Source organism: Salmo trutta, chromosome 10, assembly GCF_901001165.1.
Source record: "Salmo trutta chromosome 10, fSalTru1.1, whole genome shotgun sequence".
In the NCBI taxonomy this organism is placed as follows: domain Eukaryota; kingdom Metazoa; phylum Chordata; class Actinopteri; order Salmoniformes; family Salmonidae; genus Salmo; species Salmo trutta.
In genome coordinates, this window is record NC_042966.1 from 39,468,891 (window position 1) to 39,540,623 (window position 71,733).

Below are 71,733 nucleotides of genomic sequence, written 5' to 3' on the forward strand. Positions count from 1 at the left end.
TACTAAGTATCTTCTTTATCTATAAGTACATATCCTCCTCTTCTCAAGTCAGGGGCAAAAAGCTGATTTCCATGGTGTTCATGTTAAGCTGCAGCTCTGCTCTATACTGAACAAAAATATAAACGCAACATGTAAAGTGTTGGTCCCATGTTTCATGAGCTGAAAAGAAAAGATCCCTGAAATTTTCTATACGCACAAATAGCTTATTTCTCTCCAATTTTGTGAACACATTTGTTTACATCCCTTCTTTAGATTATCTTGGCAATCTACCTGACAGGTGTGGCATATCAAGAAGCTGTTTAAATAGCATGATCATTACACAGGTGTACCTTGTGCTGAGGACAATCTCTTTGTGAGACGCGATGTGGGTGAACGGATGATCTCCGCATGTGTATTTCCCACCGTAAAGCATGGAGGAGTTGTGACACTGTGATTTATGTAGAATTCAAGACACACTTAACCAGCATGGCTACCACAGCATTCTGCAGCGATACGCCATCCCATCTGGTTTGGGCTTAGTGGGACTGTCATTTGTTTTTCAACAGGACAATGACCCAACACACCTCCAGGTTGTGTAAGGGCTATTTTACCAAGAAGGAGAGTGATGGTACTGCCTCAGATGACCTGTCTTCCACAAATACCTGACCTCAACCAAATTGAGATGGTTTGGGATGAGTCGGACCGCAGGAAAAGCAGCCAACAAGTGCTCAGCATATGTGTGAACTCCTTGAAGACTGTTGGAAAAGCATTCAAGGTGAAGCTGGTTGAGAGAATGCCAAGAGTGTGCAAAGCTGTCAAGGCAAAGGGTAGCTAATTTAAGAATCTCAAATACCAAATATATTTTGATTTGTTTAACACTTTTTTGGTTACTACATGATTCCATGTGTGTTATTTCATAGTTTTGATGTCTTCACTATTATCCTACAATGTAGAAAATAGTCTAAATAAAGAAAAACCCTTGAATGAGTAGGTGTTCTAAAACTTTGACTGGTAGTGTAAATACTGTATTCGATTCTACTGTATTTTAGTCAATGCCACTCCAACATTGCTCAATCTAATATTTATAAATTCCATTATTTTACTTTTAGATGTGTATTGTTAGATACTAATGCACTGTTTGAGCTAGGAACACAAGCATTTCGCTACACCCACACTAAAATCTGCATGTGACCAATAAAATGTGATTTGATTTTATTTGGTAGTAAGTGCCAGGTGCACTGGTGTGATTGTGTCAAGAACTGCAACGCTGCTGTTTTTTTCACGCTCAGCAGTTTCCTGTGTGTATATCAATAAAGGTCCACCACCCAAAGAACTTCCAGCCAACATGACACAACTGTGGGAAGCATTGGAGTCAACATGGGCCAGCATCCCTGTGGAACACTTGACATTTTCTAGAGTCCATGCCCCAACGAACTGAGGCTGTTCTGAGGGCAAAATGAGGTGCAACTCAATATTAGGAAGGTATTTCTAATGTTTCGTACACTCAGTGTATATCCAAATTGATATTGTGCAGAGATGATTCTTCCAACAGACTACTTACTCATAAAACATATTAGAATCTGATTAAACCGGATCTCTTGTACATGTATTCTAGCAGGACAACTGGCTGTAGGTAGTAGACATCTGCCTTAACTCTTCCTTTCTATTTAAACACCTGAATGACCTCAGCTCAAAATTATTCTGGCATCTCTTCTGCATACCACCAGTAGGTATGGAGAGTAGGAGTGGACACCATTTGGTTTTGTCGGCAGCGACAAAATAGCTTTAGAGATACTGCTCGTGCCTTCTGTGTTGATATTTAATTAAAAGGATGTTCCTTCACTGTGTGGACACAGCCATTGTCTGAGCTCTGTTTACCAATGATGTCATTTGATGGCACTGCTGAAAATAGAAGTCTGTTTTTTTAAAACATCCATAATGCCAATAACAGTCTGCTCTTTCAAATAAATTTTAGATCCCCAAAAATGTTGCAACATATTTTATTCAACATACCGTATGTAGGTGTAACGTCCGTCGTTGAAGGTAGACCAAGGCACAGCGTGGGTTCATCATATTTTATTTAACGGTGAACCAGCCAAAACAATGCACAACGAACAAAAAGTTTTGCAGGCTACTAACAGCAATACAAAAACAAGATCCCACAAACACAGGTGGGAAAAAAGGCTGCCTAAGTATGGTTCCTAATCAGAGACAACGATAGACAGCTGCCTCTGGTTAGGAACCATACACGGCCCAATACAAAGAAATACAAAACATAGAATGCCCACCCTGACCTAACCACATAGAGAAACAAACCCTCTCCCTCAGGTCAGGGTGTGACAGTAGGTGAGGTATACTTGTTTGTTTTAGGTAGTTTGTGCACTAGAAAGGGATTTGACATAGATTCATTCCCACTTGATTTGAAAATCAACTTCCCTCTTTTTAAGCTTCTTCATTGTGCACTGATACAAATATTAACTTGTGGCATTTGGTCTGTTTTGCTGTGTTCTGATCTCTACAGAATCAGACAGGTTTTCCATGTTTTCTGTTTTCTCTTCAGCTGAAGATCTAGGTCCAGCAGCAGAGCCAGGAAGTTCCTGTTAGGGTAAATGGCTCTTTTCTGGATTACTTTCTGAAGAGCACGATGGAGGGGGATGTGACAATACAACATGAGGTATGCCAACACCAAGGTAGACGATCTGCTCATACCCATAATGCAATGGACGAGAATCTTCCCTGGAGAGGAGAGAAGAGAGGAGAATTGTTTGTTTATTTATTTAACTTTAATTTATCCAGGCGAGTCAATTAAGAACTAATTGTTATTTAGAATGACGGCCTGAGAAGTGGTGAGAGAAGATGAAAGGAGAGAAGAAAGTGATGGAGAGGGATTAGTGAGAGGCCACCATGTTATTAATATCATACATGACCGCCCGCCTCAAACTGTGGCCTTTCTGTTCCCCTCAGAGATCTAAAAATAGTTTCCATAATTCATTGCCTTTGATCATTTAAGTTGCCTTTCCAGAGAGAGAGGCCTAGGCTGTCCTCTGGTGGTGAGGCTCTCTGAGAGGATCCATGGTTAGACTTTATAAAGTAATGCAAGTTAAGATTTATTTTTCTTGTTTGTGTGGATTGGAAGTAGTTACTGTATAACTAACTATTCAATGTGCGTTACAGGGACAGAGTGGGGTACTGTGGGAGTGGGTTGAGGTCGGTGCTATACAGGGACAGAGTGGGGTACTGTGGGAGTGGGTTGAGCTCAGTGCGTTACAGGGACAGAGTGGGGTACTGTGGGAGTGGGTTGAGGTCGGTGCTATACAGGGACAGAGTGGGGTACTGTGGGAGTGGGTTGAGGTCGGTGCTATACAGGGACAGAGTGGGGTACTGTGGGAGTGGGTTGAGGTCTGTGCTATACAGGGACAGAGTGGGGTACTGTGGGAGTGGGTTGAGGTCGGTGCTATACAGGGACAGAGTGGGGTACTGTGGGAGTGGGTTGAGGTCGGTGCTTTTGTAAAGACCAAATGTAAGCCTAACAGATGAAATGTGTCAACTTGAAATTATCTATTTTGGTGTTCATAACTCTGCCTGTAAAGATATCCTAGGGAAAATTAAAGGGAAAATCCGCAGTTGCTACATCCATTTTTGGACTTATTCTTGAAGGATATAACTTAGAAATGCTTAGTTGAACTGTCGTAGCCCATCAGAACCCAAAATATAAGCTTGTTTTACACCAATGTTCATAAACATTGGAAATGTAAATGAACACTGTACAGCCTCAAAACATGGTTCAAACTATAATGTAGATATCATGGATGGTCAGTTTTTGCATCCATAGCTGGGGTGGCAGGTAGCCTAGTGGTTAGAGCATTGGACTAGTAACCGGAAGGTTGCAAGATCGAATCCCTGAGCTGACGAGGTAAAAATCTGTCGTTCTGCCCCTGAACAAGGCAGTTAACCCACTGTTCCTAGGCTGTCATTGAAAATAAGAATTTGTTCTTAACTGACTTGTCTAGTTAAATAAATAGCTCTGTCTATGAATTTGAGAGTGATTCCATTTTTTTCAGCTTTTTACCGATACAGAGCCAGGCAAAAAAACACTTTGTTATAGTTTCAACTGCTGATTGGCCCTACTTGACTTAGAATAGGAGTCTTACCATCTGGTTGTTTCAATGCTTTGTGAATGAAATCAGCTGCGGGCTTGAAGTAAACATCCAGATCAAAGTGAGTCGAGTCCTCTGCTGGAATACCATAATAAACAAAGCTGTTGCCATAAAATCTGTGGTCCCCTATGCTGCCTCGCTTGGAATGAGCAGCGTTTAACACATGAGTGACGCCTAACTTCTGCAAGGTACTCCTGTTTTGGGCTATTGCCCTGGTAAGACAAAGAGAGAGAAGGTGGTGAGACTGAACTATTGTGAATGTACTAGCTACATTAGTTTGTCAAATAGTTTTCAACTTGTCAGAAACTGTACAAACCATAAAATAATAATTCTGTTTAATTACATTAGATGTTTGCAGTAGCCTATGATATGACCTTGGGTTATAGTTGATCTGTTTACTGTGACTTCGACATAGAATTTATCATAACTGCTTGAGTATTTTTTTATTTACAAATGCTTGAACTATAAACTAAGTGTAATGCAGTTAAGATTAATAATTATTCAAATGAATACTTACACATTTCCTATGAATATGTTCGGCCAAACCTCATTTATCTGGGTCAACCGCAGCGTGCAAGAATCCAAAATCTTTTCCAAGTCCTTCACAGATAGGTACTCTTTCCTGGGTTCTTTTTTCGTCTTCAGGGCTGCCATTATTCCAATTCCAAATCCCCCTCAAATTACAAATCAATGACTAGGCTACTACTCAATGTTTTCAATGTGTTAAAGCAGCAGTACACTCCTACTTCAGCTGATATGTGTGAGCTGGTGTTTGTTTACCCTCACTGGGACAGTTACCCAATGTAGCGCTCAGGCTAGCGTGTAAGTCAGGCAGAGGGCAGGATCACAAACAGGCGGCTGTGACTGTGTCCTTTCACACCACCCGGGGCGTGTGTCCCGAATGGCACCCTATTGCTTATGACTACTTTTGATCAGAACCCTATGGGCCCTTGGTCAGAAGTAAAGCAGTATACAGGGAATAGGGTTCCGTTTGGGGACGCAAACAAAGACCCTTAATTCAATAAACCACAAACAGAGAGGAAGCATCTGATGAGCACGGATGATTTTACATCATGGACATGTTAAAGATGTGTTTCTACAGTATACTGTAGAGTAGATTAAAATCATTTTTATTCGTCCACTTTTCATGTCCAACCGAAATTTGACTTCCACTTTAATCCCAACCTCCGAAAGACACACATATTAGAGAGGTTGGAGAGCCACACTGGGTGCCCATGGAGCAGTTGTTGTGGGGGCTTACCACCCACCCTCCGGTTGCAGCTTGCTTCCAACCACATTTTTCCCGTAAGATCCAGGAATCGAAATGACAACTCTCCGTTTGCTGGCTCACCTCCTTATCCACTACACTACCTGCTGTCATTGTACTGAGTTGGTAGCGTATTTCAGGAACAGAAAGACAAAGCTGTAAAACAGTGCTGCCTATTTATTGTAAATGGGTCAAATATAATACAGAAAGAAGCAAAAAAATATATATTTCCAGTGAAAAGTGCATCATACGGAAGAGCATTAGGGCCAAATAAAGAGATAAAAATGTTTATTTGATGGGGATAGTTCTTCAAAAACTCTTAATACTTTGACAATAAAGTCAAAATTGAACTTTGTGAATAAATTTGCAATATTCTGAGAATATTCAACTTCAAGAATATAGTCAAAATATTTTGAGAATCAACTCAACAAAAAAATTGGGAGAATAAAGTCAAAATGTTGAGAATAAAATAGACATCTTGAGAATAAAGTTGCAGTTATATTTAAAGATTAAAGTAGGAGATATGGTTATTAATTACATGCCTTCCTGGCTCCCTGTTGTTGGGCGTGCAACCTTTGAAATGCCTGGGTTAGATGACCTGGTGACACTATACTTTAGAATTGGCTTTAGTAGCAAAGAAATTCATGCTTTTTTAGCATATAATAACCATATTACTATAGTGCTAAGTAATCCCTGTCATGGTGCACTTCTAATTCGCTACAATGTTATCCTCAATCCCCAGAGTATGCCAACACCTTAGACAGTATCTTAGACAGTAACAGCAGCCTATTATGTCGAAACAAAAGGGTTATTTTCAAAGCTGTAATGGCATGGTGTTTTATGTACACTTCCAATGAAGTACACACTAAAAACAAAAGGTTCTGTACAGTGCCTTCAGAAAGTATTCACTTGTTCCACATTTTGTTGTAATACAGCCTGAACAAAGAATTGATTAAATGTACATTTTTTGTCACTGGCCTATACACAATACCCCGTAATGTCAAAGTGGAATTGTGTTTTTAGACATTTTTACCAATTCATTAAAAATTGAAAGCTGAAATATAATGAGTCAATAATTACTCAGCCCCTTTGTTACGGCAAGCCTAAATAAGTTCAGGAGTAAAAAATTTCACTTAACAAGTCACATAATAAGTTGCATGGCTCACTCTGTGTGCAATAATTGTCTTTAACATGATTTTTAAATGACTACCTCATCTCTGTACCCCATACACACACACACACAATTATCTGTAAGGTCCCTCAGCCGAGCAGTGAATTTCAAACACAGATTCAACCAGAAAGACCAGGGAGGATTTCCAATCCTCAAAAAGAAAGGCACCTATTGGTAGATGGGTAAAATAAATATATATATCTGCCATTGAATATCCCTTTGAGCAGGGTGAAGTTATTACTTACACTTTGGATGGTGTATCAATACACCCAGTCACTAGAAAGATACAGGTGTCCTTCCTCACTAACTTGCCGGAGAGGAAGGAAACCACTCAGGGATTTCACCATGAGGCCAAGGATGACTTTAAAACAGTTACAGAGTTTAATGGCTGTGATAGGAGAAAACTGAGGATGGATCAACAACATTGTAGTTACTCTACAATACTAACCTAATTGACAGAGTGAAATGAGGAAGCCTGTACTGAATAAAAAAATATTCCAAAACATGCATCCTGTTTGCAACAAGGCAATAAAGTAATACTGAAAAGAATGTGGCTAAACAATTAACTTTTTGTCTCAAATACAAAGTGTTATGTTTACAACACATTACAGAGTACCATGTTTTCAAGCATAGTGGTGGCTGCAAAACCTGGTTCAGTCTGCATTCCACCAGACACTGGGAGATGAATTCACCTTTCAGCAGGACAATAACCTAAAACACAAGGCCAACTCTACACTGGAGTTGTTTACCAAGAAGACAGTGAGTTGCCGAGTTACAGTTTTGACTTAAATCTACTTGATAATCTATGGTTGTCTAGCAGTCCACCTGAAAATGGTTGTCTAGCAATAATCAACAACCAATTTGACAGAGCTTAAAGACTTTTGAAAAGAATAATCGGCAAATGTTGCACAATCCAGGTGTGGAAGCTCTTAGAGACTTACCCAGAAAGACTCACAGCTGTAATTGCTGCCAAAGGTGTTTTTACAAAGTATTGACTCAGGGGTGTGAATACTTATGTAAATGACATATTTCTGTATTTCATTTTCAATTAATTTTCAATTAATTTTTGAAATTATTTTTGTCATTATGGGATATTGTATGTAGATGGGTGAGACAAAAAAAAAAGTCATCAATTTTGAATTTAGACTGTAACACAACAAAATGTGGAATAAATCACGGAATATGAATACCTTCTGAAGGCTTAAATTAGGGTTATTTGGCTTGTAGCCATAGCAGAACCCTTTCTGGTGCTATATGGAACCTTTTTTTGAAGATTCTATGAAGAATCATGCTCATAAGGTTTTCTAAGGTTCTATAAAGAACCATTTTAAAAAAGGTTCTATGTACTGTAGCACCAAAAAAATGGTTCCGCTATGGTTACAACCCTTTCGGGGGGCTATTTATAAAACTATTTTTATGGCTCTTTATAGAACCTATATGGAAAATGGTTCTAGAAAGATCCTTTTGAAGAACCATACAGGTTATTTTATTCTGGTTAGCCATATTATATTGTTACAATTCCTAAGGCGTTGTTTTTGTGTTAATTGAGAAGATGAATCAGGTGTGCTAGCCCTGCAATGGCTGGGGGTCCCTGAGGAGAGAATTGATAACCACTGATTTAGTCAACTGTTCTCAATTGACACAAGACCATACCTGAGCAGAGTACGAATTATACCATGACATTCAGGGGGGGTTCTCAAATTTTTCATTGGGAATTATTTTTATGAGTCTAATAGTAAAGACATGTAATTTAATGGTAAAAATGTAATTACCATTTAATGTGGCATAAACACAACCAGTCATTATGTTTTCATCTGATTGTCAAACAAATCACTTCAAAAAGTAGACTACCTGCACAAGTTTGTCCACTCCAAAGTAGTTTCAGAATCCAAATCCAAGCCATTTGATGAATGGAAAGACACATCCGTTATGAAACACAAAAAAAAGTGACATTCGGCCATTGTCATTAGGCCTACACTCTTGTTGCCCGAATTAATTGGTGCGTCTTGCTGACAAATTGACCTTTTTGTAAAAAGAAAAGTTATAACACCTGAAAAGGGGCTGAAATATGGGACCGTCCCGGGTGCAATAAGTCCAAGTAACAGATTGGAATAGTTTAGAAAATGTATGTTATTTATATTTAAGTAGCATAAGATTAATTAATCAATCAATGTACATGCAAAAACATTGATATTGAAACAAACAATTATAAAAATCAACCTGCAATAGAGTATGCTGGGAAATATGATAATAGTTAAACTCTCGTTATTAACCCAAACACTGGGGTTCTTTTACAATACTGAGTGTTAATTTAACATTTTACAGTGTTCATTTACCTATTGAATAACCACTAGAAATTTTACACTGAAAAAAAAATCAACACTAGTTAACACTGGCCAATGTGCTGTGTGCTATGAAAGGGACACATCTGCAGGCTTCCAGAACCTTTCAAGAACATTTTAGAATTCTGAAGAATTCTACAAGGAACCCCACACCTTTAACTCAAAGGTTCTTTTTCAGGCAAGAGTTCTACACGGAACCATAAGAGCTGAGGAAGAACCATTTAACAACGTTTACTTTTTAAAGTGTACTTCCAACACACAAATCAAATAAAAGTGTATTTGTCATATGCACAGGATACAGTGTAGTGTAATATATAGTACAATGAAATGCTTACTTGCAAGCTCTTCTGTCAAACAATGCAACAGCTGTACATGATATTCAATAGAATACATTTATAAAGACAAGAACACACATACAGTCTGGTATAAATGGCTCTCATGAGACATCAGCTATCTTTCCTTTTCATTTTCTGATGTTGTAGGATGGTAATTAGCCTAGTTGAGGCTTTAGGCTTATGTATAGTGACAGGAACAGGTGTTGTTCCTTCCCCTCAGTCTAAAATTAAAATGACCTGATTGATGTCTGTTTGTGTAATTGAACTTTGAACCTACGTCTTAAATCTTATTATATGTGTCTTGCAACTTTACATAGAGCTAATGTTGGCTACAGTGACTTACCTAATTGAAATCTATTCTACATTATGCAACCTGGACTCAGGGTTAGATGTAACAAAGTAAATGTAAATCCACCAAATGGTATGATATGTTACGTCTCGTATGGCATGTACTAATTTGTGGGTGTCATCAACCATTTTGTATATGTTACAAATTACAAATAGTATGATATGTTACAAATTGCAATTCGTACAATACATTATGAATTGTAATTCTTACAAATAGTTACAAAATAGCTCATTCCAATTTGTTGTGGCTAATGTTAGCTAGTTGGCTAGGTGGCTAACGTTAGCTAGGCTAGGGGTTAAGGTTAAGGTTAGGAGTAAAACAAAAAAGTAGTAAGTAGTTGCTAAAATGTTAAAGTTGTCCGTGATGAGATTCAAACACCAAACACACAACCGTTTGGGTTGCTCGATATATCTTTTTGTCTTATGTATCCATACCAAACATAACATACCCATATTAAATGAAGTGTCCTGGTTTACCCATTTACTATGTTACGTCTAGTTTCTGAGACCAGGCTGACATGACGTTAGGTTACTTTATTGGTCATCAACAATACATTGTTTCAGAGTACATACTGTGCTGCTGTCTTTGCGTACCGATACTGTCATTTCACCAGTAGAGGTCAGTGTAGTGGCTATATATTGAGCTATGAGCAATGTTCTGCTCAGTACGAGAAAACTACGTGGTGCGCGGCTCTTCCAGTGTTTACGGAGCTCCTTCAGTAATGTCAACAGCAAAGCAGATGCTAACCAGCAGCGGAACGAAATGATTTGCTTCAATCGTTTTATCACCCTAAACGTAAATATAGTTTCGTCAGACTCATGTGAGATGCCATATAGTCAATTTACTCTCCGCGGCAGCTAACTAACAGTTGTGTCTGAATTCCGGTGAGTATTTACTGCTAGATTGCTAACTAGCTAACATATCAGGCTAACGTTTGCATACCAACAAGCTGGTGACGTTATACCGGAATGTACACGTTGCTGATAGCTAATGTATTCTGAGCGTTGAAATGTGTTTTACCTAGCTAGCCTATCCACACAGCAAGCTAACTGGGCTTGGAGGTATATCAGTATATCAGTCACTCGTACACTTAGCTAGCTCTGTAGTTAAAGCTGTGTATGGCTAGCTAGCTAGCTAGCTAGCTGCTGTTAGCTAACTAACCCCTGCCTGGCCTGCTGGAGACAGTTGGCTGTTGCCAGAGTAGCGGATATACGAGAACGGAGTTCAGCGTTCCTCGGCTATTGCCAGAGATGTCACCACCCTTCTCTCTCTCTGTCTCTCTGTCTTGTTGTTTAGTATAATGAGTGACCTGTGCATATTAGCACCCCACACTAGTTCTCTGTATTGCGTTTTAATGGTTGCAAGAGGTGAGTGGGGAAATGCAATCGCATGGGGGACATGCCATGGGACAGTTTGTCTTGCCAGGGACACTGACCTCTATGTAGTCTGATTTTTTTTAACTAGGCTGTATTACACAATTACTCGGTGTATATACAGAGGTTTGTCTGACAGTGTACTGTAGGCTAGACTTAACGTTAGTCCTTTAGAAGTTTAGCTGAAAACTGCTTTTGAGTGACTACAATTTAACCAGACTGGAAGAAATGGAGAAGATTGTCTTGAAGCAGTGGAAAGTAAGTCACTCGTGTAGAAATATGTTATGCTAGACACGGAACCAGACTATTGCTGATTCAGTGAAACATGGTGACTGCCTAGTTCTCAGTGGCTTGTGTAATGGCAGTGTTTTCTCTTTAGAAATGGTACTGGCTCCTCCAGTCGATATGGGGACTTTTTGTCTATTCCATACAGTGCATATCTTTTCATGTGATATGCATGTTTCCTGTGACAATCTTAAAGAGCGACTGCCTTTTAAAAAGCTTTCCTCGTTTTGAAAATGGCTCATGTGGCATCGTTATGAGTTAGAAACATTTTATTCTAGTGTCAAAATTGACTACAACGTGTAAAGTCAGTCTCGTCCAAAACAGAGATTTACAAGGATACAGTAAGTTTTCCTTGTTTATTTCAATCCTGCTGGCAGCACCTAAGTAATCAATTCAGAGCGCAGCTGTACGCGACCCGATCATTTACATTTTAGTCATTTAGCAACTTACAGGAGCAATTAGGGTTAAGTGCCTTGCTCAAGGGCACATCGGCAGAGCTTTTTTTTCTTCTCCTCTCCACTTAGTCGATTCTATAGATGGGTTTGCTGAGAGCGTCAATGGGACAGATGTTCGTGTTGTGATTCTGGATGGCCAAATGGATAGCAACAATGACAAACTGCCATGTGGGGAATGCTAAGTGGCTGGTTTCATTACGTTTTTTTTCTTCCCCTTCTTGATTCCGTGTTTTGACTATGTTAATATGGCAACAGCAAAAAAATCGCTAACCAACAACAGTAACATTATATTTGATAGACAACAAGTGCTCATTGTGCAGCTGTATGTTGACAATGTTTATTGAATACAATGTAAACCAACCCCGTCCGTTTTGTCCCATAGTTGCTGAACAATCCAACCCGGTTTGTTAGACCATCAGTAAATTACACAATGCACATGGGACAATATTTAAAAGTTCAATAGCTCCAAATTTAATGACTTCACCTCAAACCAATTGTAAATTCATATACAACCATTGAAAGCATTTAATGAGACAACTAAAAGATGTGCGACATGAAAATAATTTTCTTGTGTAATTTGATGGTCCAGAACTATCCCCCAGAGATGAGGTAACCAACTTTGCCACGTTAAACACCAGCCTGCTGAAGCTAATTGGTGAAATAATTTGGTTAACTCTTCCCACCTGTGAGAGACCCACATCAAACCACACCCCAGACACAAAGTCATGTTTGAATTCAGTCACGGACACTAGCATTTCTTAATGAATCACATATAAAACGAGGTCAAATCAGGAATGCAGTCACCCTTTTTGAGAGCACGTGTTTGATTTGGGTTTTGGAGTCGAGATTAATATTTTGTTTTTTGTTGTCTTCTACAGTTTACAGAGTGAAGAGATGTCTAGTAGTACTCAGCTGAGCATCCGGCATTGGACCACCAAGCATGTAGCCAAGTGGCTGAAGGATGAGGGCTTCTGCCACTATGTAGACCTACTGTGCAACAAGCACCGTCTGGATGGCATGTCCTTACTCACCCTAAGTGAATATGACCTCCGCTCTCCCCCGCTGGAACTCAAGGTGCTGGGGGACATCAAGAGGCTGATGGTGTCCCTCCGCAAGCTGCAGAAACAAAACCTAGACATCCTGGAGGAGCTGGGGGTCCCGTTCGACGGACACTCGCCTCAGGGTGGGGACTGGCACTGCAACGGAGACTCCAGTAGAGAGTGCGATAACTCTAACGCAGACACAGCACCGGTTGGAGAGCAGTATCTTCAGTATAGGAATGGGAAGTACAAGCATGGAGGGAGCGGGAGGCTGGACCCTGAGTACTGGAAGACGGCGCTTAGTGCCGTCTATGTGGTGTTTGTGTTTGGATTTACCTCTTTCGTCATGGTGATCGTGCACGAGAGGGTGCCGGACATGCGCACCTACCCGCCCTTGCCAGACATTTTCTTAGACAGGTGTGTTGCTCATGTTGTTCGCCCACATCCTAAACGATGTATGTACGTTTAGACCGACTTGATCTTGTGACTTTTCAGCAAGCACCTCTTTTCCGATTATCAACATAACTGATGCTTTGGTGACGACATGGGGGAGGAACTAATCTGAATTTCATTAATTTAAACTCTTTTTCATAGCAAAAATGTTTTCCGTTTGGAGTAAATGGCTTCCGTTGCAAAATGTATTCATTAGTCGGTGTCCGACTAATGAATACAACCCTGACTAGGCTCTCAGAGCAACAGTGAAAGTTTGTCTTGATAGTGACATTATACATGATGGTGCACATGCAGCATCTTGTGATCTGTTAAAACAAGCAATCAAGCTGTTGAGGGGGGGAATCAGTCTGGATGGACATTGTGATACTTGCCCTACTTTCTGATAGCAACTGTCTATTATAAGCCTGACATGGTGTGTGTGTCCCAAATTGCTCCCATGAAGTGTACTACTACTCTATGGGCCCTGGTTGAAAGTAGTGCACTATATAGGAATGGGGTGCCATTAAGTGTTCTTGGATTGTCTAATCTTCTGTTCACAATGACTTCCATTGGGCGGCGCTTGAATTGTCCGGCTTGTTCTCACCGAGTGCTGAGTCCGACTTACTCGTGGTGTGATAATGTGGCAGATTACTGTTGGCGAAATGACTAAGCAGTAACTAGGCTGAATGTAGCTCTGTGTTTATGGTCTAGCAGGACTAGAGGTTGACGTGGAGACGCGGCATAGTGAAATAGCAAAAGGCCTTTTGTGAGAACTTTTAATGCAGGTTTGTCAGGTGTTATCCCAGTTGCGCTGGGTGACCCTTTTTGCATCCTTTAATTGGGATAGAAATCTACTAGGCTATTTAGTTTGTTCCAGTTAAGTAATGTTGAATATAGGTTAATACTTCAGGTTATTAGTGATTAGGAGTCAGTGACCCTTTTTTAATAAAGTTGTCTAAGCCTGGGAGAATAACCCACAGTGCTCCGTAGCAGACAGCTTGAAGATCAGCCTATAACCATTTTTCTTTCTTTTTAACAGTGTACCTAGAATACCATGGGCCTTTGCCATGGCAGAGGCATGTGGAGTCATCCTGTGTAATATCTGGCTGCTAGTTCTGCTGCTGCACAAGCACAGGTAGAGTACTGGCTACTGACTGGTCCATAGGAAAACATGTTCATCACACAGCCTAGACATTAATATTTTTTTTTTTAAGCTAGTGTCTAGAATGTCTCCCTGACTAGAATAGAGGAATCGTGTAGAATAGGAGTGTGTTGTCCAGGAGTTTTCAAGCTTCTCCTCCAGGGAACCTGTTTCATGTATTCAATCTATTCCAGAGCTAGCACACCTGATTCAACTAGTCAACTAAACATTAGGCTTTTGACTACATGAATCAGGTGAGCTAGTTTTAAGGCTACAACAAAATTGTGAAACTTAAGGGTCCCTGAGGAGAGGTTTGGAAACCATTGGCCTAGTTATTGAAGTTGTGGTAAGTGCTATGTTAATGTGTGTAATGTTTGCTCTGCTTAAGGTCCATTCTACTGCGGCGGCTGTGCAGCCTCATGGGAACAGTGTTCATGCTGCGTTGCATCACCATGTTTGTGACCTCCCTGTCAGTGCCAGGACAGCACCTGCAGTGCTCAGGAAAGGTACCACCGCTCCACTAACTAAATCAAAACTGTTTAGAAATGATGGACCTACATTTATAGTCTTCACTCTGTCCAGCTTGATAAAAAAAAATCCAAAAGTGATGGATATGACCATCTTTTTAGCAAATTGACGTCGAGCAAATGTAACTAATTTTAAGTTTGGCCCTCTGAAGTCGCACCGCGGGTCGCATTCGGTGAAGAAGGAATGCGACCCACGGTGGGGATTAGTTTACCCCCCTGCTGTACACAGGCTATGGGTGGCAATTTACACTTCTCACAACAGACTAGAATATCAATTGTGACTTTTTCCCTTCTCTTTCCCCTAGGTGTATGGTGATATGTGGGCCAAACTGCATCGAGCTCTGGCCATATGGAGTGGATTTGGAATGTCCCTCACAGGGGTCCATACGTGTGGGGACTACATGTTCAGCGGTCACACGGTGGTCATCACTATGCTCAACTTCTTTGTGACAGAATGTAAGTGTTCCATATCATTTATTGTTACTGTCCCCTTGGTGCAGACTATAAGATGTCATTGACTGTAGTGGGAAGAACTTCTGTACATCGTGTGTCCATCAGCTATAACTACATGAAGACCAGACCATAACTGAAACTCAAAACCATCTTAACACATTGTTCAATGTTCTGCTTGTATGTATTCACTAACAGATACCCCGCGAGGCTGGAACTTCATCCACACCTTGTCCTGGGTTCTGAACTTGTTTGGCATCTTCTTTATCCTGGCGGCCCATGAACACTATTCCATCGACGTCTTCATCGCTTTCTACATCACAACCAGGCTGTTCCTGTACTACCACACCCTGGCTAACACCAGGGCCTACCAGCAGAGTCGCAGGGCCCGCATCTGGTTCCCCATGTTCTCCTTCTTCGAATGCAACGTCAACGGCCCCGTGCCCAACGAGTACGGCTGGCCCTTCTCTAAACCCGCCATGATCAGGAGCATGATTGGGTACTAGGTGGTCTGCGACTCAGCCACGACGTTGATCTCTTCTAACACTGTTTACTCTGAGCCCCGTCGTGTCATTCTGCTGCTGCCTTCAAGGAGTTGCCAACTGTGGTTGTGTGATTATTGACTTTATATTCCAATAGCTGCAGAGACTGCAAACTGAGATGGCTTGTAGGGTCCTATTGGTGCGACAGGGTACGGGACACTTGACTACTCATATTCTGTGACTTAGTGGTTGGCGTTTGTCCCACGGCAGCCTGTTGAAAGGGATTAAACTAAGGATGTGTCCAAAATGACACCCTACTCATTTTATAGTGCACTACTTTAGACCAGAGCCCTATGGCATCTCGTCAAAATAATGCACTACATAGGGAATAAGGTGCCGTGTTGGATACATGCTAAAGACTAATCCTCCACTTCCTCTCTTCATTTGAAAAGGGATTGAGATTTTTGAAGATATTTCCCACACCTTTTGCCATGATCAATAACCAGGTTACAGATATGATGTAAGTGCTTTAGTCAACTCATCTCTTGTTATGCCTTACTGTTTATGGCATGACAGCGAACTCGACAGAGGAGTTGGCTAAAGCACAAACTGACCTGCTACTGCCAGGCTAGCATTTCCACGCTTAACAGCTCTTAACTTGCAGTCTGAGTGAACGTCGAAGGTAATGGCAAGCTAGAGGTTTTGGGGGGGGGGACATGAAAGTAGAATTCTCAGGCAGCCTATTGTAACCAAAAATGTTTATTTTTTAAGTCCAATAGAATTTGTTAATCTAAAGTTCAACAGTATTATAGTAAAACAAACTCTTGTTCATTTAGATATCCTGAGAAATTAGGGTATAATATTATTGTGGTGTTTTTATCTGGACTCTGGCTCTAATACAGGTACGGCCCACTTTTTTTTTTGTTTTTTTAAAGCAATTTTCAAAATGTCACAGATGATACTGTACCTGAATTTCTGTATAACAATATCTAAGTTCCAGATGTTGTGACCGGTCTTGTTACTTTATCTTTATTACTTTAGGTAGTGTGAAAAGCTTCTGCATTCCTTAAGACACTACTGTGGATTTTGGCTGTATTACTAGAATGTTGAATTAGTCACGTTGACATGAACTACACTACATGACCAAAAGTATGTGGATACCTGCTTGTCGAACATCTCATTCTAAAATCATGGGTGTTAATATGGAGTTGGTCCCCGCCCCTTTGCTGCTATAACAGCCTCTATTCTTCTGGGAAGGCTTTCCACTAGATGTTGGAACATTGCTGCTGGGACTTGCTTCCATTCAACCACAAGCATTAGAGGTCGGGCGTTGATGTTAAGCCGGGCTCGCCGTTGGTGTTTCAATTCATCCCAAAGATCTTCGATGGGGTTGCGGTCAGGCCTCTGTGTAGGCCAGTCAAGCTCTTCCACACCGATCTCAACAAACCATTTCTGTATGGACGTCGCTTTGTGTACGGGGGCAGTGTCATGCTGAAACAGGAAAGGGCCTTCCACAAACTGTTGCCACAAAGTTGGAAGAACAGAATTGTGTAGAATGTCATTGTATGCTGTAGCGTTAAGCTTTCCCTTCACTGGAACTAAGGGACCTAACCCGAACCATGGAAAAACAGCCCCAGACCTCAGTAGTGAGTGTTGCAACCGAGGACAGACATTTTAAAAAATGTATGCCCTTTAGCACTCGGCGGTCCCGTTCTGTGCTCTTGTGTGGCCTACCACTTTGCGGCTGAGCTGTTATTGCTCCTAGATGTTTCCACTTCATAATAACCACACTTACAGTTGACCAGGGCAGCTCTAGCAGGACAGAAATGTGACGAACTGGCTTGTTGGGAATGTGTCATCTGAGCTCATCAATAAGGCCATTCCACTGCCAATGTTTGTCTGTGAAGTTTGCGTGGCTGTGTTCGTTGATTTTATACATCTGTCAGTAATGAGTGTGGCTGAAATGGCCGACTCCACTACTTTGAAGAGGTGTCCACATACATTATACACACGCGTATGTGGTTTCCTTTATAATATTTGTATTGTTCAGGTATCCTACCTTTTCTGAACTATACCTTGCCGTAAACGGAGATCGCAAAAAGCAGCCAAAACTATGGAATGGAAAATGGTGAACAATCGTTTTTAAATATCATTCCATTTGCCAATAACTTTAGGTGTTATAGTAACATTGTCTTTTTATAAGAAATGCATATCTCAGATGTTGCGTACTCGCTTGTAATTTAGTAAATGCCCAGGCTTCGCGATAACATACAAGGATATAAATCCTTATAAAATAATAGTTTTACTACTTCCATAGATCCCTTGGACTGTCTTAATTTATTTAATTTTGTATGTCAATAGAATTGTTTTATTTTATTAAATATTTGATATACAGAAAGGATATTGCAATATACACTTGAACAGGAATATGTTTACAGTTGTGAGGAAATATATTTGTTTAAAACACAATGTGCTTTTATGTATAGGCTTGATTTTCAGAATCACCCTCTCACCCAAATCATTAAAACAAATTCCAACCAACACAAACCCCCACCCCACACAGTCCCTCTAATCAGATCTGAAATGGCCATTATTGGTTACAAACCACTTTTGTAAGACAATTAAGTATTACTTTACTGGGCAAAGATGTCAGTTCAACGTCTAGTTTTTATCCTACATTTGATTGAATTCACGCAAGTTGACAACTCAATGTAAGAAAATCTATATTTGAACCATGTCATTGGATATAAGTTAGGTGAAAAAAGGACACATTTTCCAAATTCCTTTTATGTTGATGACTTGAGAATCGGATCAGTTTTCCACCTTGATTCATCATCACATTTGTTTCTACGTCATAGATTTTTTTTATGTTGATTCTACCGGTTTGTGTCCAGTGGGTTAAGTCTCATCTCATCCCATGTTTTATTTGGAATTTCAGCTGTGGAATAGTTACTAGATCCCTTACATGCTATGAATCTTTTTATTACCCCCCCCCCAAATAAAGTAATGCATTGAACTTCTGGTTTGACTAATGCCAGCTCGTGCTAACTGCAAATCTATCATTTGCTGCTAAGATTTTTTTAATTTTTTTTTAGATATGTACAGGAGAATTATGACTTTTCTCTCATGTATTTGTTATTGTCATTTTTAACCCCCTCTAATAAATTGTTACTAATCCTTAACACTGGTGTGGTTATAATGGTGTGTTGCATACCTCCAAGATGCAGTAATTGGCTACCATTTGAAATGTAGCAATCAGACAAAGTGTGGTTGTATTGGGTTAATTAATGTCCTGCAAATGACATGTCTTTACCGTCATTAAACAGTTGACATCAATGATGTGATTCTTCAGAAGAGAAGGGTTTGTGAGTGTAGTGTGACATTGTCCCTATATGCTGACCTTGTTGCAGTTTCCCTACAAATGGTTAAAGTTAGTATTGGGGAGGGGAAGCTGATCTTAAATCTTTACCTAGTGAAAAGTCACCCTGGAGCACTGTGGGCAAGGCTGTAATTCAGTTAGCTACACGGTTAGAGGACATGGTGACACATCTGCACGGGATAGAGCCAGAGTGCAGTGGATTACAGTGGATTCTGGGAATCGGCTCAGAGCTATCCCGAGCAGTTTACATTTTTGAAATCCCGTCCAGTTGATGGCCATGGTTCCTACTGTGTCTGAGGTCCAGTGTCTAATCATGGATTTAACCTACTACTGAGTTTACATGCCAGGTCTGTCTGCAATGGAAAACCAGCATGTCTGTTCAGCCTGATCTTATTAGCTTAGTTAGTACCACTTCAGGTCAAGTCCTCTGACGGTGCTGATTCAGTGTTTACTGTTTTTAGTTAGCTAGACCACTGGTTTCTGTTTTGACCACCAAAAGCTTTCTCCAACCACACTGCAGCCCTCAGCTAGCAGCACAGTGATCAGCTCCAGCAAATGTTTATTTAATCACAGCTCAGTTCGTGTAATTCCTTACCATGCAGAATTCTTCCAGTTAAGGGTTTTTGAAGTGTTTGACAGCCCCTGTTATAGTTGCTAATCCAGCTGTCAACAAAATGCAAACCTCAAACTGTACAGAGAAAAGATGACTACTAGACATATTACCAGGATGTGTACTCTGAGCATGTGCTGACCAACTGGCAAGTGTCTTCACTGACATTTTCAACCTGTCCCTGACTGAGTCTGTAATACCAACATGTTTCAAGCAGACCACCATAGTCCCCGTGCCCAAGAACACTAAAGTAACCTGCCAAAATGACTACTGACCTATAGCACTCACGTCTGTAGCCATGAAATGCTTTGAAGGGCTGGTCATGGCTCACATCAACACCATTATCCCAGAAAACCTAGACCCACTCCAATTTGCATACCGCACCAACAGATCCACAGGTGATGCAATCTCTATTGCACTCTACACTGCCCTTTCCCACCTGGACAAAAGGAACACCTATGTGAGAATGCTATTCATTGACTACAGCTCAGCGTTCAACACCATAGTGCCCTCAAAGCTCATCACTAAGCTTAGGATCCTGGGACTAAACACCTCCCTCTGCAAATGGATCCTGGACTTCCTGACTGGCCGCCGGAGGTGTAAAGGGGAGGTAACAACACATCCGCCACGCTGATCCTCAACACGGGGGCCCCTCGGTGGTGTGTGCTCAGTCCCCTCCTGTACTCATGTTTACTCATGACAGCATGGCCAGGCACGACTCCAACACCAAGTTTTCCGATGACACAACAGTGGTAGGCCTGATCACCGACAACGATGAGAGAGCCTATAGGGAGGAGGTCGGAGACCTGGCCATGTGGTGCCAGGATGACAAGCTCTTCCTCAACGTGATCAAGATAAAGGAGATGATTGTGGACTACAGGAAAAAGAGGACTGAGCACGCCGCCATTCTCATCGATGGAGCAGGTTGAGTGCTTCAAGTTCCTTGGTGTCCACATCACCAACAAACTATCATGGTCCAAACAAACCAAGACAGTCGTGCAAAGGGCGCGACAAAGCCTATTCCCCCTCAGGAAACTGAAAAGATTTGGCGTGGGTCCTCAGATCCTCAAAAAGTTATACAGCTGCACTATCGAGAGCATCCTGACTGGTATGGAACTGCTCAGCTTCCAACCGCAAGGCACTACAGAGGGTAAGGCGTACAGCCCAGTACATCATTGGGGCCAAGCTTCCTGCCATCCAGGACCTCTATACCAGGCGGTGTCAGAGGAAGGCCCTAAAAATTGTCAAAGACTCCAGCCACCCTAGTCTTAGACTGTTCCCTCTGCTGCCGCACGGCAAGTGGTACCGGAGCGCCAAGTCTTGGTCCAAGAGGCTTCTAAACAGCTTCTACCCCCAAGACAAAAGACTCCTGAACAGCTAATCAAATTGCTACCCAGACTATTTGTATTGTCCCCCCCCCCTCCCTTTACACTGCTGCTACTGTTTATTATCTATGCATAGTCACTTTAACTCTACCTACATGTACATATTACCTCAATTATCTCGACTAACCTGTGCCCCCGAATATTGACCCCCTGTATAGCCCCTGTATATTGTTATTTTTACTGCTGCTCTTAAATTCAAATTACATTTTTTTTTACTTATTTTTTTAATTAACACTTATTTTTCTTAAAACTGCATTGTTGGTTAAGGGCTTGATAGTGAGCATTTCACTGCAAGGTCTACACCTGTTGTATGCGGCGCATGTGACAAATACAATTTGATTTGATATTATTAGCTAGCTGCTAGACCTATCGTGTTAGGTAAAGCACCGTGGTTTCTATGGTGATAAAGACATCTTCCAGCTGCCAGGTGTATTATTTGTAAAGACAATTGTATTAAGTAAATTAATACACAAATGTTAAAGTGTTTCAGTCTTGTATTAACAAAATTATTAAATATGGACATAGAAATACTCAAATAAACCCAGAACTCAGTCATCCTACTTTGATTTAGACAGGCAAAAAAACGAACACCTATATTTATAGGGTCCTGCGATCCTGGGGTCATGAGAGGTTGTTTTGCTTTCGCTGTTTCTCCTTCATCGCCCTCCAGCTGGATAGGACTGTCGCGACGCGGTGTTAGAAACTGCTTGAAAACAACGAACCAACTATCTGCACCAACGCAAAACTTCCAGTAAGTAATTGCCATAGTTCTGTTTGCTATCTAATTAGGTACCTTGCTTGCCAGCTAACTAGCTAAACGTTAGCTAGGTAGGGGATGTGGCCGGGATCCAGCGCTGAGAAATCTGTAGCCAGATAGCTAACGTTACATGGATAGCTAACTAGCTAACGTTAGTCCATTGTCAAGGGTAAATACATGTCCCGATCTTTGACATATTAACTACAGTATAACTAATTACATTTGGACTTTTATTCGAGGTCGAAATATGATGTGCCATTGCCTAGTTACCTAGCTACGTCTTATTGTCTAGTTCAAGTTGAGAGAACAGATTGCTGCTGTGAGCAAATCCCTGTCTGTGATGTAATGGCTTGTTAACTTGCTCGCCGGCTAGCTATTTTGCTAACGGCTACTAGCTAGCTAACTTGACTTTCATTGAACCAGCCGCAAGTCACATTGATATTGCATATTGTAACGATCTACTGTAGCTAGCTAGGCAAGCAAACAACTTGAGACTTGGCAGGGGCTTTTGACGTGCTAATATCGACGTCAAGATGGCTGCTTGCAGATAACCTTGTTCTTCAAAGCTTTACGTGTGTAGAGATGGTTGTGTAGCCCTGGCTATATCCCATAAAATGTGTTCACACTCCTACGAGGAGATGATCCGTACATTCCCTATTATCTGATCAGTTACTTGGTGGTGGAGTACACTGCTACTAGTTAATAAATGGCGAACAACATGCATGTTAGGACTATCCCTTTGTGGCAATACCATCTATGTCCTACATTTGCTGCAATAGGCTACATGCTGAACTCGGTCAGTAGTACTATGATAGCATAATTTGACATCTGCCATTTTCCTTCTTGTCACAGGTAGAATGGCTGTCCCTCCATCATATGGTGACCTTGGTAAATCTGCAAAGGACATCTTCAACAAAGGATATGGTAAATGTCTTTGAAACTGGTTGGTTTACCCCTGTAGGAATGATGAGCAGGACACACATTGACATTAATGTAACAGGGACCTCTTCTGACAACTTAAACGTTCACATCACTTTCGTTTGGCCTCTCTTGAGCCCGTAAGGGAATGTTTCCATCAATGCACAGAACACATTTCACACTGACATGACATTTTACAAGGAAGTTAACATTACACCCGGGCATTCAATTTGTTCAAGACATGTCACAATTGGGCCGACTGGATCAGTATTCTCCATGTAGTAGTCCATTTGGCAAGTATTTAAATGTTAAGGAGATGCTAATCAAAACAAGGTTAACGCCACTACCTTAATATGTAATGGAACATGTGGTGTTCTGAATGTTATGGTTTGTTCTTTTATTAGGTTTTGGATTGGTGAAACTTGATGTCAAGACTAAGTCTTCAAGTGGAGTGGTGAGTTTGGCTTTTCAACCCTGCCAGGGCTACTGTACATTCTGGTCCTCCATAGCAAGATATAGGCGTGCTAAGTCTGTCATTATTGTTATTTAGGAATTCAAAACCTCTGGCTCATCCAACACTGACACCAGCAAAGTCAATGGCAACCTGGAGACCAAGTACAAATGGGCTGAATACGGCCTGACGTTTACAGAGAAGTGGACCACAGACAACACTCTGGGGACTGAGATCACTGTTGAAGACCAGGTAGAGAGGAGAAACCAGTCTATACTGTAATTTGTAAGCTTTCTATTCAGTTATGCTTAGTTTTTTTTCTTCCATAGATCACCAAAGGACTGAAACTTACGTTCGACACCCAGTTCTCACCTAATTCTGGGTAAGGGTTGTGGCTTTTTTAGTTTCAAGCACAACTAAATGTTTCTCACCAGTCATTGAAACCCTGAGGTGGATAACATTTATCATGCATGTTCAGCACTGCATAGTCCACCACCAATCTTCCTTTGTTGAAAATAATCAGTGATGACTGAACTGGAACAACAGAAATATGAGACTGATGTTTATTAATCCTATTTTCCTCCTCTATTCTCCTTCTAACAGCAAGAAGAGTGGTAAGGTGAAGACTGCGTATAAGCGTGAATACGTCAACTTGGGCGTGGATGTAGACTTCGACTTTGCCGGCCCGGCCATCCATGGGGCAGCAGTGGCCGGATATGAGGGATGGCTGGCAGGCTACCAGATGACCTTCGACACGGCGAAGTCCAAAATGACCCAGAGCAACTTCGCTGTTGGCTACAAGACGGGAGATTTCCAGCTGCACACCAATGTGTAAGCTTCATATGGATTGTATTTTTGGAGGACTTGTGTCTCAGCAGTGAAGTGAAAAGTATGACTGTGTTTCTACTAGAAAGATGGTCACCTTTGTGCTTATTGGTAACTATGGTTACATCGATTTTTAATAGGTTGTATCGATTTTTAACAAGTTACATCGATTACATCGATTTTTAATAGGTTGTAGGTTGATTTGAGCATTTCAGTTCATCTTTTGTTGAGTTATTATTAAACAAAAAGGGCTTTTCATCAGACAAGGATAACACAATATGTATGTTTATGTCCTATATCCCAGTAATGATGGCACAGAGTTTGGAGGGTCCATTTACCAGAAGGTGAATGACAAGCTGGAGACTGCTGTGAACCTGGCCTGGACAGCAGGCAGCAACAGCACGCGCTTTGGCATCGCTGCCAAGTATCAGCTGGACTCCAGTGCCTCCATATCTGTGAGTGCTGCTCTTTTGGTTGTCTTGTTTATCAGCCTGACGGCTGTTTAATATTCAGACTGGTTCTGCAGGATTAGTAGTTTATTAAATGGGAATGGGTTGTGTCAAATGAGATATTTTAGGAAGTAACTGGACAATTAAGTGACGTTCTTACGCAATGCCAATAATTATCATAACCCGTTGTATTCCATTGTTAATTGTATGTCTTTGTTATATTTTCCAGGCTAAAGTTAACAATGCCAGCTTGGTGGGAGTGGGCTATACCCAGACGCTGCGACCAGGTAAGAACTGGCTCACTACTGTGCAATAGCACTGCCAGCCATCACCAAAGTGGATTATTGTAGCTAAGTTATTTATTTTTCCTGTTCTGCAGGTATGAAACTTGTCCTGTCTGCACTGGTCGATGGTAAGAGCATCAACGCCGGTGGCCACAAACTGGGACTGGGCCTGGAGCTAGAGGCATAAGTATCTAGCTATCCTTTCTAGTGAAGTCTTCATATTTGAATATTTGAGGGAATATCAGAAGAATTTGGCCTTATTTATTTCCAACCCAACAACCAGTAAGGGATGTCTCAAAGGAAAGTGATGAATCTAATCTAAAACATCCTCAACATAGCCCTCAGTTCTGTCAGTTAGATGGATCCCTGACTTATCAGCCACTGTCATTTCCTTTCAGTTGGTTTGTACTCAGTCATCCTGTGTGTCCTATGAACAGTAGCCCAGTACTACTAAGCCTGTTATGTATTGGTTTGTACTCAGTCATCCTGTGTGTCCTATGAACAGTAGCCCAGTACTACTAAGCGTGTTATGTATTCAGTCATGTATTCCTGTACTGTACCACTAGTGAAATACATCCTCCTTCTCAAAGAGCGTGTTCATTCTGCATGTTTTACGTTTGTTTTATTGGTTTGGCTCGGACAATCCGAGGAGGGTTATATTAAGATGTATACTTTGATTTAATTCTATATATAATAACAATGTTATGTTGTCATTATGTGACAATCCTGAACTGTTGTTTTGCACACTAGCAAATTATATTATATCTTAATTTATATCCTTTCTTTCCCTGTTTCATTTGCACATATAGTAGCCTTCGGTTAGCAACGCTTTGCCTGTTGTCAGGACGACTCAGAATGTTCATCACGTATTCTAGAGACCTTAAACCTCTATTCTATTGGGTGATGATCTATTTAGATCATATTCTTGAGGACATGTTAATTAATTATGCTTACTGCTTCGCCACCCATTCTGCGGTCTTTGGCAGACCCATACGATCTTGATTACCTAACCTGTTTCCTAGTTGAACACGGTAATATAACTTGCACGACATTGCCAAATGGGATTTTCTGGGTGTCATTAGAAAGGAAAAGGGGAAACTATTATAACTGAGCGAATCCTCCACCTTCCCTTAGCTGTGTATAAATGATATGACTGGGAAACCAGAAACCAAGTCCACTTGTCTATGTCTACCTTTACAATAAAGTCTTTAAACAAGTCAGTCCTTTGTTCTTGGATATGTCATGGTGCCTTCACACGGTTGGACAACATGAAACTGTACATGACAAGTCACTTGTTTTACAATTTAATGTACAGCTCAAACATAATGGACATTTAAAACAACCTTAACAGTGAAAGTATGACTCACCTGAGTACAATATGTGTAGAACTGTAAACATTACATTACTTTGGTCCTTTCTAGGGCCATCAAGTTTTATTTAATCACAGGGTTTGCTGTGAATTATCACATCTTCAGAATTTGCTCAAATGAAGGTGTGATTTAAGATTTTTCATAAAATTAAGATGTCAATATTCTTTTTTTATCTAAAGTAGCGGTTGGCAAAATGATGTAAATTGAGAAAGCAGACATTTCACTTGTTTTTAGAGGTATGTTTTTGAATGCTTTCAGACAATGATATTAAAAAATGATTTTTTTTAAAAAGTGCACTAAAATTACAAAGTTACCTGATTAACTCCGACAGTCCTAGTTCTTTCATTTAAACCTTTTCAGGTCACATATATTCAAGGGCAGCATTACACACATGAATTTAATGACATATAAACAACAATTTGAAAAGTCAGCACTTGTACCATTTGATTATCATACCGTAAAGCTACTTCTCAGTAATTGGGTACTACAGTTTACCACAGTAAAGGCCAGTGTTGGTCAATCATAACCCAAAGCCACTTGTCACTATTTCGATACTATAGTACAGACCAGTGTTGGCCAATCTCCCATTCCTACATAGTGTTAGAGTTTGAAGGCCAGTGTCACACCGTCTCCCACAGTGAGCATGCTGATGTTGATCCTGACATCCCGGTACAACTTCTTGTTCAGCTTGTCAATGGCCTGGGTGTCAATGTCATCAGCTGCAGGGTTCACCACCTTCCCACTCCACAGAACCTAAAGCACAGAGCAGCATCATCATTCTAATGTGTATATATACACACACTGCTCAAAAAAACAAAGGGAACACTTAAACAACACAATGTAACTCCAAGTCAATCACACTTCTGTGAAATCAAACTGTCCACTTAGGAAGCAACACTGATTAACAATAAATTTCACATGCTGTTGTGCAAATAGAATAGACAACAGGTGGAAATTATAGGCAATTAGCAAGACACCCCCAATAAAGGAGTGGTTCAGCAGGTGGTGACCACAGACCACTTCTCAGTTCCTATGCTTCCTGGCTGATGTTTTGGTCACTTTTGAATGCTGGCGGTGCTTTCACTCTAGTGGTAGCATGAGACGGAGTCTACAACCCACACAAGTGGCTCAGGTAGTGCAGCTCATCCAGGATGGCACATAAATGCGAGCTGTGGCAAGAAGGTTTGCTGTGTCTGTCAGCGTAGTGTCCAGAGCATGGAGGCGCTACCAGGAGACAGGCCAGTACATCAGGAGATGTGGAGGAGGCCGTAGGAGGGCAACAACCCAGCAGCAGGACCGCTACCTCCGCCTTTGTCCAAGGAGGAGCAGGAGGAGCACTGCCAGAGCCCTGCAAAATGACCTCCAGCAGGCCACAAATGTGCATATGTCTGCTCAAACGGTCAGAAACAGACTCCATGAGGGTGGTATGAGGGTCCGACGTCCACAGGTGGGGGTTGTGCTTACAGCCCAACACCGTGCAGGACGTTTGGCATTTGCCAGAGAACACCAAGATTGGCAAATTCGCCACTGGCGCCCTGTGCTCTTCACAGATGAAAGCAGGATCACACTGAGCACGTGACAGACGTGGCAGAGTCTGGAGACGCCGTGGAGAACGTTCTGCTGCCTGCAACATCCTCCAGCATGACCGGTTTGGCGGTGGGTCAGTCATGGTGTGGGGTGGCATTTCTTTGGGGGGCCGCACAGCCCTCCATGTGCTCGCCAGAGGTAGCCTGACTGCCATTAGGTACCGAGATGAGATCCTCAGACCCCTTGTGAGACCATATGCTGGTGCGGTTGGCCCTGGGTTCCTCCTAATGCAAGACAATGCTAGACCTCATATGGCTGGAGTGTGTCAGCAGTTCCTGCAAGAGGAAGGCATTGATGCTATGGACTGGCCCGCCCGTTCCCCAGACCTGAATGTCTCGCTCCATCCACCAACGCCACGTTGCACCACAGACTGTTCAGGAGTTGGCGGATGCTTTAGTCCAGGTCTGGGAGGAGATCCCTCAGGAGACCATTCGCCACCTCATCAGGAGCATGCCCAGGCGTTGTAGGGAGGTCATACAGGCACGTGGAGGCCACACACACTACTGAGCCTCATTTTGACTTGTTTTAAGGACATTACATCAAAGTTGGATCAGCCTGTAGTGTGGTTTTCCACTTTAATTTTGAGTGTGACTCCAAATCCAGACCTCCATGGGTTGATAAATTGGATTTCCATTGATTATTTTTGTGTGATTTTGTTGTCAGCACATTCAACTATGTAAAGAAAAAAGTATTTAATAAGATTATTTCTTTCATTCAGATCTAGGATGTGTTGTTTAAGTGTTCCCTTTATTTTTTTGAGCAGTATATATATATATATATATATATATATATTACCATTCAAAAGTTTGGGGTGACTTAAATGTCCTTTTTAAAAAATAAAAAAAAAAGCAGTTAAAATAACATAAAATTGATCAGAAATACAGTGTAGACATTGTTAATGTTGTAAATGACTATTGTAGCTGGAAATGGCTGATTTTGAATGGAATATCTACATAGGTGTACAGAGGCCCATTATCAGCAACCATCACTCCTGTGTTCAAATGGCACGTTGTGTTAGTTAATCCAAGTTTATCATTTTAAAAGGCTAATTGATCCTTAGAAAACCCTTTTGCAATTATGTTAGCACAGCTGAAAACTGTTGTTCTAATTAAAGAAGCAATAAAACTGGCCTTCTTTAGACTAGTTGAGTATTTGGAGCATCAACATTTGTGGGTTCGATTACAGGATCAATATGGCCAGAAACAAAGAACTTAGAAATGATCTCTAACCAGAATAAAGAGTGGGAGGCCCCGGTGCACAACTGAACAAGAGGTCAAGTACATTAGAGTGTCTAGTTTGAGAAACAGACGCCTCACAAGTCCTCAACTGGCAGCTTCATTAAATAGTACCCGCAAAACACCAGTCTCAATGTCAACAGAGAAGAGGCGACTCCGGGATGCTGGTCTTCTAGGCAGAGTTGCAAACAATAAGCCATATCTCAGACTGGCCAATAAAAAGAAAAGATTAAGATGGGCAAAAGAACACAGACACTGGACAGAGGAACTCTGCCTAGAAGGCCAGCATCCAGGAGTCGCCTCTTCACTGTTGACGTTGAGACTGGTGTTTTGCGGGTTTTGTTTCTGGCCATTTTGAGCCTGTAATCGAACCCACAAAACGCTGATGCGCCAAATACTCAACTAGTCTAAAGAAGGCCAGTTTTATTGCTTCTTTAACTCAGGACAACAATTTTCAGCTGTGCAAACATAATTGCAAAAGGCAAGTCAGTTAAGAACAAATTCTTATTTTCAATGACGGCCTAGGAACAGTGGGTTAACTGCCTTGTTCAGGGGCAGAACGACAGATTTGTACCTTGCAACCTTTCGGTTACTAGTCCAATGCTCTAACCACTAGGCTACCCTAATAATCAATTAGCCTTTTAAAATGATCAACTTGGATTAGCTAACACAACGTGCCATTGGAACACAGGAGTGATGGTTGCTGATAATGGGCCTCTGTACGCCTATGTAGATATTACATATAAAAATCAGCCGTTTCAGCTACAATAGTCATTTACAACATTAACAATGTCTACACTGTATTTCTGATCAATTTGATGTTATTTTACTGGACAAAAAAATTGGCTTTTCTTTCAAAAACAAGGACATTTCTAAGCGATATCTTTTAGTTGCTTACGGCTGTCCATGTGATTTGAGACTACAGCCCTCATATTGAAACACTCACGTTATCAATGGCAATAATGCCTCCTTTCCTCACTAGCTGGAGGGATTTTTCATAGTAGTTGTCATAGTTTGCTTTGTCTGCATCGATGAAGACGAAGTCAAATGTCTCGGCCTCGCCATTGGCCAGGAGGTCATCTGAGGAAGAGGAGTGAGTGTGAATACATTTGTTCATTGTGTTGTTTGTAATAGATCTGTTATAAACATGTTATTACTATACCTAGAGTTTTCAATGCCGGCTGGATGCGTAGATCTATTTTCTGTGCCACTCCAGCCTGCAAAGAAAGCACAGAGGTAGACCTGGTGGATGAGTTATGCATGGTTACGCATGACTTTTTCTGACACCAATTTTCTACTCTGCTTACAATGTCGACAAGAAGGGCTTTTCTTGAAGGTGGTAGGTGAGAACGTCTGTTATCAGGTGAGACCATTAGTAATGGATGCTCTGACAGACTCTATGATGGATCAGATTACTTTCACATTCCCATCAATCTAGCACACAACCAGTCTCTCAAAAACTTGAATTGATTTTGAGGAGGAACTGTGAAAAAGCATGTCTGAGTTTATATATTTTTTTGTAAAGTCCAGAATATCAGTAGTGTACATCTACAGGTTCACAGCTATGGGATTAATGATGAACTTAAAGGTATTTTTTTTCATAACAGTGTTTTGTGCTTGTTATCTTAGCTCCATAAAAAGCAACAACCATAACAAGCTGCATACCCATCAAGCTGCATACCCATCGAGCTGCACACCCATCGAGCTGCACACCCATCGAGCTGCACACCCATCGAGGTGCACACCCATCGAGGTGCACACCCATCGAGGTGCACACCCATCGAGGTGCTCACCCATCAAGCTGCACACCCAGAGGTGCTCACCCATCGAGGTGCTCACCCATCAAGCTGCTCACCCATCGAGGTGCAGCTAGTTCTTAGCCCAGTGAGACAGCTTTTCTGATGCCATGCAAATGTATTTTTTTTTATTGTTTTATTTTTAATTTCACCTTTATTTAACCAAGTAAATCAGTTGAGAACAAGTTCTTATTTACAACTGCGACCTGGCCAAGATAAAGAAAAGCAGTGCGACACAAACAACAACACAGAGTTACACATGGAATAAACAAACGTACAGTCAATAACACAATAGAACATTCTATATACAGTGTGTGCAAATGAAGTAAGATTAGGGAGGTAAGGCAATAAATAGGCCATAGTGGCGAAATAATTACAATTTAGCAATTAAACACTGTAGTGATAGATGCAGAAGATGAATGTGCAAGTAGAGATACTGGGGTGCAAAGGAGCAAAATAAATAAATAACAGTATGGGGATGAGGTAGTTGGATGGGCTATTTACAGATGGGCAATGTACAGATGGGCTATGTACAGGTGCAGTGATCTGTGAGCTGCTCTGACAGCTGGTGCTTAAAGCTAGTGAGGGAGATATGAGTCTCCAGCTTCAGTGATTTTTGCAGTTCGTTCCAGTCATTGGCAGCAGAGAACTGGAAGGAAAGACGACCAAAGGAGGAATTGGCTTTGGGGGTGACCAGTGAGATATACCTGCTGGAGCGCGTGCTACGGATGGGTGCTGCTATGGTGACCAGTAAGCTGAGATTAGGCGGGGCTTTACCTAGCAGAGACTTGTAGATAACCTGGAGCCAGTGGGTTTGGCGATGAATATGAAGTGAGGGCCAGCCAGCGAGAGCATACAGGTCGCAGTGGTGGGTAGTATATGGAGCTTTGGTGACAAAACGGATGGCACTGTGATAGACTGTGTCCAATTTGTTGAGTAGAGTGTTGGAGGCTATTTTGTAAATGACATCGCCGAAGTCAAGGATTGGTAGGATAGTCAGTTTTACGAGGGCATGTTTGGCAGCATGAGAGAAGGAGGCTTTGTTGCAAAATAGGAAGCCGATTCTAGATTTAATTTTGGATTGGAGATGCTTAATGTGAGTCTGGAAGGAGAGTTTACAGTCTAACCAGACACCTAGGTATTTGTAGTTGTCCACATATTCTAAGTCAGAACCGTCCAGAGTAGTGATGCTGGACGGGCGGGCAGGTGCGGGCAGCAATCGGTTGAAGAGCATGCATTTAGGTTTACTTGAAAATGTAGCTTGAGTGCCAGTCTGTTTCATCATGCCAACTATTTCCATCATGCCAACAATTACAGCAAAGGAGTTGGCAAGAGCACAAACAGATCTGGGACCAGGCTATAGAAGGAGACAACAGATCTGGGACGAGGCTAATGTGAATAAAATAGTTTCAGAATGTAACTTGTTACCTGGGGAGCTTGACAAGGCTAGGGGTGCTATCCCTTACAAATACACCCATATCTGGCCTGCACACGCCAGAATCACTACAATGGTGTGAGAGATGACATATAGTCAATCAAATGATTCTGCCAGCTCGCTGAAATGCCTGTCTAAAAGAGTTACGTCAACAGTAGGTCGCGTAGCACTGGTGTGTCAGAGAAAGCAAACACAAATCCACATATCACCTCTTTCCAGAAGGGTTTGCCGATGTTGGGGTATTCGTCTTTGATGTCACAGGCCACCATCTTCCCGTCGTCTGGCAGAACCAGCGCTATGCTCAGAGTGTTGTACCCTGTGTATACTCCTACAGGGAAGACAAATAAAACAAGTATTATGATACTCGTATACAGTAAATGTTTTACATAAAAACAGTATTTATTTTTGCGAGCCAATATGGACTAGAATTACACTATGTTATTGGTGGTGATAGCAACATTAAATAAAATCCTAGGCTACAGAAACTAGTGAGAAGAGATTATTACATGTGATAAAGAGTTTAATGTGAATCATGTTTACCGATTTCTATAGCTTTTTTGGCTTTGATGAGTCTTGCCAGGTTAGCCATCAGCTGAGACTGCTCAGCGGCAACCATGATGAAGTTCCAGGAATCATCCATCGTCCTCTGGAAGATAAAACAGAAGAAAGGAGATGTTCATGTTTAGTTTTTCTCCAAAAATAGAAAAGTTAACATGATAAACAGCCTGTTTACTAAGTGTACATTTATATTTACAAGTCTCAGACCCAGACACTTGTGAACAGAGAGTGTGTGCTCAGTCCCCGCCTGTACTCCCTGTTCACCTACGACTGCATGGCCAAGCACGACTCCAACACCATCATTAAGCTTGCCGATGACACAACAGTGGTAGGCCTGATCACCGACAACGATAAGATAGCCTATAGGGAGGAGATCAGAGACCTGGCAGTGTGGTGCCAAAAATTTTGAATTGGTCCTCCGATCCTCAAAAAGTTCTACAGCTGCACCATCAAGAGCATCCTGACTGGTTGCATCACTGCCTGGTATGGCAACTGCTTGGCATTCGACCGCAAGGCACTACAGAGAGTAGTGCGTACAGCCCAGTACATCACTGGGGCCAAGCTTCCTGCCATCCAGGACCTCTATACCAGGCGGTGTCAGAGGAAGGTTGTACAAATTGTCAAAGACTCCAGTCACCCACATCATAGACTGTTCTCTCTGCTACCGCGCGATACCAGAGTGCCAAGTCTAGGTCCAAAAGGCTTCTTAACAGCTTCTACCCCTAAGCCATAAGACTCATGAACAGCTAATCAAATGGCTACCCGGACTATTTGCATTGTGCAGTCGTAAAATCCATCAAGCGCTATGATGAAACTGGATTTCATGAGGACTGCCACAGGAAAGGAAGACCCAGAGTTACCTCTGCTGCAGAGGATACGTTCATTAGAGTTACCAGCCTCAGAAATTGCAGCCCTAATAAATGCTTCACAGAGTTCAAGTAACAGACACATCAACTGTTCAGAGGAGACTGCGTGAAATCAGGCCTTCATGGTCGAATTGCTGCAAAGACACCACTACTAAAGGACACCAATAATAATAAGAGACTTGAAAGGGCCAAAAAACACGAGCAATGGATATTAGACCGGTGGAAATCTGTCCTTTGGTCTGATGAGTCCAAATTGGAGATTTTTGGTTCCAACCGACGTGTCTGTGAGACGCAGAGTAGGTGAACGGATGATCTCCGCATGTGTAGTTCCCACCATGAAGCATGGAGGAGGAGGTGTGATGGTGTGGGGTGCTTTGCTGGTGACACTGTCTGTGATTTATGTAGAATTCAAGGAACACTTAACCAGCATGGCTCCCACAGCATTCTACACCGATCTGGTTTGGGCTTTTTATTTGTATTGTTTTTCAACAGGACAATGACCCAACACACCTCCAGGCTGTGTAAGGGCTATTTGACCAAGAAGGGTGGAATGCTGCATCAGATGACCTGGCCTCCACAATCACCTGACCTCAACCCAATTGAGATGGTTTGGGATGAGTTGGACCGCAGAGTGAAGGAAAAGCAGCCAACAAGTGCTCAGCATATGTGGGAACTCCTTCAAGACTGCATTCCAGGTGAAGCTGGTTTAGAGAATGCCAAGCGTGTGCAAAGCTGTCATCAAGGAAAAGGGTGGCGACTTTGAAGAATCTCAAATATAAAATATATTTTGACTTGTTTAACACTTTTTTTGTTACTACATGATTCCATGTGTTATTTCATAGTTTATGTTTTCACTATTATTCTCCAATGTAGAAAATAGTAAAAAAATAAAACGTTTGACTGGTACTGTACATATTGCATCAATTACCTCGACTGGCCTGTGCCCCCACACATTGACTCTGTACTGGTACCCCCTATATATAGCCTCACTACTGTTATTTTATTGTTACTCTTTAATTACTCGTTATTTGTCTATTTTCTTTTACATTTTTTTACTTCAGTTAATTTTTGTAAATACTTTAACACTTATTTTTCTTAAAACTGCATTGTTGGTTAAGGGCTTGATAGTGAGCATTTCACTGTAAGGTCTACACCTGTTGTATTCAGCACACGTGATAAATAAAATTAGATTTGATGTGATTTGTACAACATAATAAATGGTTCCCCCTTGTGGCAAAAGACAGACACCATGGACTTTGGACAGTTTCTACTGTTAGGCAAATATATGAACATATTAGATAATGAAGATCCGGACCTTCTTACCAGTCGGAGTTTTTTCAGGGCCGGATGCTCCCTCAATGAATGATTGAGGACATACTGCATCAAGGGGTTATCTTTTGCCCCAGAGTGACTCTTGAAGATGTCCATGGAAAATGTGGATCTTCTTTTGCCTGGAGGGAGCAATCATGTGGTTTAAGTGTTTGATAATTTCACAATAATGGGAAACAATACACGATGACTCTCTCTGTCATATTTGACTGTTCAACGTCATCTTGACATGTGATGAAATTGATAAGGCGGCACGTTGATTCTACCCCCCCTTACCAATGTAATAACCAGCCACAAAGACAACCCCAAGTGTAGCGGACCCGATCAATGCTTCTCTGGATACACTGTGAAAAGACATTGTAACAATGTATCTCCTCGCTTATTCATTGACCGTTTGACAGATCAAGGACGTCTTAACGTGTAACAACCTGTTTCCTTGTTTGCTATACGTAACCGCGGAGCTGTAATATAGTGGCGCACCCTAAATATAATGCATACACAAGAACGGACAATATATCAAATTGCGCTTATATTACAATGTGCTAGGTCAAATGAATAATTAGCGCGTGCACGTGACCGTTCATGTGCTAAAACCACCGCAACGGCAATAACGCCCATAGACACAAGTGGTCTGCAATTGAACACATTTTTTACTTTGAGCAAGATACTGTTGAATTGTTGACTTGTCATCCAACTCCATTCAGACACTGACATTTTCGTATCATTATATCTTATGGCTGCAAAATTATCAGAAAGATTTGTACAAAGTTCGTCGTCAACATGAAGAAATAAACTGATCTTCACACATGGAGCACGTTTAGCACCAAAAGTAACCTACTTACCGCGTATAAAGAGATGAAATCGACGAACTACGAATCTGCGTGGTGCCAGTTATGTGGTTCACTGTTATAAAATGGCCTCTGAGAAAAAGGGAGGGATGGAGGGAGGGTCTCTGATCCCTAATCCACGAATAATCAATTTAACACTTGCTTCACCAAATCTAGATAATGGTATTGCTTTATCATATGCTCATAACCATGGTAGTTTTACACAAAGACCTAGTAATAGTTACCAAAGTTGTGAGGCTTCTGGGGTCTCTGTAAATTGTTGTATTGTGTTACGGACAGTTCCCTCTATCCTATTCCATTTCTGGTTTGTGGAACATACATCCATGGACCCTGCTGTTACAGAAACAACAACACTTAGAGAATGTGGACACATTGGTTGTCATCACAACACAGAGGCCAACAAGGACAGTCAGTTTGAGCAGTGTGTTTATTTTGAACTCAATGTAAAACTCGTCTTGACAATAGTTCCAGTAGGAATATGTGAGGCCATGTCCAAAAAGAAGAAAAAGAAAAAACATATCATTCTAGACTACTATAATTTTGCAATGTCATTGTTGAATTGCAAAATTGTATAATCTTAATGACTACAGTCAGTGTCCCAGGTAGGGAGTTATTTACTTTTCTACCACAGCACAGTCAGAAACCATGGAAACCGTGGACTATTATTTACCTTTTGATGTCATTTCAGATACCTTACGAGGGTAACGACACTGTCACCCTGCAGTTGATTCTGTATCACAGAATATCCAGGTTAACCCTACCTACCTCAACCCCTTGTTCATCTGGCCTGTTTGTGACTGTCTGAAATACATCTTTAGAGCATCCATGACGCATGTAACGTGATCATGAGAAAATAAATAGCTGGGAGGGGGGGATGACCAACATGTGATGCATACTTTCGTACAGAGAGGGGCGCTGTTGTCATGTCAATGTTCAGTATACTGTATTGTTGGAGATGTATATCCACTGGGCCGTCGGTCCGCTACTTTCACCTAACAAAAATGTAATGTTATTGCATCGACAATATGCTCTTGCATGTCGGCTGGTTGAGTTATTTTCTATCGTATTAAAAAGCAGTAGGATTTTTCACTAGGCTACACAGTGAAGTCCATGCCAACATTGTAACATAGATGGACTCTCTGCCTCTGTGGTATTTTGACCCAGTTACATACAGTATGTGTTGTGTGTGGTGATCAGCAGGCCAGTGGGAGCTGATATCTCTGATCTGTGGCTGAAGTGAATAGCAGTCTTCTCCTCAGGACCTTTTAGTTCCACAACCATAACGTGTGATAGTGTGGTGACAGCATGCTCCCACCGAGAGACGAGGCTCTGCATGGAGAGATGGCTGGAGGACGGGGGGGGGGGGGGGCGTCATCACAGGGCCCTGTGTAGGATCCTAATAGTGCCAGACACACACCATAGCTACATCCCAAATGGCATCCTATTCCCTATTTAGTGCACCACTTTTTACCAGGGCCCATAGAGCTCGATCTGGTCAAAAATAGTGCACTATGTAGGGAATAGGGTGCTATTTGGAATGCACACATCCCATATCAGCGGTTAATCCAGTCATGAGGGGGACGACTCCCTTACATCTGCTGCTCTGAGACACATGAGCACAAGGTCAAGAGCAGCTGGCGTTATGTCAGAGACAAATGGTGTAGATAATTAACTTCAGGGGAAAGAGGGGGATGAGAGAGGAGGGGAGTGAGGAGGGGAGAGGGAATGAGAGAGGAGGAGTAGAGAGAGGGGATGAGAGATGAGGGGCGAGAGGGGGAGAGAGGGGGTGAGAGAGGGGGAGAGGGAATGAGAGAGGAGGGGCGAGAGGGAATGAGAGAAGAGGAGAGAGGGGAGGAGAGAGGAGGTGAGAGAGAGGGGGAGAGAGAGGAGGAGTAAGACATGGGATGAGAGAGGAGGGGAGAGGGGATGAGAGAGGAGGGGAGAGGGGATGAGAGAGGAGGTGAGAGAGAATGAGAGAGGAGGGGAGAGGGAATGAGAGAGGAGGAGAGAGGAGAGAGAGGAGGTGAGAGAGAATGAGAGAGGAGGGGAGAGGGAATGAGAGAGGAGGAGAGAGGACAGAGAGGAGGTGAGAGAGAATGAGAGAGGAGGGGAGAGGGAATGAGAGAGGAGGAGAGAGGGGAGGAGAGAGGAGGTGAGAGAGAATGAGAGAGGAGGGGAGAGGGAATGAGAGAGGAGGAGAGAGGGGATGAGAGAGGAGGGGAGAGGGGATGAGAGAGGAGGTGAGAGAGAATGAGAGAGGAGGGGAGAGGGAATGAGAGAGGAGGAGAGAGGAGAGAGAGGAGGTGAGAGAGAATGAGAGAGGAGGGGAGAGGGAATGAGAGAGGAGGAGAGAGGGGAGGAGAGAGGAGGTGAGAGAGAATGAGAGAGGAGGGGAGAGGGAATGAGAGAGGAGGAGAGAGGGGATGAGAGAGGAGGGGAGAGGGGATGAGAGAGGAGGTGAGAGAGAATGAGAGAGGAGGGGAGAGGGAATGAGAGAGGAGGAGAGAGGAGAGAGAGGAGGTGAGAGAGAATGAGAGGGGAGAGGGAATGAGAGAGGAGGAGAGAGGGGAGGAGAGAGGAGGTGAGAGAGAATGAGAGAGGAGGGGAGAGGGGATGAGAGAGGAGGGGAGAGGGGATGAGAGAGGAGGGGAGAGGGGATGAGAGAGGAGGGGAGAGAGGAGGGGAGAGGGAATGAGAGAGGAGGGGAGAGAGAGGGTGAGAGAGGAGGGGAGAGAGGAGGAGAGAGGAGGGGAGAGGGAATGAGAGAGGAGGAGAGAGGGGATGAGAGAGGAGGGGAGAGAGGAGGAGAGAGAGAATGAGAGAGGAGGAGAGAGAGAGTGTGAGAGAGGAGGGGAGAGAGGAGGGGAGAGAGGAGGGAAGAGAGAGGGTGAGAGAGGAGGGGAGAGAGGAGGGGAGAGAGGAGGGGAGAGAGAGGGTGAGAGAGGAGGGGAGAGAGGAGGGGAGAAGAGGGAAGAGAGAGGGTGAGAGAGGAGGGGAGAGGGGGAGAGAGGAAGAGAGAGGAGACACTGAAAATGTCAGTGCCTCCATGACTATGTCATTACATAATCTAAAATCATTATTGACTGCATTAGTTCAGGATATGCCTCAGTTTTAAGAGCTTTGGATGATGATCTGCCTCAGTTTTGACAAGCACAGGGCAGAATAAACTCAGGATTACACAGTGACTAACCAATTATATTATTATTTCTCGTACCCAGGAGAAAGGTCAGGGCAAGCAGCTGCCAGGTGTGCCACTAGAGGGGTGCAAATAGCACCAATTAATTTACTGAAAGAGAGAGAGAGAGAGAGAGAGAGAGAGAGAGAGAGAGAGAGAGAATGCCACTTTGTGACCTCATACATTGTGAATAGCAGAGTATTATCTCAGAGACCTGGTGAGTAACAAAGTTCCCAATATAAAATACAAATCACGTGAAGTGATACACAGTTCCAGAATCTGTCTGTCTGAGTGTCTACAGGTTCCATCCTGTCCAGTTGCAACCTTGAATACAGAATCTGTCTCTCTGAGAGAGTATTTCTCCATGGGGACCAAACATGGGAGCTCAAAGACAGAGCTGGCCCACTGAGGTGAGGAAACGTCTGGAGGAGTCTAACCCTAACCGTTGGCAATATCACACCATCACACAACAAATCCAGGTGGGATGCATTACTCCTCTGTATGTCTGGGAAATTGCTGTGGTGTGAAAGATATCATTACGAATGCCATTCTATTTCTCTGATCTCTACAGTCTTAGGCTACTGTGAAGGATGTCATCATGAACACCGTTCTATTTCTCTGATCTCTACAGTCTTAGGCTACTGTGAAGGATTTCATCATGAATACCGTTCTATTTCTCTGATCTCTACACTCTTAGGCTACTGTGAAGGATATCATCATGAATACCGTTCTATTTCTCTGATCTCTACAGTCTTAGGCTACTGTGAAGGATTTCATCATGAATACCGTTCTATTTCTCTGATCTCTACAGTCTTAGGCTACTGTGAAGGATATCATCATGAATACCGTTCTATTTCTCCGATCTCTACAGTCTTAGGCTACTACTTGATGTGGCTATGACTTACTGGACTTGACTCATTCCTTTCAGCTCCTAGTGGAGTGAAGGGCCTCAATGGCTGTAGGCATGGCAGGTAGCCTAGTGGTTAGAACACTGGGCCACTAACCGAAAGGTTGCTAGATCGAATCCCTGAGCTGACAAGGTAAACATTTTTCGTTCTGCCCCAGAACAAGGCAGTTAACCCACTTTTCCTAGGCCATCATTGTAAATAAGAATTTGTTTTTAAGTGACTTGCCTAGTTTTTTTTTAAAAACAGTGTATCTCCAGCTAACTGTGTTGATATTGTGGTATCCCAGGAGGTCTACCCTGGGGGGGTGGTAATAGAGGGGAGGCACGTGCTGCAACGTTGGCTCCCTCTGCTGGGAGTACATGAGCTGAGCACCCTGACAGGGATGGCTCCAAGTGGAGGTAATTAGGGGAAAGTGCCAAACAGCTGTGGAGGCCACATAAAAGGAGCACTGTGGGAGAGACCGACAGAGCCAAAGCTGCAAAAAAAGGACCGAGCCAAGCCTATGGGATTTTCTTTGTTATGTTTATTTTATGGCCTAGTAAAGTCATGTTTGCTGACTAAAACCTCCTGGTCTCTGTGTTAATCACTGCACGCTCAACCCAACACCCCACGGTTTACCGCAATATGTTATGAAAGATACAAATAAATTCAGGAAGACTATATTGACCAGTATGGTATGTAGTCTAGCTGAGTTGCTTACGGCATGCGTAAATCATAACCTACAAGTCAAGTGTGCTTTTGTTGAAATGCTATGTATCTACAGTATGTGTGTGGTGTGGTAATACTTCCTCATTCATATCAGAGAGGCTATACCCTATCATCGGCTACCCAAACGGCACCCTGTTCTCTACGTAGTGGTCCCTGGTCAAACGTAGTGCACTATGTAGGGAATAGGGTGCCATTTGAGAAACAACCCTTTTCCTGAGGACCCGTTAAGTATATACAAATACCCTTCAAATACCTCTCTATTACCCGGCTCTCACTGTGAAATGTTAGTTTGTCAGAATACCCTTCAAATACCTTTCTATCACCCAACTCTCACTGTGAAATGTTAGCTTGTCAGAATACCCTTCAAATACCTTTCTATCACCCAGCTCTCACTGTGAAATGTTAGCTTGTCAGAATACCCTTCAAATACCTCTCTATTACCCAGCTCTCACTGTGAAATGTTAGCTTGTCAGAATACCCTTCAAATACCTCTCTATTACCCAGCTCTCACTGTGAAATGTTAGCTTGTCAGACAACTCCGTTTCTCTCAACTCTTCAATTTGACTTTGGCAGGAGTCTTTCTCCATTGATTGACAGATGAGCGAGCAATAAGGCTTCATCCAAAAGTGCAGTCTTGACGGTTCGATTTGACAGCCCTCTTCAAGCTAAATATACTCATACTGCATCATCTTGACAACAGAGTGAAGTGAGAGACAAAACCTGGTGTTGAGGAGGTTGATAGTCTTATTCTGCTTCATTCTTTTTACCCAGTCAAATCCATACATATTATATTATATATTCCATAACATAATATGTAATATTACTGTTTTATTTGTATTTGTATTTATTATGGATCGGCATTAGTTCCTGTCAAGGCAGCAGCTACTCTTCCTGGGGTTTATTATGGATCCCCGTTAGTTCCTGCCAAGGCAGCAGCTACTCTTCCTGGGGGTTTATTATGGATCCCCGTTAGTTCCTGCCAAGGCAGCAGCTACTCTTCCTGGGGTTTATTATGGATCCCCATTAGTTCCTGTCAAGGCAGCAGCTACTCTTCCTGGGGTTTATTATGGATCCCCATTAGTTCCTGCCAAGGCAGCAGCTACTCTTCCTGGGGGTTTATTATGGATCCCCATTAGTTCCTGTCAAGGCAGCAGCTACTCTTCCTGGGGTTTATTATGGATCCCCATTAGTTCCTGTCAAGGCAGCAGCTACTCATTCTGAGGTTTATTATGGATCCCCATTAGTTCCTGCCAAGGCAGCAGCTACTCTTCCTGGGGTTTATTATGGATCGGCATTAGTTCCTGTCAAGGCAGCAGCTACTCTTCCTGGGGTTTATTATGGATCCCCGTTAGTTCCTGCCAAGGCAGCAGCTACTCTTTCTGGGGTTTATTATGGATCCCCATTAGTTCCTGCCAAGGCAGCAGCTACTCTTCCTGGGGTTTATTATGGATCCCCATTAGTTCCTGCCAAGGCAGCAGCTACTCTTCCTGGGGTTTATTATGGATCCCCATTAGTTCCTGCCAAGACAGCAGCTACTCTTCCTGGGGTTTATTATGGATCCCCGTTAGTTCCTGCCAAGGCAGCAGCTACTCTTCCTGGGGTTTATTATGGATCCCCGTTAGTTCCTGCCAAGGCAGCAGCTACTCTTCCTGGTGTTTATTATGGATCCCCGTTAGTTCCTGTCAAGGCAGAAGCTACTCTTCCTGGGGTTTATTATGGATCCCCGTTAGTTCCTGCCAAGGCAGCAGCTACTCTTCCTGGGGTTTATTATGGATCCCCGTTAGTTCCTGCCAAGGCAGCAGCTACTCTTCCTGGGGTTTATTATGGATCCCCGTTAGTTCCTGCCAAGGCAGCAGCTACTCTTCCTGGGGTTTATTATGGATCCCCGTTAGTTCCTGCCAAGGCAGCAGCTACTCTTCCTGGGGTTTATTATGGATCCCCGTTAGTTCCTGCCAAGGCAGCAGCTACTCTTCCTGGGGTTTATTATGGATCCCCGTTAGTTCCTGCCAAGGCAGCAGCTACTCTTCCTGGGGTTTATTATGGATCCCCATTAGTTCCTGTCAAGGCAGCAGCTACTCTTCCTGGGGTTTATTATGGATCCCCATTAGTTCCTGCCAAGGCAGCAGCTACTCTTCCTGGGGGTTTATTATGGATCCCCATTAGTTCCTGTCAAGGCAGCAGCTACTCTTTCTGGGGTTTATTATGGATCCCCGTTAGTTCCTGCCAAGGCAGCAGCTACTCTTCCTGGGGTTTATTATGGATCCCCGTTAGTTTCTGCCAAGGCAGCAGCTACTCTTCCTGGGGTTTATTATGGATCCCCATTAGTTCCTGCCAAGGCAGCAGCTACTCTTCCTGGGGTTTATTATGGATCCCCGTTAGTTCCTGCCAAGGCAGCAGCTACTCTTCCTGGGATCCAGCAACAGGTTCGAAGACCAGATAAATATAATGTATAGTACATCTGGCCCTTTAAAAGCCATTCAAGTTTTATTTGTCAATTATTCATCTGTAATCTGAAATGTGTTTTGCCATTAGCAATGCCGTTCTGTATGCCGTTCTGATTATTTTGTTACTTCTGCTGTCTACATTTGGAGAGGGTTAATTCAAATCATTGTGATGTGCTTACATTCCGTTCCCCCATTTAGCTAATAAAAAGCATAAATGATTCATGCCATATACCATTTACATAATTCCTAATTAAATCGCAACTCGATGGGGTGGAATTTATTAATTGTGAAAATGCATGTGCCGCCATCATAATACACAAATTAATATATTTGGTTTTAATTGGCACATTGCTCGCTCAGCTCTAGTCGGAGATACTAGGTGTAGTTATGGGGTAGGACTAACAACAATTGATCTGTCCGTTTAAATGGGATATGGGATGGGGGGGGGGGCTCACATCACAGTGATGGCTACAATATGCATTTGCCTTAAGAACTTTAATGTGGAATCTCTTCTATTGAACTTGTCACATGCTCGGGGTAATCAGTTTGAACACTGTGGAAGATTAGAGATAATTCCTTTCTGTCCTCCGGCTAGACTGCAGCGCGCAGCCAGAGCTGCAGGCCTATACGGCTGCTCTGGAGATGAGGCTCTGAGACCTTTCCTACAGTCCACTGAACACATTAAGTATCTACTTCCTGATGAAAATGTCTACGGCCGTTAGTTCATAAAGATAAGCAGTGGCGGCAAAAAGTGTCTTAGTTTCATGTAATTTTCAGAGTAATTCACAAAAAAATGTATTTAGAATTTAGCTTGACTTGACTTTCAGGTCAACTTCTAAAGTAGAAATGTCTTTGTCCACAGGTGAAGAGAGAAGCTCAGGTTGCATAACTTATGGTACCTTATTCCTTTATAGTGCACTTTTGACAGAAGTAGTGCACTATATAGGGAATAGGGTGCCATAGGGCTCTGGTCTATAGTAGTGCACTATATAGGGAATAGGGTGCCATTTGGGATGGGCTGGCCTTTCACCATTAGACAAACAAAGAAGTCCTCTCCACTAATGGCCCCTCAGGGTTCACGAGAAAGCCGTGACTATCTATTGGTCCGCTGTCACCCCCTTTCTGTGTGACTTACTCCTCCCCTAAGTCCCATTACCCTGTACATTGTGGTCTTATCAGTGAGAACAATTTGCCTTGTGTCACTCAGGGTGGAAATATGGGTGGATAGTGTGTGAGGAGGGAAAACATGAGGTTGAGTTGGTGCGTGCATGTGTACGTCTGTGTGTGTGTGTGTGTGTGTGTGTGTCTGTGTGTGCATGTGTGTCTATTGTGCATGTGTGTCTGGTGTGTGTGTGTGTGTGTATGTGTGTGTGTCTATTGTGCATGTGTGTGTGTGTGTGTGTGTGTGTGTGTGTGTGTGTGCGTGCGCGCGCGTGTGTGTGTGTGTGTGTGTGTGTGTGTGTGTGTGTGTGTGTGTGTGTGTGTGTGTGTGTGTGGTGTCTAACTTAGGAATGTTTGCAGATGAATCAGAAAATTGGATCTTGCTCATTTCATAAAGAGTAGCAGCTCCAAAAATAAAGAGCAAGCCCCTTCTGCTATTAACCTGTCACCGAGATATGTCTCTACCAATGATGATACTCAATCCCCTTTCCCCCCTCCAGTCCCCCCTAGCTCCCAGAGCCGCTAGCTAGCCACTATCTCTTCCTTTCAATTATATGTTTCTCTGCTCTTTTAGACAAAGAGTAATAAAGCTATAAATTGTGTATCCTGCTGCAGTTATAGACGTTTTGTCTCCGAGCTGCTGTTGAAACTGCCATAAACCACCCACAAAGTCAAAGATAAGGATTTACAGTTATTTAACATTCACCTCGTCCCCTAAATCACAGTGATAAGGTAATTAAGTGATGACTATAGGTTCTTTGCTCTCTGGATATTGATGTTTCTAACAGAGAGGACCCACGGGCAGCAGTGTTTTTATTGAGTACCCTATTGGCTTACAGTTTACTCCGTACTCTGCTAGCTCTTTGATTCAGACAGAATTTTATGTACACAAATACGCAATGTCTTGATCTAGCAATTGACCCCAGATTTTATTTCAGAATTGTTATTTCCAAAATGCTTTTTAAAACACCATCTTAGGTTACATTTGTATAAACGTCAGAGTAGACAAAGCTCAAGTCAAGTTGTTGTTAGCATCCGCTATTTTCAACTCTCATCTTTACAACCCACCGGTGGCATTCCTTACATTGTAGCCACTCTGAACTAAGCCAGGTCAAGGCGCAACCTGGTCTCAGTGCATTTTATATTATTCTTTACGTAAATCCAAGACACTTAAATTTAGTATATGTTAATTAATTAAGGCAAAACAGAAAGGAGGGTGGTTGGTGTGGATGGGTAGCAACCCAAAGGTTGGAATCTTATCACTCCTAAACTTTTTTGTTGTTACCTTTATTTAACTAGGCAAGTCAGTTAAGAACAAATTCTTATTTTCAATGATGGACTAGGAACAGTGCCTTGTTCAGGGGCAGAACGACAGATTTTTACCTTGTCAGCCCGGGGATTTGATTTTGCAACTTTCAGTTACTAGTCCAATGCTCTAACCACTAGGCCACCTGCCGCCCCAACTTAACCTTAACCCTAACCCCTAGCCAAACTTATATTAGTGAGCTAGCTAACGTTAGCCACCTAGCTAGCACTCATAACGTAACATACAATATGTTATGAACTTGCTAAATGTATATTTTGCAAATTCGAAACATATTATTCGAATTGTAATTCATAACATAGCATTCAAAATGGGTAATGCACATCCACATCCACAAATGAATAATACATACAGTACGAAATGTAACATATCATACTTAGGTTTGGGTTGAGGTTAAGTTTAGGAGTAAGGTTAAAGGGTTAGGGTTAAGGTTAGGTAATGGTTTAGTTAAAAGGGTTCAAGTTAAGGTTAGGGTCAGGGGAAGGGTTAGGTAACGTTCTAAGTAGTTGCAAAGTAGCTAAAAAGTAGTTGAAAAGTTGTTAATTAGCTAAAGTTGTACGTGAGGACATTAGAATTCACAACATTTGGGTTGCTAGGCGTTCGCGTTATACATCTACCCATCCACACCAACCAACCACCCTCCATTCACTTTTGCCTTAATTAACCATCTGTCTTATGTAACCATACCAAGCATAACATATACTAAATGGAGTGTCTCGGATTTACGTACAGAATAATACGAAATGCTTTGAGACCAGGTTGTAGGGCGAGGTCAGATCAGAAAGATTGTTTTTCTAAACAACAGTGGTTGGGAATCTGCCTGTCCTGTTTTGGTGGTTGAAACCAATCCCAGTGGGCAAAACTGGTTGAAATGACGTCATTATAACCGGAAAATGACATCAGATAATTGTAACCAGCTATAACCAATTTAGCTGTTGGGAGATGACTTGAAATGCTGGATGCTAATCAACAATACAGCTACCAGTGCTGTAAGGTACTTTAAATAGCTGGATAGTAGATATAGCTGAACTGTATTCATCATATTACAAGAGGTATCGGTCTGTCCTGTAGATATAACCTGTAGATAATTTTTTTAAACATTAGTGTTCTCAGAAACATATTTCTCTAGAATAGTCAGTGATATTTATATTAAATTGACCAAATAATAATCCGAATTGGCTTGTTAAGGCACCCATTGTTTTGTTGCCTATTCTCTCAAGAATATGCCTTTTTATGCCCAGCACGTTCCAGTTTAGACAAAGATGAGTTTGGCTTAGGGCAAGTTAGTCTCTCACTTCAGCGTGAAATCACTAGTGTTGATTGAGAGAACACAAAGCAGAAGGACCCCATTTAATGACTCAGTGGCGTTTAGCTTGACGATCAGTGTGTGTGTGTGTGTGTGTGTGTGTGTGTGTGTGTGTGTGTGTGTGTGTGTGTGTGTGTGTGTAACACCACTGCCAACCAACCCATCATCTCACTATTGACTGACAAAGCAGACGGCTCTGTAATGCTACTTTGTTATCCTACTAAAAAGGGATGAAGGCCTATATTCATCTTTTATTTAACCTTTACTAATAAATAAAACTATTTTTAAAGAGACCAGAACCAAGACAGCAGCATCAACCCATGAGTTTCAGACAATCAACCAGACAAAGATGTATAAATGTAAAAAGCAGCAAAGAACATGTGACGAACATGACATAAGTCCGAAAAAACTGAGTGCAACACTTCAAAAGGCAGGTCCATCATACACCCAGCCTTATCCATGGGTGTTTTGTTCATTTGTCTTTGAGAACTCTCAATTTCATTTCCATATCACTGAATGAGACAGAGGCTGTACTAGTATGTCATATCAACTCATCATTAATACTCACATGATTACAATGAATAAACTAGCAACACATTACATTGACGGGTGTTACGGGAACGGTGTCCCTCCACTGGGACGGTTGAGCTAACGTGCGCTAATGTGATTAGCATGACATTGTAAGTAACAAGAACATTTCCCAGGACATAATGTTAGGTGGAGAGGCACAGGGGAACCCAAGAGCAGACTCAGATGAGGAAACTGGATGAATAAATCAAAGTATTTATTACAAAAACAGGGAGAGATGAAGTGCAGGCCAGAGGAAGCTCAGGTGGGTTGTAGGAAACCAGATACGGAGGCTGAGGTTGGGGTGAACGGGATTAGAACAGGGTAAGCAGGTCCGGAGGTGAATCCAAGGGATTAGTAGTGTGCCAAAACCACAACAGGGTAGCGGGGTGTGGAACAGAAGACAGGGACCAGAATCAGGGCAGCGAAATGAGCAGGGATTACAATCTGGCAGAGTGGAAGTGGCAGGACTGAGTATTTGTAGAGGTCTTGATTATGGAATGGGTTGCAGCTGGTGGGGATCTGCTCTGACTCCAGCACACCTGTCTCCAACCACACAATCACACACAGAGAGGGAGAGAGAGAGAGAGAGAGAGAGAGAGTGTACTGGGGGAGTGGCTGCGGGTCAAGGAGACACCGGATGAACACAAGAGGGCGTAGCAGGAACAGATATGGGCAGAAATCTTAAATTCTTGTTAATCTAACTGCACTGTCCAATTTACAGTAGCTATTTCAGTGAAAAAAATGCCATGCTATTGTTTGAGGAGAGTGCACAACATAAAAAAAACTTGTATCATGGCAACTGGTTTGATACATTAATCTAATAATGCGCTTACATGGTTCAATCTGAAACTTTGCACACCCACTGCTGCCATCTAGTGGCCAACATCTAAATTGTGCCTAAACTGCAAATATTGCATTATGGCCTTTCTCTTGCATTTCAAAGATGATGGAGAAAAAAAAAAAATATATATATACAACCAAATGTTTTTTTCTTTGTATTATCTTTTACCAGATCTAATATTCTCCCACATTCATTTCACATTTTCACAAACTTCAAAGTGTTTCCTTTCAAATGGTTTCAAGAATATGTATATCCTTGCTTCAGGTCCTGAGCTACAGGCAGTTAGATTTGGGTATGTTATTTTAGGAGAACATTTAAAAAAAAAAAGGTTCCAATCTTAAGAGGTAAGAAATAAGGCCCAGATTCAATCAGATCAAGTTTTAACCGGCGATAGCAGACACTCGCATAGCGGTTGTTTTGACGGTGCTGGAGGTGGCGGTGCTGGAGGTGGAACTGTGTTGGAGCTGTCAAATCTGTGAGCAGCTGCTCTTGATCATTGTCACGAAGCCACACCCATCCTAATATGGCTATTATATTGATCACAATATAGTAGCCATATCTAGGAAAACCGAAGTTCCCAAGGCTGGGCCTAATATAGTGTATAAGAGGTCATACAACAAGTTTTGTAGTGATTCATATGTTGATGTAAAGAATATTTGCTGGTCTTGGGTGTGTAATGAGGAGCAACCAGACACTGCACTTGACGCATTTATGAAACTACTTATTCCAGTTACTAATAAGCACACATTAAGAAAATGACTGTAAAAACAGTTAAATCCCCTTGGATTGATGAGGAATTGAAAAACTGTATGGTTGAGAGGAATGAGGCAAAAGGTATGGCAGCACAACTGAATGGCAAACGTACTGCAAATCATGTGACTATCCTAAATAAAAATAAAAATAAACTACACTATGAAACAAAGATAAATGATATAAAGAATGACAGTAAAAAGCTTTGGGGCACCTTAAATGTGCATGTCATTATTTCTATAAAGCCTATACTTTCTCATTCTGAACTTCTAACGTGATTTGTATTTTGTATTTGTATATTATGGATCCTGGGGCCCAGCAAAATTAAGGCAGTTTATACAATTTTTAAAACATTACAATACATTCACAGATTCCACAACACACTGTGTGTCCTCAGGCCCCTACTCCACCACTACCACATACAGTGCCTTGTAAAAGTATTCATCCCCTTTGCATTTTTCCTATTTTGTTGCATTACAACCTGTAATTTAAATTGATTTTTATTTGGATTTCATGTAATGAACATACACAAAATAGTCCAAATTGGTGAAGTGAAATGAAAAAAAAAACTTGTTTCAAAAAATGCGCACCCCCCCCCCCCCCCCTGAAAAGTGGTACGTGAAATAAGATCTGGTGCAACCAATTACCTTCAGAAGTCACATAATTAGTTAAATAAAGTTCACCTGTGTGCAATCTAAGTGTCACATGATCTGTCACATGATCTCAGTATACATACACCTGTTCTGAAAGGCCCCCAGAGCCTGCAACACCACTAAGCAAGGGGCACCATGAAGAACAAGGAGCTCTCCAAACAGGTCAGGGACAAAGCTGTGGAGAAGTACAGATCGGGGGTTGTGTTATAAAAAATAACCGAAACTTTGAACATCTCACGGAGCACCAAAAAATACATTATTAAAAAATTGAAAGAATATGGCACCACAACAAACCTGCCAAGAGAGGGCCCCAAAGTCAATATTGACTTTGGGGGGGGGGGGGGGGGGGGGGGGGGGGGGTGAGTAGTTATGCACGCTCAAGTTTTCAGGTTTTTTGTCTTATTTCTTGTTTGTTTCACAATAAAACATATTTTGCATCTTCAAAGTGGTAGGCATGTTGTGTAAATCAAATTATACAAACCCTTCAAAAATCTATTTTAGTTCCAGGTTGTAAGGAAACAAAATAGGAAAAATGCCAATGGGGGTGAATACTTTTGCAAGCCACTGTATCTACAGTACTAAATCCATGTGTATTTATTGTGCGTGTGTGTGTGTGTGTGTGTGTGTGTGTGCCAATGTTTGTGTTGCTTCACAGTCCCTGCTGTTCCATAAGGTGTTCTTTTATCTGTTTTTAAAATCTAATTTTACTGCTTGCGTCAGTTACTTCATGTGGAATAGAGTTCCATGTAGTCATGGCTCTATGTAGTACTGTGTGCCTCCCATAGTCTGTTCTGGACTTGGGGACTGTGAAGAGACCTCTTGTGGCATGTCTTGTGGCGTATGCATTGGTGTCCGAGCTGTGTGCCAGTAGTTTAGACAGTTTGGTGCGTTCAACATGTCAATACCTCATAAATAAAAGTAGTGATGAAATCAGTCTCTCCTCCACTTTCAGCCAGGAGAGATTGACATGTATATTATTAATATTAACTCTCTGTGTACATCCAAGGGCCAGCCGTTCTGCCCTGTTCTGAGCCAATTGCAATTTTCAATTGCAAGTCCTTTTTTGTGGCACCTGACCACACGACTGAACAGTAGTCAAGGTGCGACAAAACTAGGGCCTGTAGGACCTGCCTTGTTGATAGTGCTGTTAAGAAGGCAGAGCATCGCTTTATTATAGACAGACTTCTCCCCGTCTTAGCTACTACTGCATCAATATGTTTTGACCATGACAGTTTACAATCTAGGGTTACTCCAAGCAGTTTAGTCATCTCAACTTGCTCAATTTCCACATTATTTATTACAAGATTTAGTTGAGGTTTAGGGTTTAGTGAGTGCTTTGTTCCAAATACAATGCTTTTAGTTTTAGAAATATTTCGGGCTAACTTACTCCTTGCCACCCACTCTGAAACTAACTGCAGCTCTTTGTTGAGTGTTGCAGTCATTTCAGTCGCTGATGTGTATAGTGTTGAGTCATCCGTATACATAGACACTCTGGCTTTACACAAAGTCAGTGGCATGTCGTTAGTAAAATTGAAAAAAGCAAGGGGCCCAAACAGCTACCCTGGGAAATTTCAGATTCTAACTGGATTATATTTGAGAGGCTTCCATTAAAGAACACCCTCTGTGTTCTGTTAGACAAGTAACTCTTCATCCACATTATAGCAGGGGGTGTAAAGCCATAACACATACGTTTTTCCCAGCAGCAGACTATGATCGATAATGTCAAAAGCTGCAATGAAGAGTCTAACAAGACAGCCCCCATAATCATTTTATCATCAATTTCTCTCAGCCAATCATCAGTCATTTGTGTAAGTGCTGTGCTTGTTGAGCGTCCTTCCCTATAAGCATGCTGAAATTCTGTGAAATAGCATTGTATCTGGTCAAACACCATTCTTTCCAGAAGTTTACTAAGGGTTGGTAAGAGGCTGATTGGGAGGCTTTTAGAGCCAGTAAAGGGGACTTTACTATTCTTGGGTTGCGGAATGACTTTAGCTTCCCTCCAGGCCTAAGGACACACACTTTCTAGTAGGGTTAAATTGAAGATGTCTCAAATAGGAGTGGCAATATTGTCTGCTATTATCCTCAGTAATTTTCTATACAGATTGTCAGACCCTGGTGGCTCATTGTTGATAGACAACAATACTTTTTTCTTCTCTTCCACACTGACTTTACGGAATTCATAAGTACAATTCTTGTCTTTCATAATTTGGTCCGATATACTTGGATGTGTAGTGTCAACATCTGGTGCTGGCATGTCATCCCTAAGTTTGCTTATCTTGTCAATGAAAAAGTCATTAAAGTAGTTGGCAATATCAGTGGGCTTTGTGATGAATGAGCCATCTGATTCAATGAAGTTGGCTTTTTTTCCCAAAAAATTTAATTTGAACATTTCTTACCCTTAAGACAACACAAGGGTTAAGATCCTTGGTCAGGGGCACATTGACAGATCTTTCAGCATGTCAGCTTGGGTATTCAAACCAGTAACCTTTCAGGTACTGGCCCAACACTCTTACCACTAGGCTACCTGCTACCCCTGTATGACTCTTTGTTATTTCACTTTACAAATGTGGGCAGTGTGTACACGTCTTTCCATCTGGTTCCTGCCTTCTTCGTCTCACAAGGTGGTATTATTGTGAACTTCTCACGATCCTGGCTAGATTACAGAATATGGTTAGGTCAGCTCTCCGAACCAGCTCTGTGGTCTCTCAACAGAAGATTTGTGTCTACTTGGGCTCCCGGGTGGTGCAGCGGTCTAAGACACTGCATCTACAGTGCTAGAGGCGTCACTATAGACCCTGGTTCAGCTGTCTGAGGTACTGCATCTACAGTGCTAGAGGCGTCACTACAGACACCATGGTTCAAATCTAAGCTGTCTCACAACCAGCTGTGTTTGGGCGGCGCACAATTGGCCCAGCGTCGTCGGGGTTAGGCTATCATTGTAAATAAGAATTTGATCTTAACTGACTTGCCTAGTTCGATAATAAATAAATGAAAGTTAAATAAGAGACATATTATGTTTGAATGTAGGATAACAAAACAGATTATATTATTGCAAAATCCTCAGGGGCGTCTTTTCAAAGATTTCCGTTTGTCATTAATCAAGACTATTGCCGTGCGTCTCCATACAGGAGGTAGATAAACAGTTTCTTTAATAATTTCTCCGTGTTTATGACCACCTAGACAGGTGTAAAAGAGCACGCATGGCAATCAAGTCCTCTTAAGGGTGTCATCCACCCTATGCTAAATCACAGATGAACAAAACAACAGTCAAGACTAAGGCCTAAGCATTTGAATTGCACAACATGCTAAGAACAAGTTATTGTAGGCTATATTTTACCTGAATACACCGTATACTATATCAATCTGTCTTTATCCTGTACGTCGATGAGAAACAGAAGGTTTTAATGTAATTGCATGTGGCAGCGAATCTTCCCTAATGCTTGGATTTAAAGGGCTTTGAAAGATGCCGTTTCCCCCTGTTAGCTTATGTGAAGTCGATTTCCTTTACTGTATGAATCACAGGAGGAATCATTACTAAGCTAGACTCTTTCATTATGAATCACAGGAGGAATCATTACTAAACTAGACTCTTTCATTATGAATCACAGGAGGAATCATTACTAAACTAGACTCTTTCATTATGAATCACAGGAGAGGTCATTACTAAGCTAGACTCTTTCATTATGAATCACAGGAGGAATCATTACTAAGCTAGACTCATTATGAATCACAGGAGAAGTCATTACTAAGCTAGACTCATTATGAATCACAGAAGGAGTCATTACTAAGATAGACTCTCATTATGAATCACAGGAGAGGTCATTACTAAGCTAGACTGTTTCATTATGAATCACAGGAGGAGTCATTTCTGAGCTTGACTCTTTCATTATGAATCACAGGAGGAATCATTACTAAGCTAGACTCTTTCATTATGAATCACAGGAGGAATCATTACTAAGCTCGACTCTTTCATTATGAATCACAGGAGGAATCATTACTAAGCTAGACTCTTTCATTATGAATCACAGGAGCAGTCATTACTAAACTAGACTCATTATGAATCACAGAAGGAGTCATTACTAAGATAGACTCTCATTATGAATCACAGGAGATGTTAATACTAAGCTAGACTGTTTCATTATGAATCACAGGAGGAGTCATTTCTGAGCTTGACTCTTTCATTATGAATCACAAGAGGAGTCATTTCTGAGCTTGACTCTTTCATTAAAATGAATGCTATCTTCTTCTCTGCCTCAGGCCTCTGGTAGAATACACTGTACATCCTACAGAGAGAAAACACATTGAAGGCAGCAACGTGTTACTTCATTCATCCCACTAATGTATAACATTGATTCTCGGTGGAAAAAAATAGCTTACAACAGATTCTCTACATCAGTCTACATCATTAAGCGTTCAATATTTTACATCTGGTTGGTGTGATAATACGTACACTGATCAAAGTGAAATTGGGCCTAGTAGGTGATAAAGGCGGTCGAAAAATCTTGCACTTCTCTAAAAGAGTCATACGAACAGCGCTGGAAATGCATTAATACAAAATGTACTGGCTACACCCAAATAGAAGCCAGAATACCTTCACATGATATGCTTTAAAAACACTTTAAATTAGATCGTTGATAACGGATTACTTTACTCCAGATTGCTCTCCCTTAGAATACATTTCTCTCTCTCTCACACACACCAACTCAGACACTGTATTGACTCTCCAAATGAAAATACATGAATGTAGAAAAGGGCCATTTTGAATTCTCATTAGTCATTGGGGTTTCACTGCCAATCTGGAGACATTGTCGATATATTAACAGTGTTGTTCACGGCTAGTTGTTAACGGAGAAATAAAATAGAAAATAAATCCAATCCTGAAGGATGAATGGCTGCTGTTAATCTTGTTGGGGAACATTGGGTTTGTCTGCTTTGTATTTAGTCGTTTGTGTCCACTTCCTGATAATGCATTTATTCTGAATAATGCTCTAGAGATAATGTAGTCAACACTACTAAATGGAAAGCCACCTTTAAAAGCGGCTGCCTCTCCCACTGTGGATCACATCCAACCATTCATTGAACATGGTGTGTAGTACACTTAACTGTCTACATTTTCAACTATACATTATGGACCCATTTAAATCAATGTGCATTGGTACAGTTTCAATTCTACGATCTTGTTTAGGACAACCTTTACTTAACTAGGCAAGTCAGTTTAAGAACATATTCTTATTTACAATGACGCCCTATAAACAAACAGTAGTTCCCTAAAAATAATTTGTGGTTAATTTGACAACTCCACAACCTCTACACGTGAAGTCATCGTCCTAAGATAGCCAAGATGCTGTCATAGTGGTGCATAACGTCATGAGCGTATGGGACATGAAACGATAAGTGGTGATGAAGTTTCCCATTGTAATACACACGGCTGACATCACAAATCACATGCAAAGACTGTCGAGCCTCAGCCCTTTATCCTTCTGCATCCAAAATGACACCCTGTTACTTATTTAGTGCACTACTTTTGACCTAGAGTGGGGTTTTGGGGCTTATGGGGCTCTGGTCTAAAGTAGTGCACTAAATAGGGAATAGGGTGCCATGTAGGACAAATCCCTTCTTTCCAGTCGTCCTGAAGTGGCTTTGACAGCCGGAGCATCTGCACCTCTGGGTTGTTGACAAGGGTCCTGAGAACCAGGCAGGAATGCCAGAGCGGCAGGCAGGGCCTTATGGATTAGCTTCCCCTGTCTAGTCACCCAGGAAGAAGCTCCTGACTGAGTCCTGAGCTCACTGATAGTGATAGGGAGTGTCAAAATGTGTTCGTTTACAGCCGGGAAAGTTCTGGCAGATTTTTTTAAGGCGGTTCTGTCAGCAACATCCTTGCACTCCCGACTTAAGAGTGACTGCTACGGACCACTGATGACAAACAATGTTGACACTGAGCTCAGCTCAGTGATTAATTGTGTTGTAGAGTTTACTGGAGGACTGAGGCCAAAACACACAGAGAGGAATAGCTCTGTTTGACACATAGTACTGTAATCCAAAACACACAGAGAGGAATAGCCCTGTTTGACACATAGTACTGTAATCCAAAACACACAGAGAGGAATAGCCCTGTTTGATACATAGTACTGTAATCCAAAACACACAGAGAGGAATAGCCCTGTTTGACACATAGTACTGTAAGCCAAAACACACAGAGAGGAATAGCCCTGTTTGACACATAGTACATAGTACTATACAGAAAACCCTGAAACTGCTGAGATAGGACTGTGTTGGCATCAGAATGATCAGCGTACCCCAAATCTAGAGATCGTGAGTTCAAATCACATGTGTGGACATATTGAAAAGTCAATACTAAGTTATCATGTTGTTGTTGATTAAAGATTTGTATCACTATTTTAGCGGAATAACGTGCAACTTACCTTAAAACAACCATACAATTTCATTACTTCCCTTACCCCCTTCCAAAAAAACATGTTAAATTTGCAGTTGCGAAAATTGAAATAACTGCTTTCACATGTTGAGTTGAACATTTCACATGTAAAAACAAAAGAGACACATGTGAGGTCAGTTGTTCACAATGTATTCAATATAGAGTTCACATGTTAAGACCACCTCTTCGCAAGTGAGGAGAATAACATGTTTCCAACTTACATGTGAATTGCAGAATTTGCGGTTATCACGTGAAAAACACTCAGATGTGAAATTCAGATGGAGGTCGGTGCTGTTTAAGGTTATGGAGGTCGGTGCTGTTTAAGGTTATGGAGGTCGGTGCTGTTTAAGGTTATGGCGGTCGGTGCTGTTTAAGGTTATGGAGATCGGTGCTGTTTAAGGTTATGGAGGTCGGTGCTGTTTAAGGTTATGCAGGTCGGTGCTGTTTAAAGTTATGGAGGTCGGTGCTGTTTAAGATTATGGAGGTCGGTGCTGTCTAAGATTATGGAGGTCGGTGCTGTTTAAGGTTATGGAGGTCGGTGCTGTTTAAGGTTATGGAGGTCGGTGCTGTATAAGGTTATGGAGGTCGGTGCTGTTTAAGATTATGGAGGTCGGTGCTGTTTAAGATTATGGAGGTCGGTGCTGTTTAAGATTATGGAGGTCGATTTAGTTTTTTATGAGCATGGCCTTATTTCTATTACAGCATGTTGGATGACTGTCATTCATATTCTATTCACCCAGTTCAATGTAACATGGATAGGTTTAGGCTACTACATGATACTACATGATACCCATCACAACCTAGCCTATGAATGAAAGTTTACAACGCAGGTGCACAGGTCGAGAGACAAATTGGAGAAATTTGAGTAATCAAGGTGGCAGACAGTGACACATTCAATATGGCCTTGCACACTCTTGCCTGCATCTAGCTGATCTAGGGTGTAATCATTAGTCCAACAGTTGCAAACAAGACTTTGTATTGGACAAATTCAGGTAGGTTTATCTCCATTTCATTCCGTTTGCTTCCGTTTAAGAAACGTTTTTAAACAGAATCGTTGGAATGAATACACCCCTAATCACCCACCCACACACACACACACACACACACACACACACACACACACACACACACACACACACACACACACACACACACACACACACACACACACACACACACACACACAGTTCACTTTCATCAATCAATCAAATGTATTTAATTCAATCAAATGTATTAATAAAGCCCTTTTTACAACAGCAGATGTCACAAAGTGCTATACAGAAACCCAGCCTAAAACCTGTAACAACAAGCAATAGCAGATGTAGAAGTGACTAGTAAAACCTTCCTAGAAAGACCGGAACCTTTAAAGAAACCTAGAGAAGAACCAGGCTCTGAGGGGTGGCCAGTCCTCTTCTGGCTGTGCAGGGAGGAGATTATATGAGTAAATGGCCATTAAGGCCAGATTGTTCTTCAAGATGTTCAAACGTTCATAGATGACCAGCAGGAGTCAAATAATAATCACAGTGGTTGTAGAGGGTGCAACAGGTCAGTACCTCAGGAGTAAATTGGCTTTTTATAGCCACTTTCATAGCAGCCACATACAAACAGCATCATCATTTTGTTTGATGTTGTTGTCTCACTTCAATGCACAACATAACAGCTGTCTGTGACCAGGCAAAAAATCCTTTCCAAGCCAAACCTTCATATCATAACCGCTAACCACTACACACAGCCTACATCGTTGTCACCATTTTAGCTGACATAGTCAACATAGCTACTAGATCTAACTCGTTAGTAAACCCGCTACAATCATGCAGTACAGTATAGTCAGCAAGAAGGTTTAGCAGTTACACCGGCGGGCCCCGGTGGCAATAAATTAATAAAACCAAAGGCTTACCTTGACTTGGAAGAATTCCAGTGTTGGATAGTCTTGGCCATCTAGTTAACATAAATAGCATTCCTATCTGTTTGAGCCGGGTGTTTGAGTAGGATAAACTATCTAGCTGCAATAAGTAGCTACAGTAAGTAAGTGAAATAAATACAACGAAATATATGTTTCTCTCTCTCTCTCTCTCTCTCTCTCTGCTGCTTCTCCTTAATTTTTAAAGAAATGAATTTGTTCAAAACCTGTTTAACTATTCTCTTTATCTCTTTGAGAAAACTACGCACCACATTTTATACACTGCAGTGCTAGCTAGATGTAGCTTATGCTTTCAGTACTAGATTCATTCTCTGATCCTTTGATTGGGTGGACAACACGTCAGTTCATGCTGCAAGAGCTCTGATAGGTTGGAAGACATCCTCCTGGAAGTCATCATGGAAAGGGGATGAGAAGTGTTTTATGGAAGTCAACGCATTCAGATGAGGATAGAAGCTAGCCGTCCTCCTGCTACACCATGGTGCTACCCTACAGAGTGCTGCTGAGGCTACTGTAGATCTTCATAGCACAACAGTGTGTTTTAATCAGTTATTTGACGACGTGAATATATTTAGTATAGTTTATCAAAAAATCTAACTTTTTTAGCGTTTCGCAATTTAGATTTTTATGAAATTCAGTGAGTAAAATGGTCCTCCCCTTCCTCCTCTGAGGAGCCGCTACTGATGGAATTGCATTTCTATATGTGAAAAACTGTCACGTGAAAATTGCAGTTTTACTTTCACATGTAAAAATCGAACTTTCACATGTGAAATTCGAATTGGCACTTTCACACGTGAAAATCTTTCAAATATTGTCACGTGTAGTTTCATGTTATCACATGTTGCTTTTACATAAATCATGACACACGTGATCACATGTGAAATTCATGTGGTTTTTCCTTAAGGGGTGCTAGTCTTCCATCCATTCTTCACTATAATACTGATCTACATTCTTCAGTGCCAGTAGCCAACGAAGGTTCTCTTGATATCTTTCCAACCATTTCTTGCCCTGTGTTACACTATGTTTAGTTTGAATACAATAATGTTTGATTTAATTGAATGATATATTGTTTCAGAATGCTGCTTTTATTCCCAGCATGCACCTCAGAACTGAAGAACACTGCTGACATATGTCAACAATGAAATACACAACACTTAAACCCATCAAAATGGTGGATCCGAAGCCAAGCATAATCTTCAAGGCAAAGGATCAAACTGCAATTGGGAACAAGAGAGAGAACTTTCCCACACTCCTGTGAATTCCTTCATAAAGACGGATAATATTGACTAATTCTTTCAAATTACCCAAACATCATGTAGCCCTTTCATTTCAGCAGACGGTTTCATCTCCGTCAGGAGTATTTGCTGTCATATCATGTCTGAAACACTCCTCTGGCTTTGACAGTACATTGTCTTTTGATGAGCCATAAAAGGCTTGGTTTGATGGATGATGACTTGGGGCAACTCTCTTTGTTGTGGGCTGGTGATGATGGAGTGCATGTGAGATGTGAGGAGAAGACAGCACGAACGGAAGATGTCAGAGATTTTCTGGAGTATGAGTGTGTGTGTGTGTGTGTGTGTGTATGAGTGTGTGTGTGTGTGTCATGTGACTGGCAGACGTAATTATTAGTCTGTGATCATTCTGAAATGATAACAAAGTAAACACAGAAAACAGATTCAATTTCACCGTAATGTCTGGAATAATAACGCAACATGTAAAATGTTGGTCCCATGTTTCATGAGCTGAAATAAAAGATCCCAGAAAAGTTTCATACGCACAAAAAGCTTATTTCTTTAAAATGTGGTGCACAAATGTGTTTACATCTCTGTTAGTAAGAATTTGTCCTTCACCAAGATAATCCATCCACCTGACATATGTCATATATCAAGAAGCTGATTAAACGGCATGATCATTACACAGGTGCACCTTGTGCTGGGGACAATAAAAGGCCACTCTAAAATGAGTAGTTTTGTCACACAACACAATGCCACAGATGTCTCAAGTTTTAAGGGAGTGTGCAATTGGCATGTTGACTGCAGGAATTTCCACCAGAACTGTTGCCAGAGAATTTAATGTTAATTTCCCGACCATAAGCCGCCTCCAACATCATTTTAGAGACTGTTTCGTTCCGGAACTTATTTGCCAGAATCAGGTACCTCTCCTGGCATGAAAAATAATTTTCACAGTTTGCAATGTAAAAATTTTAGTTCATTCGAGTTGCCCCCTCTGTAAGTATCATGCCCCTTTAAAAAAAACGTGGCCTAATGTGAAAATGTTGATTTTCAGCCCACGCCTGATATTCTAAGAATTGATTCAGCCCAGGTTTATGATTTACGCAACATTGTAGCCTAGAGACCAACACATGGCAGTTGCTGTGGTGTGAGAGAGAAGCTTGCCTGTATCTCTCACAGAACCAAAATGTGATTCACTTTCTAGGATCTCTCTCCCTCTCTCTTCTGATAGACATGAGCTTGCAACTCTCATCTCTCCTGCGTTGCACTTGATCATTTGTTTCCTTATAGAATCATAGCCGTGGGTAGAATGTTGTCAGCGAACAGCATGTAGCCAAAACAGGCCTTTTGCAATATTTCAAACACAATTGTGGGATAGCACAGGTTGGAAAGCAAATGGCTCCTGCTGAAACAAAAATACTATTCTGTCTGTAGGCTAGTTGATCAACTTCCAAATAGGCCTATGGAGCGAACAGCATTGTTTTTACAAACTAAAACGAAAGAGATAGGCTTTTGGCACATCGGCCATCGCTGGTTAGTGAGCTGCGAATCATTGGGTGAGTCAGTGAAACTGGAAAGCATTTTTAGGACTATAATATCCTCCTCATATTGTACAATGTGTGTCTCCACACACCTTTTTATTGATCTCACATTCTCAGTTTGGCAGTGTCAAAGTAGCCTGACATTTCAATAATTTGTGCGGTATTAAAAAATAATTCTGCAAAAGTCTCCAGTCATGTAAAATGACATAGAATTGCATGAAATGCGTTTATGAAAGGCTCATTTCTTCCCGGACCCTAGGCTACAATCGCCTCTACTCTTCTGCTCTAGTCTAGACTGCTACGCACATGGGATGATATGCATTCAGTGATTTATTATAAAGGGGATTTTCTGGTACCTCAGAGCTTCCCAGGTCACCTCCCTCTCGCTGTTTTCCGGTACCTCCCGATTTACAAATGAAGCACTGCTGCAGATCATGAGTAACCGCGTCAATCCAGAACAACCACATCCAGCTTCTTCACCTGCAGGAGCGTCTGAGACTAGCCACCTGGACAGCTGATGGAACTATGGGTTTGTACAACCAAAAGAATTTCTCCACAAACTGTCAGAAACCGTCTCAGGGAAGCTCATCTGTGTGCTCGTCATCCTCACCAGGGTCTTGACCTGACTGCAGTTCGGCATCATAACCGACTTCAGTGGGCAAATGCTCACCTTCAATGGCCACTGGCATACTGGAGAAGTGTGTTCTTCACATACGAAATCCCGGTTTCAACTGTACCGGGCAGATAGCGGTTTGCTGATGTCAACGCTGTGAACAGAGAGAACCGTGACGAGATCCTGAGGCCCATTGTCGTGCCATTTATCTGCCGCCATCACCTCATGTTTCAGCATGATAACACATGGCCCCATTTCACAAGGATCTGTACACAATTCCTGGAAGCTGAAAATGTCCCAGTTCTTCCATGGCCTGCATACTCACCAGACATGTCACCCATTGAGCATGTTTGGGATGCTCTGGATCGACGTGTACGACGGCGTTCAGCCATTGAAAAGGAGTGAGACAACATTCCACAGGCCACAATCAACAGCCTGATCAACTCTATGCGAAGGCGATGTTTTGCGCTGCGTGAGGCAAGTGGTCACACAACATACTCACTGGTTTTCTGATCCACACTCCTACCTTTTTACATATCTGTATTCCCAGTAATGTCAAATCCATAGATTAGGGCTTAATTTATTTATTTCAATTGACTGATTTCCCTATATGAACTGTAACTGAAGTAAAATCTTTGAAATTGTTGCATGTCGCATTTATATTTTGGTTCAGTGTAGCTTAGCTGTAAACGAATGCATGTCTGCACAGTTTCACATTGTACATCCCTCTGATGTCTAATGACTTGTCAACTGTGTCATTCTGATAACCCATTCGTATGTAAAGCAGCACACTGTCATACAGTAAACCATAGCAACGTACAGTACAACTACAGCACGCCGTACCATACATAACAATTACCTAGACCACTTGTAGACTACCATACATTGTAAAAAAAAAACAATCCTGTTGTTTTTATGGTAACTTACTGGCAGCCAGTTACCTGTAAGTTACTGTAAACAAAGGTACAGTATATTACCGTAAATTCCAAGGAAACTTTGGTTCAAAGAACATTACCATCAACCGTAAAAACAACAGGATTTTTATACAGTGTATCCCAAGTGTTTCTATATATATAAGCTTGATTTAAAAATACTGAATGTACTGTAGATATACTATTTATGTATTTATATATTCATGTCTTAGAACAGTATTTTCTTTGCTGTTTTTCTTTCAGCTTTTGAGTTATGCAACCGTACCGTGGGAATCCCTGTGTTCTTGATTTAGACCAGCCTAAATCCTGTATACATACCACAGCAAAGCTGCTATGATAATGGGAAAGTAAACATCTACTTGGTGTCCATTTTAGCTTCTTCTATTAGATTGCTTACAGTATACCTAGCCAGTCTCAGCTGGTTGCCAAGTTGTACGTTTCAATACAAGTGGGAGATTGTATTGTAATGTATCCTATAGGGAGGCTGTCAAAGAGAAATATTTGAGTTGTAATAGAACTCCTTTTGGCAGAAAGAGATGTCTCGAGTAACCTTCTGAAGTTCAGATCAATGAGTATGATATACCATTACAACAGTGCTATAGATCACTATGTATTGTCTTATGTCTGATACTTCAGTGTCCTCTATCTCATTTTCAGTACATTTTAGTTACAGTCAATTGACTTTCGGAGTCTTGTTTACAATGGCTTACATCAAGCTTCCTGAGACTTACCGTTAAGTGGCAATATTAGATGCTATTATCCTCACACAATACTGTGTTGAAGAGTGGTTTTGTTCCTTACATATTACATAACGTATTATACTTAGAGCAAAATAAATAGCTAAGTAATCGTTTAACCAAGGTGAGAGGGTGATCCATACTCTTTAAGTGTTAATAAAAGGTCACACAGGAGAAATCAATTGAAGTCTTTGGGTGGAGAAAATTCACTAGGTGTACTAGAACATTCATCGACGTTGTTCAGCGATCAATGTTCACGTTCACGTGGTGGTTTGTTGACTAGTTTCTTGAGGTTGTTGTCATCCCTCTTTTGAGTTTGGATAACGGGACAATAACCCTGATACTTAGCAATGATACTTAACATGAAGCATCAAAAGATTCGATGTGAACTTTTATACTTACAGTATGCCTACAGTTAACCTTTCAACTTACAGGTCAACAAAACTGAATAGGTAGTATGCATGTCTTTAAAAAGAATATGAAGATTTATTGAGACGATTAACAAAACATGGCATTGGACCTCTGATCTAGTCTCACAAATACAGTGTTCTCTAAAAAGCAGCCTGTCATTCAGCCAGGTCTTGGGTTAGCTGGGATCTCTGCTGGTTCCACAACATCTGTTCAGGCACCTACTCTGTTGATATATTAGCAGTGACTCGCACAGTAAGAGCTGGTCAGGTGTTTTCAGCTTGAGCCAGGAAACATCAAAAACACACTGTGCTCTAAAACGTTCCAGTTCAACTGAATTGAAATGTTTGAGTCTCCAGCAGTTTTAACTGATAGTAAAACACACAGATAATGTCTGGCTGGCTGCTTGATTTGCAGGTGGCGAGGGATATGTCATACATGTCCCAAATGGCACCCTATTCCCTACATAGTGCACTACTTTTGACCAGAGCCCTGTGGGCTTGTAGGGAATAGGGTGCCACTTGGGACGTACACCATTTTTGCTTAGTGGTGTAGTTGCAAACAAACTGGAAATGTAATTGATTTCAGATGAGGGAGAAAATTAATGTCTCCTCATATCCTGACATCTCCATGGAAAGCCTGTTGGATAGAAGATAGAATTTACACACTAAATCATAGTGAATAAGGGGATTTGTGATGCTAATTCATTTTATGAATATTGCGACTTTGGAAGAGTTATGAAACAATTTTACGTCTCACACAAGTAGGCTACAAAAAAAGCTCAAACTCAGTATTGTGGCTGGGAAAAGCAAAGTCACACACACACACACACACACACACACACACACACACACACACACACACACACACACACACACACACACACACACACACACACACACACACACACACACACACACACACACACACACACACTGTAACCTAGAATCACAGCTCAGGGTATTAAACCAGGGCAGTAGTATCAAATAGAATCACACCTCAGGGTATTTATCCTGGGCAGTAGAATCACAGCTCAGGGTATTTAACCAGGGCAGTAGTTTCAAATATAATCACACCTCAGGGTATTTATCCTGGGCAGTAGAATCACAGCTCAGGGTATTTAACCAGGGCAGTAGTTTCAAATATAATCACACCTCAGGGTATTTATCCTGGGCAGTAGAATCATACCTCAGGGTATTTAACCAGGGCAGTAGAATCACACCTCAGGGCATTTAACCAGGGCAGTAGAATCACACCTCAGGGTTTTTAACCAGGGCAGTAGAATCATACCTCAGGGTATTTAACCAGGGAAGTAGTATAACACCTCAGGGTATTTAACCAGGGCAGTAGAATCATACCTCAGGCTAATTAACCAGGGCAGTACTATAACACCTCAGGGTATTTAACCAGGGCAGTAGAATCACACCTCAGGGTAATTAACCAGGGCAGTAGTATAACACCTCAGGGTAATTATCCAGGGCAGTAGAATCATACATCAGGGTATTTAACCAGGGCAGTAGAATCACACCTCAGGGTATTTAACCAGGGCAGTAGAATCACACCTCAAGGTATTTAACCAGGGCAGTAGTATAACACCTCAGGGTATTTAACCAAGGCAGTAGAATCACACCTGGAGGTAATTAACCAGGGCAGTAGAATCACACCTCAAGGTATTTAACCAGGGCAGTAGAATCACACCTCAGGGTATTTAACCAGGGCAGTAGAATCACACCTCAAGGTATTTAACCAGGGCAGTAGTATAACACCTCAGGGTATTTAACCAGGGCAGTAGAAACACACCTGGAGGTAATTAACCAGGGCAGTAACATATAACAGCAGCTTTATGTTATAACAGACAGCTTTATGTTATAACAGACAGCTTTATATTATAACAGACAGCTTTATGTTATAACAGACAGCTTTATGTTATAACAGACAGCTTTATGTTATAACAGACAGCTTTATATTATAACAGACAGCTTTATGTTATAACAGACAGCTTTATGTTATAACAGACAGCTTTATGTTATAACAGACAGCTTTATATTTTAACAGACAGCTTTATATTATAACAGACAGCATTATATTATAACAGACAGCTTTATGGTATAACAGACAGCTTTATGTTATAACATAATATTATAACAGACAGCTTTGTGTTATAACAGACAGCTTTATATTATAACAGACAGCTTTATATTATAACAGACAGCTTTATATTATAACAGACAGCTTTATGTTGTAACAGACAGCTTTATATTATAACAGACAGCTTTATATTATAACAGACAGCTTTATATTATAACAGACAGCTTTATATTATAACAGACAGCTTTATATTATAACAGACAGCTTCATATTTTAACAGACAGCTTTATATTATAACAGACAGCTTTATATTATAACAGACAGCTTTATATTATAACAGAGAGCTTTATATTATAACAGACAGCTTTATGTTATAACAGACAGCTTTATATTATAACAGACAGCTTTATGTTATAACAGACAGCTTTATGTTATAACAGACAGCTTTATATTATAACAGACAGCTTTATGTTATAACAGACAGCTTTATATTATAACAGACAGCTTTATGTTATAACAGGCAGCTTTATATTATAACAGACAGCTTTATATTATAACAGACAGCTTCATGTTGTAACAGACAGCTTTATGTTGTAACAGACAGCTTTATATTATAACAGACAGCTTTATGTTATAACAGACAGCTTTATGTTATAACAGACAGCTTTATGTTATAACAGACAGCTTTATATTATAACAGACAGCTTTATGTTATAACAGACAGCTTTATATTATAACAGACAGCTTTATGTTATAACAGACAGCTTTATGTTATAACAGACAGCTTTATATTATAACAGACAGCTTTATATTATAACAGACAGCTTTATATTATAACAGACAGCTTTATGTTATAACAGACAGCTTTATGTTTTAACAGACAGCTTTATGTTATAACAGACAGCTTTATATTATAACAGACAGCTTTATGTTATAACAGACAGCTTTATGTTATAACAGACAGCTTTATATTATAACAGACAGCTTTATATTATAACAGACAGCTTTATGTTATAACAGACAGCTTTATGTTATAACAGACAGCTTTATATTATAACAGACAGCTTTATATTATAACAGACAGCTTTATGTTATAACAGGCAGCTTTATATTATAACAGACAGCTTTATGTTATAACAGACAGCTTTATATTATAACAGACAGCTTTATGTTATAACAGACAGCTTTATATTATAACAGACAGCTTTATGTTATAACAGACAGCTTTATATTAAAACAGACAGCTTTATATTATAACAGACAGCTTCATGTTGTAACAGACAGCTTTATGTTGTAACAGACAGCTTTATATTATAACAGACAGCTTTATGTTATAACAGACAGCTTTATGTTATAACAGACAGCTTTATATTATAACAGACAGCTTTATGTTATAACATAATATTATAACAGACAGCTTTGTGTTATAACAGACAGCTTTATATTATAACAGACAGCTTTATGTTATAACAGACAGCTTTATGTTATAACAGCCATCTTTATGTTATAACAGACAGCTTTATGTTGTTACTGCAGTGTTATGTTGTAACAGGCAGTGTTATGTTATAACAGGCAGTGTTATGTTATAACAGGCAGCGTTATGTTATAACATGCAGCGTTATGTTATAACAGGCAGCGATATACTATTACAGGCTGCACTCTGTCTTTTAAAGCCACCTGGTCTTCATTTCCTGCAACGTGCAAGATGGCGGGAGTAAGAGAGTGAGCTTGGTTTGAACTGGGGGGATAATGCAGTCAGTAGGGTCTCATATTATCACATGTTGATGACTCAGGGCAGGCACTCTCAGCTGTAAGCAGCCAATGATTTATAGACCTCCAGTGAACTCTAGCAGGAATAAGCCAAAGTCGGAGTTCAGAGCTGTCACAGTTGTGATGGCTGCAGTCCAGACCAGGGTTCAAATACTATTTGAAATAATTTCAAGTACTTCATATGGGCTTGATTGAGCGTTCCTGGCACAACGGAACCAATAGATTAGTCACGAAACTCCAACCCCCACTGATCTGGCACTCCAGGCAGACTAGAGCAATCACTCAAGGTATTTAAAAGATTTCGAATAGCATTTGAACCCAGGTCTGCGGCTTGCTTGATGAATCCCCCCCCCCCCCCCCCCATTCATGCCAAAGTATTTCACACGGCAATTAGCTCCATCCTCATTTAGTCTGCAATCCCAGAGGGTAAGGAAAGTGATTCATCAACCTCAGTAACCCTAATTATTCAGCTTCAGTTTCAGGTAGAGATGTTGTTATAGACTAGTCAGTTACTGGTCCACTATGTTGTAATAGACTATTCAGTTACTGGTCCACTATGTTGTTATAGACTAGTCAGTTACTGGTCCACTATGTTGTTATAGACTAGTCAGTTACTGGTCCACTATGTTGTAATAGGCTAGTCAGTTACTGGTCCACTATGTTGTTATAGACAAGTCAGTTACTGGTCCACTATGTTGTTATAGACTAGTCAGTTACTGGTCCAATATGTTGTTATAGGCTAGTCAGTTACTGGTCCACTATGTTGTAATAGACTAGTCAGTTACTGGTCCACTATGTTGTTATAGACTAGTCAGTTACTGGTCCACTATGTTGTTATAGACTAGTCAGTTACTGGTCCAATATGTTGTTATAGGCTAGTCAGTTACTGGTCCACTATGTTGTAATAGACTAGTCAGTTACTGGTCCACTATGTTGTTATAGACTAGTCAGTTACTGGTCCACTATGTTGTAATAGACTAGTCAGTTACTGGTCCACTATGTTGTTATAGACTAGTCAGTTACTGGTCCACTATGTTGCTATAGACTAGTCAGTTACTGGTCCACTATGTTGTTATAGACTAGTCAGTTACTGGTCCAATATGTTGTTATAGACTAGTCAGTTACTGGTCCACTATGTTGTTATAGACTAGTCAGTTACTGGTCCACTATGTTGTTATAGACTAGTCAGTTACTGGTCCACTATGTTGTAATAGACTAGTCAGTTACTGGTCCACTATGTTGTTATAGACTAGTCAGTTACTGGTCCACTATGTTGTTATAGACTAGTCAGTTACTGGTCCACTATGTTGTAATAGACTAGTCAGTTACTGGTCCGGTCCACTTACATGGCTGGCTTGCTTCTACAATGAGTTGAAGTGGAGATACGTTCTTGGCTTGGGAGTCTGACATCTATCCACCCCCTGTCATACATCACATACCTTTTTGCAAGTCTGTAGGCTAAGGAACAGGGTTAGGGTTAGCCTGTAGGCTAAGTAAAACAGGGCTAGTGTGTAGGCTAAGTATAAGGGTTAGGGTGTAGGCTAAGTAAACGGGTTAGGGTGTAGGCTAAGTAAACGGGTTAGGGTGTAGGCTAAGTAAACGGGTTAGGGTGTAGGCTAAGTAAACGGGTTAGGGTGTAGGCTAAGTATAAGGGTTAGTGTGTAGGCTAAGTAAACGGGTTAGGGTGTAGGCTAAGGCAAAGGGTTAGGGTATAGGCTAGGAAAAGGGAAAAGTAATTTCACATGACTCCTTTGTCATAGTGTAACTAAATTAAACTGACCTTGGGAATCTAGATGTATGTCACGTCCTGACCATAGAAAGATGTTATTTTCTATGGTAGAGTAGGTCAGGGCGTGACAGGTTTTTTTTTCTATTTCTATGTTGTCAGGTTCTAGTTTTGTATTGCTATGTTGGGTTTTGTTTGGGATGATCTCCAATTAGAGGCAGCTGGTCCTCGTTGTCTCTAATTGGAGATCATACTTAAGTAGGGTTTTTTTCCACCTGGATTTGTTGGAGATTGTTTTTGAGTAGTGTATGTTTCACCTCTGCATCACGGTTTGTTGTTTTGTTCTTTAGTTCATGTTTATGTATTGCATAGTTTCACAGTGTTAATAAAATGTGGAACGTCACACACCGTGCACTTTGGCCCGCTTCTCCTTACGACAACCGTGACAATGTAGGCCTATAGGAATTAAGAGCACTATTTATAGAAGGCATATAGTTTGCGACATTGGACCCTTCATAATTCTTAGAAAACATGAAAATTGTTCCAACGGTTTTTCCGCCATTCAGTTTTTACTTCGTGAATTTTACCCAAAAAATCTCCTTAATTTGTATTTGGTGTAGGCTTACCTTGGCGTGAGGTTTTGATAGCCATGTAATTCTCTCTTGGACAAGGTGAGTTATATCAATATATTGGCCTCAATTTACTCTCAAATATTCACAACACTAATTATTGATGAAAGTGACCTTGTCCGAGAGGGATTTGTGCTGAAATATGAAATCTCAGATGGAAAAATGAATGATGAAAAAAACGATTGGAACCATGTCTGGGTTTTATGACTGTGGTACTCAGATTGTATCAGATTTAAAATCAGTTGTTGTATTTATGGAATTCATATTATATACATTTTGAGGTCATGAGAAATTTTTTATTCAAGAACCAGAGTATTTTAAGAGATTATTTTTTGATATTATGAGGACTTCGAGACTTAATTTAATGTACTGTAAGACATGGTAACCATGATACAGAGATAAGACTTGGAGACCTTGTATGACCTTGTTAAAATATTAAAGCCCAGCCCAGCCCATTAAAGCCATGTTTAAGGTTGAACCATGGCCTTCTGTGAGCCAGTAATACTCAAACGTGTTGGATCTGCTGGACATATTAATATAATGTCCAAATGCCTACAGGGCATCATTAATACACATATTTTTGCAGGCTGCTGTAATAATAAAATACACACTGCTGGATACAACATTCTCAGGGAAATAAGGCAGGTTTTTTTTTTTGTGGTTAACAAACTGTCCCGTCCTGACCAGTAAAAGGGGTTATTTGTCATTGCAGTTTGGTCAGGGCGTGGCAGGAGGTGTTTGTTTTGTGTGTTTTGGTGTTTTTGGTTTAGGTTCTATGTTTTCTATTTCTATGTTTATTATCTAGTTTTCTATTTCTATGTTGGTTTTTGGCAATGACCTCCAATTAGAGGCAGCTGGTTGTCGTTGTCTCTAATTGGAGGCCATATTTAGTTGTGTTTGTTTCACTTGTGTTTTTGTGGGTGGTTGTTTTCCTGTATAGCCTGTGTTGCCTTACAGAACTGTTTCGTCGTTTGTTTATTTAGTTTAAGTGTTTTCTTTAAATAAATTAAGAAGATGAGCACTTTACCCGCTGCGCCTTGGTCCAGTCCTTACGACGCCTATGACAGAACCACCCACCAAACAAGGACCAAGCAGCGGGGATTGGAGCACCGAGGAGAAGGATGGACGTGGAAGGCAAAACGGCGTTTCTGGGAGAGGAAATTAAGGGAGCTACATGAGGCCGAGAGGCATCCCCAAAACATTTTTGGGGGGCACACGGGGAGTTTGGCAGAGTCAGGTTGGAGACCTGAGCCAACTCCCTGTGCTTATTATGGGGAGAGACGGATCAAGCAAGCACCTTGTTACGCAGAAATGCGCACGGTGTCGCCCATACGCACGCACAGTCCGGTGCGGCGAATAAGGGCTCCGCAGCGTTGCCGGGCGAGAGTTGGCCGGCAGCCAGGAAGAAGTGTGCCGGCACAACGGATCTGGTCTCCAGTGCGTCTCCTCGGCCCAGTTTACCTTGCGCCTGCTCTTCGCACGGCAGCCCTCATTCCCGAGCATAGCCCAGTTCGCCCTGTGCCAGCGCTCCGCCTGTGCCGGGCTACAGTGACCATCCAGCCAGGACAGGTTGTGCAGGCTGTGCGCTCCAGACCTCCAGTGCGCCTCCAAGACCCAGTGTACCCTCTGCCTGCTCCGTGCACTCTACCTCCAGTGCGCCACCATAGCCCGGAAAGGCCGGTGCCTGCTGTGAGCAGGTGGTCTGAAGTACATCTCCCCAGTCCGGTGAGACCAGTTCCAACGCCCCGAAGGAAGCCTCTAATGATGGTCAATGGTCCGACGTCTCCAGCGATAATCCATGGCATGAAGCCTCCAGTGATGATCCATGGCCTGGAGCTTGTAGTGTTAATCCATGGCACAAAGCCTCCAGTGAGGATCCGTGGCCCGGAGCCCATAGGGATGATCCAAGGCACGAAGCCTCCAGTGATGATCCATGGCCCGGAGTTTGTAGGGATGATCCATGGCACAAAGCCTCCAGTGATTATCCATGACGCGGAAC

At 41.6% G+C, this 71,733-nt stretch overlaps 4 protein-coding genes across 6 annotated transcripts; 2 read left to right on the top strand and 2 right to left on the bottom strand.

Moving 5' to 3' along the window:
- Positions 1-2,040: 2,040 nt before the first annotated feature.
- On the bottom strand, positions 2,041-4,981 carry LOC115201710 (dual specificity protein phosphatase 13). The gene is made up of 3 exons (XM_029765539.1): positions 4,654-4,981; positions 4,131-4,348; positions 2,041-2,715 (listed from the first exon to the last, which is right to left on the bottom strand). The coding sequence occupies exons 1-3, from the start codon at positions 4,788-4,790 to the stop codon at positions 2,495-2,497; spliced, it is 576 nt and encodes a 191-aa protein (XP_029621399.1). The 5' UTR covers positions 4,791-4,981; the 3' UTR covers positions 2,041-2,494.
- Positions 4,982-10,268: 5,287 nt separating this feature from the next.
- LOC115201711 (sphingomyelin synthase-related protein 1-like) lies at positions 10,269-16,794 on the top strand. 2 transcript variants are annotated; one of them, XM_029765540.1, is made up of 6 exons: positions 10,269-10,484; positions 12,592-13,170; positions 14,225-14,320; positions 14,715-14,832; positions 15,159-15,309; positions 15,502-16,794. In XM_029765540.1, the coding sequence occupies exons 2-6, from the start codon at positions 12,608-12,610 to the stop codon at positions 15,807-15,809; spliced, it is 1,236 nt and encodes a 411-aa protein (XP_029621400.1). In that variant the 5' UTR covers positions 10,269-10,484; positions 12,592-12,607; the 3' UTR covers positions 15,810-16,794. The 2 variants fall into 2 exon arrangements, with proteins under 2 accessions (XP_029621400.1, XP_029621401.1); XM_029765541.1 differs by lacking the exon at positions 10,269-10,484 and adding an exon at positions 10,760-11,231.
- A 4,978-nt stretch (positions 16,795-21,772) lies between these two features.
- Positions 21,773-26,063, top strand: LOC115201712 (voltage-dependent anion-selective channel protein 2). The gene is made up of 9 exons (XM_029765542.1): positions 21,773-21,910; positions 22,769-22,840; positions 23,239-23,288; positions 23,385-23,537; positions 23,615-23,667; positions 23,889-24,116; positions 24,415-24,565; positions 24,789-24,846; positions 24,939-26,063. Exons 2-9 carry the CDS (start codon positions 22,774-22,776, stop codon positions 25,028-25,030), a joined length of 852 nt encoding a protein of 283 aa, XP_029621402.1. The 5' UTR covers positions 21,773-21,910; positions 22,769-22,773; the 3' UTR covers positions 25,031-26,063.
- Positions 26,064-26,131: 68 nt separating this feature from the next.
- LOC115201713 (catechol O-methyltransferase domain-containing protein 1) lies at positions 26,132-35,944 on the bottom strand. Of its 2 annotated transcripts, none has more exons than XM_029765545.1 (7): positions 35,862-35,944; positions 35,014-35,141; positions 32,807-32,912; positions 32,476-32,594; positions 30,198-30,252; positions 29,982-30,115; positions 26,132-26,966 (listed from the first exon to the last, which is right to left on the bottom strand). In XM_029765545.1, the coding sequence occupies exons 2-7, from the start codon at positions 35,116-35,118 to the stop codon at positions 26,814-26,816; spliced, it is 672 nt and encodes a 223-aa protein (XP_029621405.1). In that variant the 5' UTR covers positions 35,119-35,141; positions 35,862-35,944; the 3' UTR covers positions 26,132-26,813. The 2 variants fall into 2 exon arrangements, with proteins under 2 accessions (XP_029621405.1, XP_029621403.1); XM_029765543.1 differs by lacking the exon at positions 35,862-35,944 and adding an exon at positions 35,296-35,392.
- Between the last annotated feature and the right edge of the window lie 35,789 nt (positions 35,945-71,733).

Bases quoted from the DNA above. Each gene is read 5' to 3' on its own strand.
- LOC115201710 (XM_029765539.1), bottom strand. From the start codon at position 4,790: ATGGCAGCCCTGAAGACGAAAAAAGAACCCAGGAAAGAGTACCTATCT. The intron at 4,349-4,653 runs GTAAGTATTCAT...TTGTCTTACCAG, and splicing joins AACATATTCATAGGAAATGT to GGCAATAGCCCAAAACAGGA. The intron at 2,716-4,130 runs GTAAGACTCCTA...TCTCCTCTCCAG, and splicing joins AGCATTGAAACAACCAGATG to GGAAGATTCTCGTCCATTGC.
- LOC115201711 (XM_029765540.1), top strand. From the start codon at position 12,608: ATGTCTAGTAGTACTCAGCTGAGCATCCGGCATTGGACCACCAAGCAT. The intron at 14,833-15,158 runs GTACCACCGCTC...TCTTTCCCCTAG, and splicing joins ACCTGCAGTGCTCAGGAAAG to GTGTATGGTGATATGTGGGC. The intron at 15,310-15,501 runs GTAAGTGTTCCA...ATTCACTAACAG, and splicing joins CAACTTCTTTGTGACAGAAT to ATACCCCGCGAGGCTGGAAC.
- LOC115201712 (XM_029765542.1), top strand. From the start codon at position 22,774: ATGGCTGTCCCTCCATCATATGGTGACCTTGGTAAATCTGCAAAGGAC. The intron at 23,538-23,614 runs GTAGAGAGGAGA...TTTCTTCCATAG, and splicing joins AGATCACTGTTGAAGACCAG to ATCACCAAAGGACTGAAACT. The intron at 24,117-24,414 runs GTAAGCTTCATA...CCTATATCCCAG, and splicing joins TTCCAGCTGCACACCAATGT to TAATGATGGCACAGAGTTTG.
- LOC115201713 (XM_029765543.1), bottom strand. From the start codon at position 35,377: ATGTCTTTTCACAGTGTATCCAGAGAAGCATTGATCGGGTCCGCTACA. The intron at 35,142-35,295 runs GTAAGGGGGGGT...TGCTCCCTCCAG, and splicing joins TGTGGCTGGTTATTACATTG to GCAAAAGAAGATCCACATTT. The intron at 32,595-32,806 runs GTAAACATGATT...TCTTCCCTGTAG, and splicing joins CAAAAAAGCTATAGAAATCG to GAGTATACACAGGGTACAAC.